The 72,089-nt window shown below is 41.4% G+C and overlaps 2 protein-coding genes across 4 annotated transcripts; one reads left to right on the top strand and one right to left on the bottom strand.

Moving 5' to 3' along the window:
* Positions 1-19,265: 19,265 nt before the first annotated feature.
* Positions 19,266-23,604, top strand: Ado (2-aminoethanethiol dioxygenase). The gene has a single exon (XM_020185650.2). The coding sequence runs from the start codon at positions 19,668-19,670 to the stop codon at positions 20,478-20,480; it is 813 nt and encodes a 270-aa protein (XP_020041239.1). The 5' UTR covers positions 19,266-19,667; the 3' UTR covers positions 20,481-23,604.
* Positions 23,605-26,014: 2,410 nt separating this feature from the next.
* Positions 26,015-40,827, bottom strand: Egr2 (early growth response 2). 3 transcript variants are annotated; one of them, XM_074078965.1, is made up of 4 exons: positions 40,300-40,827; positions 32,507-32,612; positions 29,866-29,971; positions 26,015-28,487 (listed from the first exon to the last, which is right to left on the bottom strand). In XM_074078965.1, exons 2-4 carry the CDS (start codon positions 32,603-32,605, stop codon positions 27,238-27,240), a joined length of 1,455 nt encoding a protein of 484 aa, XP_073935066.1. In that variant the 5' UTR covers positions 32,606-32,612; positions 40,300-40,827; the 3' UTR covers positions 26,015-27,237. The 3 variants fall into 3 exon arrangements, with proteins under 3 accessions (XP_073935066.1, XP_073935068.1, XP_073935067.1); XM_074078967.1 differs by lacking the exon at positions 32,507-32,612 and having other exon boundaries at positions 40,300-40,823; XM_074078966.1 differs by lacking the exons at positions 32,507-32,612; positions 40,300-40,827 and adding an exon at positions 30,072-32,474.
* Between the last annotated feature and the right edge of the window lie 31,262 nt (positions 40,828-72,089).

Consider the following 72,089-nt stretch of genomic DNA (forward strand, 5'->3'; position numbering starts at 1 on the left):
GTTCTGGAGGTTGGGAAGTCCAAGGTCAAGGTGCTGGCATCTTGTGATGGCCTTCCTGCTGCATCATCCCACAATGGAAGATGAGGTGGTTAAAACGGAGGAGAAAGACAAGGGGTGGGGGAGGACCAAACTCATCCTTTTATCAGAAACCCTCAATAACTAACAGTTTCCCACAATAATGGCATTAGTCCACTGTGAGGGCAGGGCCCCCATTGCCTTATCACCTCTTAAAGGTCCTGCCTCTAAACTACATAGCATGGAAGATTCTTTGCAACACACACATTTTGGAGGACAAATTGACCCATGATAATTATGTATCATTCCCAGCCTTAGGTTTCATGATGGAGCTCCACAACTAAGTCAGCCCAAAAAAGGGTGAGGGAACTGTGAAAGCTGGAAACAGGGGGACAGCTGAGTATCTGACGTGCTTAGTCTGTAGAAGAGAAAACTAAGAAGTTATAGGAATGTTGATTGTCTTCACATATTTGGAATGAGGCATGAGAAAAGGAGAGAAGACAAGTTGTACATCAAAAGGAAGAAGACTTGCTGAGGATTAGAGGAAACCAGTTTCCTCTTGATACAAAGAACTTTCCTACCCATTGCATTATCCAACCCAGTGATGGCTGCCTCTCCCACATGTGGCCAACAAAGGGCACTCCAGCACCAAAAGAGCTGAATGGAAGTTGGGACCATCAGTCAGGGAGCCACTGAGACACATTCCTGCAGCTGGAGTCAGAAGACAGAGCAGATGACTTCCATGAACCCACTCCACAGTTAGGGTTGGTTTTTCTTCCCACATAGTGTGACTGTGAAGTTTTGCGGTTGATTTTCTCTCACAGTTTATAGAGCATCTCTTTGGATCATTTTTTAAGTGACGTTATTTTCTGCAGATTATCACCTATGAAATTCCCTTCCACAAATGAGAACAAGCATCCTTTCCCAATTGTCATATTGCCTTATCCACTAATCCCTCTGCCTCTTTCTAAGATATAGAGATCACTGTAAACTTGGTCTGAGCACCAGCTGCAGGTGTTGTTTTACTTGTGTCCTTCTTGCAATTATCTCTTTGTGGCTCCTTAATGAGCTCTGGCTCTGAAATTGGCCCTTTGCCCGGAGTGGGGTTTCCCCAGCCTGGAGGTATGAAAAGGCACCCCACACCCTGGGGCCCTGGGGAAGTCCCAAGGCCTTCTGAGAGCTGAACTATTTTATTCTATATATTAAATAAAAGAGCAACTTGGCTAGTGGCTGTGGAAAAGAGGGGGATTTTCAGTTGTGAAATAGTGACTAGATATATTTTAACAATAAAAGATCCTTTCTCTTCAACTCACACATACACCCCTGCTTGGTGATTTGTTCTCTTATAAACTTATAAACTGTCCAGTCTTCTGGAAGTATTGGAAATATCTTTAAAAGCTGGCCTAGGAGGACAAATCACAATCAGACCACAAATTATCATCCAAAACAAGCACAAAACTCCCTTTTACTTTTCTAGATATCAAGAAATTGTATTTGCAAGCAGTGTCTAAATGCTTACCACATACTAAAGACCTAAACAAATTTTTGAGTAAATTTTATCCATTAAACATCTCACTGGAAAATACTAGTGAATTTTGGGATGAATTGGTTCACTTTCTATGGTTTGAAAACAACTGAGATTCCCAAAGTCATCCTGACTCTTTTTTAAAAACATTTTCATGTTAATATCTCCTTTAACAGGCCAAGGGAGGAAAAAAAGGCCAGAAGTCCATGTCTACTGTATGCTATTACTACTTTCCCTCTAAGTAAGTGTAATGATGTAAGAGACACAGCTGGCTTGCATCTATACATTCTATTGACCAGCTAAGAAACAGACCCAGAGGCAGGACATTGTTTAAAGACTAACAAAGGAAGGTTCTATGTTAAAGGAATTAGCAGAGAGATGGAGAAGGCAAGAGGTGGAAGATGTTAATTCTAAGCACCTGGCCACTAAACTTTAAGATGCAGGCAAGGGGAAAGGAGCTGGAGCCATATAGGTTAACCCTCTAAAAGCCCCAAGCTTTCACTTCACTGTAAATTAAGTCTACAGCAAACTTGTCCCCCTAGGACCTCTTTGGTTCTTCCTAGACTATACCAACAAGAAGGGATTGAGGGGAAGCAGAGACAGGAGGATCTTACTCAGTTCAAGTCAGCCTGAGCAAAAAAGTTAGAGGAACCCTATCTCAAACAATGAGCCAGGCATGGTGGCAAACACCTGACATCCTAGGCCAGCCCAGGGCAAAAAAAAGTGTGAGCCCTTATCTGAAAAATAACTAAAGCAAAAGGGCTGGAGATGTGGCTCAAGTGGCAAAGTGCTTGCCTAGCAAGCAGAAGACCCTGAGTTCAATCCCCGGTACTGCCAAAAAAAAAAAGAAGGATGGAGGATTTTTAATTTTTCTTTTTACTAGCATTTTCTTGTTGTATTGTGGGCACATTGTGACATTTACAACAGTACTTACAAAACCCTCAGATGTAGGGGCTTTGTGGATGATTCACTGAGATAGTAAACAGCAAAAGAATAACAGCAGGAGAAGTTGGGAACCGAGGATAAAAGGTATGAATTACTAACTAAAGGTTAAGGTTGTGTTTAGCATACACTAAAAAAGTGTACCCCAAAACTAGTTTATTCAAGTTACTAAGTTTATTCTTGCCTTACAGTCTCTACCACGAAGGCTCTGTCCAGACCTTAGCATGGCCAGCTTCCTTTGCTTTTCAGGTTCAGCTCAAATGCTGCATCCACAGAGAGGGTTTCTCTGATGTTCCAGACTAAAGTAGTCACCCAGTTACTATCACGTGACTGTCGCTTGCATTCCAGAACTTAGGCCTTTTTGCAGTTATTTTGTTCCCTTCTACTGTTTGCCCCCCACTTCTAGAAGGCAAATTCCACACAAACGGGAATCTTGCCTATCTTGTCACTATTGTATCCCTCATCCGTAAGTATTATGTAGCTGTGGAGACTGCTTAACACACATTTTGTTGAATGAATAAATAACCAAATCAATGATGGAAAGTTCAAAATTCATTAAATTTTTTACAAGTTTTCTTGTGGAAAGAATTTCATTCCCTAATAATATCCAGGTAACTGAAGCATGTACGTGGAAAAGCCTGATATCATTGAGATTAACTACGTAAGTTAAAAAATTAAATTTTCTCCCTAAGCACATAATATTATTACAGAAGACTCTCAGACAACAAATCACACTGTAAAATAAAACTCTCTCTTACATACTGTTTCTGACCCCCAGGGAGTTGCTATACACAGATCACTTCTTTATTTCAAAAGCAACTTTTTCAAATCCACCAAGTATTTTCTTTCCCATTGTGAGCATCTTTTTCACCTACCTTCATTGTGTGAAATTATTTCTCCTTTAGCCCCTCCCCATCCCCCCAGAAATCTAAAGAGAGTCTCAAAGCCTACATCTGGAAGCCCCAGAAGACTGATGCTATATAAATCTGTCCCTACCAGAATTACTTGCTGGACCAACTCAATTATAGCATGCTAAATAGTAACCTGCTGAAAGGTGAAAATCCCACAACCAGTTGGAAATACCAAAGAGATTTTTCTTTGCAGCAACACTGTCACATGAAGTGTATTTTGTGAGCTAAATAATTAGAAACTGGATTCCAAAGTACCTAGATAAAAATAGTAATATCCACAAGGCTTCCTACATTCTTTATGATATGACTAAGTCTTACGAGTTCTGGATGGGACTGTGGTTAAGTAGAAAATTCATTCCCACTAATCCTGTTCATTTAAGCAGAAAAAGTCTGTTTTAACCTCAGAGTGAGAAAAACTGCACCATTACCTAAAGTCCATTTCACAAAATTAAAAATAAAACTTGGGAAAAAATGAGAATTCCTGCATGACTCTGGCTTTCGGCTTCAGTGTGGCAGTGTGGCTTCTCCCCGCAAAATGAATGTCTGTGTGGAAGCAGACGTATAGTGCTGACTGTATGGGGGAGAGTCACCAAAGAGGGGACCTCTGTGGGGGCTCCAACAGCTCCTCATCAAAGCTGGGGAGAATTCCATTAAATAAGCCAGATGCTCTGCTACTGTGAGCCACACAAATGCACATTCATGTGGCCAAACAGAAAACTGGGTGACTTCCCATAGGTTCACAGTAAGGAAGACAAGGGGGCAGGGGGCAGCTCGGCTCCCCTCTGGTCTTTTCCATCACTTCCCTGCCAGTTTCTGTATGGAAACTCGGATAAAGCTATGCACCCTCAGAAAAACTTTTTCTCAAGTATCTTGCCTTGAATGTGTTTTGGGAACCCCAGCTTGTCTTTTCTAACATGGAACAGGTGCTCTACAAATCCCTGTCACCAGCTTCTTTTCCAGCCATATGTCCTGTGTCCCCACCACCAGGGATGCAAGTCTCCTGCCATTTCTCCCACAGAGTTTAGTACAATACATCCATAAAATGCCTGCACAGTAAAAGCTGAGGAATGACTTTCCAAATCATATATTCTAGCGTTCATTCCTGAAGACATGAGGTCCTTGTATGAGAACTGGAGTTTAGGGAACACTAAAGGGGACAAGAGGAACACATAAAAGGCAAGCGGTAAGGAATTACTGACATTCCTTCTGGAGAAGGGGAGGACCTCTGGACTGAGCTGCAGCATTTAGGAGCTGGCACAAGGAGCAAGAAACATTGAGTGAATCCAGGTAGGAGTAGACTCATAATCAGGGAATGGGGGGACTGAAACCAAAATGAAAAAGGGTTTCCAGAAGAATTGTACCAAGTGTCCAGCAAAAGAGAGTGATAAAGTGTTTCTGGGCAGGTATGTGAGGGGAGTTTTGAGGTAGAAAGGTAAGATAGTGGGAAGGGACCATACTTACAGGGCAACCCAAATCTATTTGCTAAATACTGAAGGATAACTGTTAGGCAAAAATTTTCACCAAAATGTATTTTTGTCCCAAATGCCATTGCAGGGTGGCATATTCCCAAACCACACTCAGCTCTGAGAATGTGTGGTAACTGAACCCCAAGTTTCCATGGTCATAAGGTGGTTAAGGTGTTCATTTCCATGATGATAATTTTGGGCACTTGACCTAATTCTCCTCTAAGGGGACGATAAGGACTAATTACGTAATTCTCTCTAATTCCTAAGTCTCAGGAAATCAAAGTTATCATGACTGGTCCAATTATCCCACCCACTGTTGGCCATTCTGTAAGCAGCTTTCCCAGACCACCTGGGAGAGACCCCAGAGTGAGCCTAGCTTCCCTGTGGGACCTAAAAGTGTCAACAGAAGATGTCAGGCAGAAGCATTCTCCTCTCAGGACCCTTCCCTACTTCCAGTAAGTCTCATTCCTATCAGTGACACACAAGAGACAAGAGCACTCTTTTTGTGGATCATTGATATCTGCAGACAGAAGTGCTTCCAAGGTGTGCCCTTTACCAGGGATGGAAGGCAAAGTAACAGTGCCATCACCAATCAAAACTTCTCAGATGGCTTATTCTTTTGGCAGTTCACTGATATGCTTCATCTTGATGCCCAGAAATCTAAAATAAGAGTTACCTCCTCTCCTTTTTGTGGTGCTGGGGGTCAAACCCAAGGCTTCTTGAAAGTTATACAAGGGTTTCACCACTGAGCTATACCCCAAAGCCCTCTCCTCTTCTTTATTTTTTTATTAGAAAGAGGAAAGTAATTCAGAATCCAGTCTTCTCATCACTTGGGCAAAGCATCTCTATATCATTTTGTTTCTCTGCAGCTCTGTCCACACTTCTCCAGAACATTCACCAATTATCATCGCTTCTAGTAGTGTATTCCAGAATGGACCTTGCAAAAGGACAAAAGGTATAAGGCCCATGATCACTAACATGTTAAGACACTCATAGTACTATCTTGGGTTCTGTTAAAAAATACATTAGATGTCGTCTTTGTCCCCAGGAAATAGGTAAGCCAACACGGGAATTTATTTTTCAAGGGTCTCTCACTCCCCTCCCCTCCCCTCCCTGCTCCAGTGGTAAGGAATGGCCCAGGTGGCACATCTTGGCTTCCCACACTCTGCCTGAGCTCTGGGGCTTGTACCACCTCTTATAGGATTGGTGACCATATTCTTCAACCCCAGTAAGATGCAGGAGTAAATTTAAGGGAAATAGAAAAACTCAATCTTTGAAACAGGACTGGGATCATTCCCCCCAATTCCTGTATTTTAAGAGGAAAAAAAAAAGCTAAAGCAAATTGCTAAAAGTTGAATATCATGTGACCATTGATATTGATATGCTATTGTTACTATGATTAATAATAAAATACAATCTTCATGATGTAAAGGCTTTTAGGAAAATCTGAGTTAAGAAAGGTAAAAACAAAATATTAGGCCAGTTGCAGTAGTTCATACCTGTAATCCCAGCTATACAAGAGGAGGTAGAGGATAAGAGGAGTTCAAGGCCAACCAAGGCAAAAATCTTAGTAAAACCCTATTATCAAAAATCGAGTTTGGTATGGTGGTACATGCCTATAATTCCAGCCACTCAGGAGGCTGAGGAAGGAGGACCATGGTCTGAGGATGGCTCTAGGCAAAAGCAGAGACCCTATCTGAAAAATAAACTGAAGCAAAAAGGGTTTGGGTAAAGCCCTGAGTTGAAACCCCGCTACCACCAAAAATAAAAATAAAAAATTGCTTTCTAGATGGGGAAAATGATGCCCAAAGGGACAAATATGAAATTTATTTGTCAAGTATGAGATTTATGACAAATGCTTAAATAATATGTGTAAGTCGTAACTATAAAGGAAGGCCCATTTAGTCTAGTTTAAGGCAAGGAACCTTAAAAATATGTGAAATCAATGCAAAATATGAAACTATACAGCCTGAAAGTAAGAACAGTAAAATATGAAAGAATATTTTATCTTACATTTAAAAACAGGTTGGATTAACCACCACATAGTACAAAATCAGTATGTAGTCAAGGGTATGTGTCTTTATGAAGTGGTGAAATGTTTACAGAAGTCAGGCTCTGTGCAGGCCCTTGCAAGAGATGCCTGCCATCTAAATGTAACTGGGATCAGTGATGCATTTTGGCTCCCTAACTTTCAGAAGAAACTAGGAAATGAAGAAGCAAGTGACCAAGGGCAGGAAAAAAGAAAAGTAAACTGAACCTATACTTAATGTATGCTCATGACCTTGTGCTTATGATACAGTAAATCTGTAGGAAAAGGCAACCAGACAAAAGCTCAGCATGAATAACTGAATCCTAGAGGCTGCATGGGAGTACTATGTGGGCCCTACCAAAGTGCTTATGAAAATACTGTGGAACCAACTGTAACATAGCCACCATCACATTTCCATGTTTTTCCTATGCTCTAGAAAGTTTCTTTTAATGGGGTATTATTTCAATCATTAAGTTTTTTTAAAATTGAATATCAGCCTGAGCATCTACTTATGAGGAATGATCAATTCCATATCCAGGGCAGCCCTCGCAGTACCTATTATGTGGTGCTGGAAGGGTCAGGTGGCATTTTTTAGCATGAAACTGCCAGTCACTAAAATGTTAGGTAACAGTAAAGAAGAGGCAGGCTCCAAACTTTTCAGATTTCCTCATTAGCATGGATGATAGGCTTACATACCAGGTGATCTGGTCAAGCAATACTTCTCAAGACATTTAGATTTCATTTACAAGTAACTTTTCAAAGTTAATTTGAGATACTCAACATGGATTAGCAAAGGAAGCACATTAAAAAATAATTTCTACAACATCTACATAGTCTTCATTACCTTTTTTTAATAGACTTTTTCAAGCAGTTTTAGGTTCATAGCAAAACTGACTGAAAGGTAAAGAGATTGTGTATCTTCTGCCCCCATTATCAATACCCTCCACCAGTGTTCCATTTGTTACAATTAATGAACCTATATTGACACATCATTATCCAGAGTTCATAGTTCACATTATGGCTCACTATTGGCATAGTGCATTCTATGGATTTGGACAAATTTATGACATGTACCCACCATAATAGTACTGTGATGTTAGTATTGTCATCCTGATTCGATTGAACAGTGCCTAGGGGATTAGTAAAGCATGCTTCTGAGTGTGTCTGTGAGGGTGTTTCCAGAGACAATTAGATCATGAGGGCAGTGACCTAATCAATAGTTTAGCCCACTGACAGATTCAAAATTTGAATAAATTACTGGGAGGTTATGAACTTATGGAAGGTGGGGTTTTGTTGGAGGAAGAACATCACTAGGGTGTGCCCTGGAAAGAAAGATCTTATCTTTTGCCCCTTCTTCTTCTCTTGGCTTCCTGGCTGCCATGAGGTGAGCAGCTCTGCTCCATCATGCCCTCTCAGCCATCATGGGCCTTACCTCAGGCCCAAAGCAATAGAGCCAGCTGACCATGTAACCTCTGAAACCATGAACCAAAATAAATCCTTCCTCCTTTAAATTGTTTATCTCAGGTATTTGTCATAGCAACTAAGTATGACTGACATGAATACAGTATAGAGAAGTTTCACTGCCCTAAGAATCCTCTGTGCTCTACCTATTCATCTGTCTCTTCCCTCTAACCTAGGCGTCCACCAATCTTTTTACTGTCTCTTTTTTCTTTTTCCAGAATATCATATAGATGGAATCATATAGTATGTGGTCTTTTCAGATTGTCTTCTTTCACTAGTACCCTGTAGTAAATTTCCTCCAATCTTTCTGTGTCTTGATAGCTCATGTCTTTTTAGTGCTGAAGAACATTCCATTGTCTGGATAAACCATTGATTGTTTATTCATTTGCCTATTAAAGAGCATCTTGGCCGCTTCATAACTTTTTTAAAACGAGAAAAGAATGTAAATATACAGGGATTAGCAGAAAAAAAAAAACAAGTACTTACACATGCAAGAGCAACTTGGGCTAACACATTAAAACTAATTTCCAGTGCTTCCCACCTTCTTTCATCATTCCTTCCCTCACATAAGGTACTTCCCATCAACCCAGCAGCTCTTGTTCTCATAGTTCATTTCTCCTGGGTCATCTGACTGAATGACTTTGTTGTTAAGTAGAAAGGTATATATGTATTAATAACATCTTAGTTTTTAACTGAAAACTGAAGGTTCAGTTTTAGTATAAAAGGATGCTCCTCTTAGGAATATCTGCATTTTAACGGAAGGAACAAATTTCCAAGAGTAGAAACCTTCAATACTATAGCAGGCCATTTGTGAAAGTCAACTAGATTTTGGGAGCAAGAGAATTTTTTCCAGGGCCCTCCAAATCATTCTAAACTGGAGTTCACAGAGAAGTCTTATCTCTATTTGACTTACAAACACTAGATATCCAATTTCAAATACTTTGTTCTTTTATACGGAAATGTTTTTAAAGGAAGATATTGGGGGCTCAAGTGGTAGCATTCCTGCGTAGCAATCATGAAGCCCTGAGTTCCAACCCCAGTACCACCAAAAAAAAAAAAAAAGAAAGAAATTAAAGGAAGAAACTGCCAAGGTCTTATTCTATGTGATTGGTTCTCATCCGCAGGAAATATTTATGATTGCAATGGTATGTGAGGGTAGGCTGCTGTTACCTAGAGGACAGAAGTCGGGGATGTTGCTAAACATCCTACAAAGGCACAGCACACACCTCCAAACATGTCAATAGTAACATGGGTAAGAAGCCTTGCTCGATGAGCACTAACTGCTATAAAATTGATATTTAGATGACATACATATTAATGCCAGTAAATTTTCTGTGTCCACCTAGAGTAAAAAATGACCATTAATTTGGAAGAAATTTGCACTAGTTTCTTAACATTTCTGGAAGATCATAATCTTGATTCTGAATTATTTAAATTACTTTTCAAAACAGTCAATTAAATAAAATGAAGGGGCTTTATATAGCTCATGCAAGTTTTTCTATTTTAGAAATGGAAGTTATGATTAAAATTGGCATTTCTGAAACTCTAATTGCTAGTTATTGCATTGCTGAGGAGAAAAAATATTTCCAAGATCAGCCAGATGGGAAGTCTCAAGATAAGAAATAAGCTGATGTTCATATTCCAATCAGAAGAAAAATTCTGTTTACACATTTTAATTCTTCTTCAATATTAAGTAATATATTTAATTAACTGATATTAGTTGGCTGACTAATTTCCTAACATTAGGTTTAATCTCCCAAATCTTATTGGACTATTAATAGAACAGTTTGTATAAGAACACTTTGTATATATTAGGGCTCTGTAAATTCTAATGGGATCAGACTGGAAGTAGTATCTCTTTATAGATGTATAAACTGCCTCTAGAAACATAAAGTGTCCACTTTTTAAAACCCGTTTCTGATTGAAATATGAAGTATTTCATACTTCACATATTTTACAACCCAGAACCAGAGCAACATAAATGCCTTCATACATCCTCAGTTTCAGGAACATGACCTACACTTCTTTGATTAACTCCTGTGTTTCCACTTCCAAAGTTCTCTCTCTCTTTATCATTCTTTCTTTTCCCTGTTTTTACTCTTCTTTTATTCTTCACTATAGGGAAGACTTGGAGTAGAAGGATGTGAAGAAAAGCCATAATGGTTTCTTCTGTCACCCACAAGATTGAAAAATGTTTCCCCACAGATAAGATTGTCCAGCTAGGGCTTTCACTTACTAAAACTTATCTCAAAAGCCTTCCAAACATAAGAATCACTAAACCTTTTAAAAGGCTCCTTTTTGAGGGTCTTGCTTTTGGTAAACCCGTGGAACTATTTTACTTAAGTTTGCTGAAAGTCACTGAGAGAGAACTACAAATTGAGGTACATCTCTTGCTAGTTGCTTGGGTTTGACAAATAAAGCAATCACCGAAATCATGGAGTGTGCACTGCTTCTAAAAGCCCTATTAGTTTGACATAATACAGCAGCAGGATGGCTAGGCAAATAAGTGGCATTACTTAGCATAATCACTTAATGTTGTGCAACCAACATCAGGTCTCATTGCTTTATCACTTGCAAAGAGTTTGATGATAATAAAGTTGATTGTTAGTGTGAAGATATAAATTGTTCGGTAGTTAAGAGTTGTTAATGACAGCAAAGAAACACAAAACAGGAAAAATAGGCTGGAGCAGCCCAAATTCATTGCTAATTGCCTGTGAATTCATTATAGGCTGACCAGGCTAATTATCTAATTAAACTAAAGCTCTGCTGCCTTAGAGGAATTTCCAGGCGCTATGATGTTGGTTGTCAATTACCTCAGCATGTCCTGTTGAAAAGTGTAGTTAACGCAAGGCATGTTTTGCTTTTCCCAGTAGCAATACATGGCCCTCTGAATGCATGATAATTTGTGCTTAGAAGGAATAAAAGTTCTTCTTTAAAAAAATACACTATGGAAACTAAGAATAACAGCAAACATTTTAAACAAGAACTCCTGCTCACTTTACTCAATGACTTATATTCAGGAAAAGTCAATAAAATCTATTTTAAGCTAAAAAGTACAACAAAGACACAAAAGAGAACTCAAATATCATTGTACACGTTACTGAGTGTTCTCCTCACATGCTGTTTTTAAAAATGCATTTCAAAAGTGTCTTTTGTGATGCCCTGCAGTAGTTTACAGCATGAAATTATATAACTTAATTTTATGTAATTACAATTTTTTTTAATTCATAGGATTTTTTCAAAGCTGGAAGGAAAGTGATAAACCATTTAGACTACGTTCTTCACTTTCTAAACAAGGGAACTGCTGAGGTTCCAAGAAGTGAAATGACTTGGCCAAAATCACAGAGCCGGTTGTAAGACCAGGACTAGCACTGCTACCCTCCTACTCCATTATTCTTCCATGTCCCTTCTGCTGTTCCACTTTCAAAGTGTACTGTTATTTCTCATGTTTTCTCTAGATTGATATAACACAGCATCAATATGGACAAGGTTCTTTTTTGTTTGTTTGCTTGCTTGCTTTTCCAAAAGAAGGCTTTGATTAGTAACATTTCACCTAAGGAAACACAGATAATAATGTACCTATTTATTTCAAAGCAACATACTGGCATATATTTTAGGAATTCTTAAGCAGATTTTTTAAAGGATAATTTTTTGCCTTGTCTAACTAAAGAGGAAAAGATGAAAAACTTATAGTGTATTTTATTAATTAGTGTTCAAAGAATTCAGTTGCATCCTGCCATTTTGTTCCTAGGAAATTGTCCATTACCATAAAGCAATATTGATGAAGCATCCGTTGGGAAGGGCAACTCCCAGGAAAGCAGTTTCATGCTACAGAGTTTTCCCACCTTCACTTTCCTTGATTCTGGAATATAGTGCCTAGGTCATTCCCCTGCAAGAAAGCAGAACTCTCGAAGCCTTGCCTACCCCTTTCACAGTCATTTTTCAGGCAGGCGCTAGTAATGAACATAAAGTTCTTTCCTGGCAAGTGAAAGAAGATGATTTTCCCTTTCACTGCCTCTTGAAGCTGAACATCAACTGTTTCACCACTTGTGTTTAAAAATCCATTAATTAAAATAAATACAAAGTAAAAAAATCTCTCTTTCAGCCAGGAGGGAAGGGACAGATGGGAAAGCGGAGGAGGTGAAGATAGCTGATGTCTTCTTAGAGGAAAAAAAAAAGGGGGGGAAAGAAAAACATGAAGCATGGGGGGGTATTAAGAGAAGAAAAGTGTGTTTAAATTTAATTTACAGTTCACAGTTCACGACTATTTTGGGTCTCATAATAATCACATTGCTTAAATGACGAGAGGAAAAACCTCTCCAATATAAGAAATGGTAATACCTGGCCTTTAGCACTGCATCAGCCTGAGCATAGCAAAAGCTTCTCTTCCTTAACAACTTGTGAACACCACATTCCTCCACCCCCAATTTCTCTCTGCAAATTCACCTAATTTTTAATTCCTTTCTCCTTTGTTTCCCATTGTCTGAAACAAGACCCTGGCAAGGAAGAAGGAAAAAAAGAATCAACATAAATCCCTCCCTATTCCAATCCTACATGCACTAGTCTAGAGAATTATAGTTAGAAAATGATGTCTACAGGCAGCTTATGCCACACGGCACAACTTCTTCAGTGTATTAGTACAATATCTACACCTAAAGCCTGACCTGAAATCTAAAAATCTCTAAAGTTAATCTCTAAAGTTAGTGTATTTAACTGAACAGCCCATACACCAAAGTGATGTAATTTCAGGTAACCACACAACACTAAACTAGGGTGGGGCAGGGTTACCTTATAAGATCTTAGTGTAGATGGACTGAGCTAAGAAGGTTATAGTAGTAACTTTAAAAGAATCAGATCAAACAAGAAAGAGTAGGAAATACTCTGGAGTTAGTAGGTATAGGTAAGAACTTTCTCAATGAAACCCCAGCAGCACAGCAACTAAGAGATAGCATAGATAAATGGGACCTCATAAAACTAAAAAGCTTCTGTTCATCAAAAGAAATGGTCTCAAAACTGAAAAGAACACCCACAGAGTGGGAGAAAATATTTGCCAACTATACATCAGACAAAGGACTGATAACCAGACTATATAGGGAACTTAAAAAACTAAATTCTCCCAAAACTAATGAACCAATAAAGAAATGGGCACGTGAACTAAACAGAACTTTCTCAAAAGAAGAAATTCAAATGGCCAGAAAACACATGAAAAAATGCTCACCATCTCTAGCAATAAAGGAAATGCAAATTAAAACCACACTAAGATTCCACCTCACCTGTTAGAATAGCCATCATCAGCAACACCACCAACAACAGGTGTTGGCAAGGATGCGGGGGAAAAAGGAACCCTCTTATGCTATTGGTGGGAATGTAGACTAGTACAACCACTCTGGAAAAAAATTTGGAGGCTACTTAAAAAGCTGGACATCGATCTACCATTTGATCCAGCAATACCACTCTTGGGGATATACCCAAATGACTGTTACTCCAGAGGCACCTGCACATCCATGTTTATTGCGGCACTATTCACAATAGCCAAGTTATGGAAACAGCCAAGATGCCCCAGCACTGATGAATGGATTAAGAAAATGTGGTATCTATACACAATGGAATTTTATGCAGCCATGAAGAAGAACGAAATGTTATCATTCGCTGGTAAATGGATGGAATTGGAGAACATCATTCTGAGTGAGGTTAGCCTGGCTCAAAAGACCAAAAATCGTATGTTCTCCCTCATATGTGGACATTAGATCAAGGGCAAACACAACAATGGGATTGGACTATGAGCACATGATAAAAGCGAGAGCACACAAGGGAAGGGTGAGGATAGGTAAGACACCTAAAAAACTAGCTAGCATTTGTTGCCCTTAACGCAGAGAAACTAAAGCAGATACCTTAAAGCAATTGAGGCCAATAGGAAAAGGGGAACAGGTACTAGAGGAAAGGTTAGATCAAAAAGAATTAACCCAGAAGGTAACACACATGCACAGGAAATCAATGTGAGTCAATGCCCTGTATAGCTATCCTTATCTCAACCAGCAAAAACCCTTGTTCCTTCCTATTGTTGCTTATACTCTCTCTACAACAAAATTAGAAATAAGGGCAAAATAGTTTCTGCTGGGTATTGAGGGGGGGAGAGAGGGAGGGGGCGGAGTGGGTGGTAAGTGAGGGGGTGGGGGCAGAGGGGAGAAATGAACCAAGCCTTGTATGCACATATGAATAATAAAAGAAAAATGAAAAAAAAAAAAGAATCAGATCAAAGAAAATACATATGTCGATTTTGTCTGAATTGTCCTAATTGTCTCCATCCTCCATGTTGGGCTAAGAAGATGCTGGAAAAGAATCTTACAAACCGTCTCCCACAAGCATGAAGATCCTGGGATCTGGTGAGGTCAAGTGACTTGCTCAATAGCACACAACTACTTAGTGGCAAAGCCATGCCATCAGTTCTTCATCTGTCTTAAACTTGACATTCACTCATGATACAGAGCGAGAAATATACGCTAACACTTTTGTAAAACCAGAAAGGCAAGCCACAATTAGTCCAAAATATTTCAATGTCACTAACTATAAGAATGTAAGTGCAAGTTTTCTACAAATAGGAAAATTTTTATCAATTTTACTGTGTTCTATCCTAACATAAAAAGCAAATATAAGAGCAAGGTGACAAGGACTACTGGGGGAAAAGAAACTTTCCAGCCCACTTTATAAGCAAGAACAAAACAAAACTGAAGGTCAGGAACTCTGAGCAGCTAAGAACATCAATATTTCTGTGCTCTTTCAATTGGGTCCCAGGGTGACCAAGAGATGAACAAAATGGATTCTAAAGAAAGAGCTGTGTAAAAGTCAGGAGGTAATTTATCTTGTATAAGAAAAAGTAGCCCTAATAAAGTAAAGAGTAGGGGAAGAAGGATGAAACAAACGAACAGCCTATTTCCCAAGTATGACTAGCTACTATAAATGAGCAGGTGAGGTAAACAGGTACAGGCTAGGGGCTTTTCCAGTTGTTACTTCTTGATTAATTAACAACTGCAAAGAAGAAAAAGAGTCTCAGCTTTATTTATACTTCTGTGTGCTTCCTCCATTCCTAAATTTAATAGATATGGGTAGGAGGTAGGATTTAAGTTTTATTGGTCTTACCTATCACCACAGAGCTGTCAACTTGTAAAAGAGAAAATATACTTCAAAATAAGTTGTGGAAGCCCTGTCAGCTGTACCTACAAAACAGATTTCCAGTCTTTACATTAGTTCTCTTGTCTTGCCTCTGGATTGCTGCCTTGAATCAGAATTGTTTCACTTGCCCTGCCACCAATCTCATTAAAACACAAAACAGAGCAATGACTCCCCTCTCTGAAGGCTTCTCACTGAATGTAATTAAAATACAACGCCCTACTGCAGCCTACAACTCCCCATGACCCCAACTGTAGTCTGTAAAGCATACACAATCTGGCCCTTGCTACCTCTCCGACTTCAGGTCCTCTAGGAATCTGAAGCTCGCTATGCAATGACTCCACAGACCTTCATTTTCCCCTTGCATTTGGAAGGAACTAAGTTCCTTCACACATACCAAAGTCATGGTACCTGTTACCCTACTCAACAGTCTCAGGGCTATTTCCTGATCCTGCAATGCTCTGACCCGAGATTTTTCCGTGGCTAACTTCTTCATTTCAAGAGTAGCTCAAATCTTATCTTCTAGTCACTCCTGACAAGTTAAAGCAACATATGGCACACACAAATATCACATCATCCAATTACCGTTTGTCTTCATAAGTTATCTCTGCCTGAAATTATGTTGGTTGTTTATTTACACTGTGTAATGCCCTCTCTTAGTCCACTTCCTGCTGCTATAACACAATATCTGAGACTGAGAAATTTATAAAGAACAGGGATTTATTCCTCATCGTTCTGGAGGCTGAGAGAAGTTCGAGAGCACGGTGCTGTATCTGGCAAGGGCATCCTTGCTGAGTCTTAACATGATAGAGGGTATCACACAGAGATAAAGGGGAGCATGTAAACTCAGGTCTGTTTTCTTTTTCTTACAAAGCCACTAATGCCATCATAGGCCGTAGACCTTCATGACCTAATCTAAGTCTTCCAACGATGCCACCTCTAGACACCATCAACATGTGTATTTGGGGATTACAGTCTCAACACATGAACTTTCTGGGGACACATTTAAGACAACAGCACATCTCCCTACCCCTAAGTATGGACACACAACTTATAGCTAAGTGCTTCAGGAAACCTTGTTTTCAAGCCTTGTCATTCTTGTTCCTTGCTGAATCCCCAAAGTCTAGAACAATCCTGGTACCCAATGGACATTCACTATTTACTAGGGGATAGACTCCATCTATCCCAAACTTCTCCCAAACTCTGTTTAAGCCATGCATTCCCTAGCATTAGATACTACTTCTCTTGTCTGTTACCTTTTCTGAATTTCTATTGGTCTTCATTCTGCTTACAGCTACACTGAGGAATACAGAACAAAGAACATTAAAAAGGACATTAATGCTAACTGAATCCCACTCGGCCCATGCTGCTGGAATAGGGTAGAAAGCCAGGCAAAGTGCTTATTTAGGGAAAAAAGCCCTTAGGGACAATATCATTCATTAGTGCAGCTCTGAAGGATAGCATCAAAAGGAATTATGGAGGTGGTCTGTCTGTGGCATAAAAAGTACCGCATACCCTGCAAACATTCAACAGATCTTCAGAACGTCAATGTGCAAGATTCAAATGCAGGAGTTTTCAACACGATATGGAGATCCACAATCTGGACAAAATCCCTCAAGTGTTTCTTATGCGTAGTCCTTGGAAACATTGACTTCTTCCAACCAAAGGATGAATAACAAGGGATGGTATTACCAGGTAGATGGTTTTAACCAACAAAAATAATCTTTTTAACCTCTATCCTGAAGCTGATTTCAAGACAAGTCAAATTCCATTCCAGTACTTGATGAATATTTAAATTCATTGACCTGTTAAGTACAACTTCTAGCCATTTTAAAACTACTCTATCACGTGGCAGCTATTATGGTTTTAGGTCATCACTGTATCACATTATCCCAATTTACAGATGAAAATACTGAGCTTCCTTTAAATAAATGCAAACAAAGAGTCAAAAGTAACAGATTTGGAAATCAAACAAATCTATATGTTAATTATGTTCTATACCTGCACTAAATTTTTCTTTAATAGAAGAAAACAATAAATAAAAATTTATATTTGTAAATGAAGGCAGGGGCTTTTTCTCCTAAATATTCCTCACTTTAGAAAGTTTGCATAGGATTCCTTTCATAGTGAACTTTGACAGTACATTTAACAATGCCATGGCAACTTCTGAAAACGAATCTTAAGAATTTTTCTATAAAGAAAACAATTACTCTCTTAATCAGAAACACCTAGTAGTAAGAGCTGGTTTACTATTTACAAATCTAGCAGTGGTTCCCAAACTGAGCTGATAAACAAGAATTACTTGAGCACCTTAAAAATAAAAAGTCTAGCCTCCACTCTAGTGCTTCTGAATCAGAATCTCTAGGATGTGACCTCCAAAATAATATTTTAAGCTCCTCAGGGTCTTCTGATGAATAACTACAATTATGAATTTTTGTTACCCTAAAACCAGCATTTAAAAAAAATAAACTGAAGACCTGAAAAAAAGGTAAGATCTGCCTAATGACACACAGCTTCTAAGAGGCACAGTAAGCTGGGAAGACAATATCCTGACTCCCATTGGGTGCTCTTTGTACCAATTCAAACTGTGTTTTGATAAAACCATACTTAGTTCTGCTGTACTTGTACTTTGCTGAGTTCTTACTACTCGCTATCCTCATGCAACTTCGTTCTTTCTCATCTGCAAGCTGAGAATAATATTAGTACCTACCTCTTAAGAGTTTCTGTATTAAATAATACATCCATTACATAATGCACTTAACGCAGCGCCTAGAATATTGTGAGTACGCATTATCTAGGTTACGTAACCCACTAAAAAAGCATGCCTATTTTAATTGGAGAGGATATACTGAACCACTCTAATTACAGAATGTACACGAAACCCATGTTTAGCTTTGGAAATCCAAGAGGACCTTAAACTCAGGGTTAAGTTTAAAGTCATGGTATCTAGTGTCTTGTTTTTCCAGCTATCATCTACTTCTGTCAAAAGTTCACTTCCTAGAGAATAATGCCTCTGTGAAATGAACTAACTTCACACAGTGTTTCTCCTAGGACGGCTCAGAATCCCTAAAGAATCAATCCATCTCTCGGTGAAAATCCAGAATCTACATTTATAAAAGCCTCTTCCTCCTACACAGGTTTGATGACCGTTAGTATACAGAATCCGTGACCACAGCAAAGGGCTCTCAAGTCCTCTCTGCAAGAAATTATCCTCCTCTGTAACCAAAGAGCAGCGTCATCAGGCCCTGATGCAAACAACAGCTGGCCCCGGCTGTGCTGAGTAACCCTGGTGGTCACCAGGGACAGACTCGACCCCCCTCACCTCCTAAGAAACTTAAAAAATTACGAAAGCACCGTTCCGCGATCCCCGCGGTAGACACAGTACTGCCTAGGCTTTACAACGAGCTAAGTTTGACCCAACAGCGTCCTTGCCGGGGGCAAGGGCAAAGGAAGGCGACCCTTGTTGGCTGACCCGCCCCAAGCGGCGCCAGAAGGTTAACGACCCTCTTGCCCCGTTTGTCTTAGTGGCGGAGAGTCTCCACCACTCCTCGCACCAGCTGCCGGAAGTGCGTCATCCAACCTGCCGGGCATGCCGGGAGTTGTAGTTAAGTCACGAATTCTCTTGCACCGCAATTTTTTTTTTTTTCTCAAATAAGAAAACATCTTGGAACTTCGAGGGGAAATGTCACTGTATGCCAGACGGGTCTAATATTCCTTCCCTTTTCCAGTCGATTGTGCGAACGGTCTCAGCGCTCAGGCGGAACAGCGAACTACAAGTCCCAGCATGCCTCTCAGGTTTCCTGGAGCGCCCAGCCGCCGCTGTGGTTGCGGGCCGCATGAATGGAGCTCCTGGCGTGAGGCAAAGCCTGGCACCGTCCGCGCCGTCGGTACCTGCTCCCGGAGCGTGAGTGCGGGCTGTTAGCCGTGCGCGTGCGCGCTCGGGGGGGGTGTGGGGAACGCGAGGTGAGCGCGCCCGGCCGTTGCGGGCGCGTGGCTGCTGAGGCTGGTGGCGGCGGCGCGCGCCCCACGGGCCAGTAGTTGCTGGGCCTCGCGCCTCGCCCGTGTTGCGGGCAGCCGTGGCGGCCGCCGGGGACCGCAAGGGGCGGAGGAAAGGAGGGGGCCGGCCCCGGCAAGCGGAGGAACAGCCGAACATGCCCCGAGACAACATGGCTTCCCTGATCCAACGGATCGCCCGCCAGGCGTGCCTCACCTTCCGGGGCAGCGGGGGCGGCCGCAATGCTTCCGACCGCGGCGCGGCGTCTGGTTCCGAGGCGCCGATGCCGCCTGGCTTCCCCGAGAACCTGAGCAAGCTAAAGAGCTTGCTGACCCAAGTCCGCGCAGAGGACCTCAACATCGCCCCTCGCAAGGCCACGCTGCAGCCCCTGCCCCCCAACCTGCCGCCGGTCACCTACATGCACATCTACGAGACTGACGGCTTCAGCCTCGGCGTGTTCCTGCTCAAGAGCGGCACGTCCATCCCGCTGCACGACCACCCGGGCATGCACGGAATGCTCAAGGTGCTCTACGGCACCGTACGCATCAGCTGCATGGACAAGCTGGAGGCGGGCGGCGGGCAGCGGCCGCGGGCCCCGCCGCCCGATCAGCAGTTCGAGCCGCCGCTGCAGGCCAGAGAGCTGGAGGCCCTGCGGCCGGGCGTCCTGCGCTCGCGGGCCGAGTACACCGAGGCCAGCGGTCCCTGCGTCCTCACGCCGCATCGGGACAATCTGCACCAGATCGACGCCGTGGACGGACCCGCCGCCTTCCTGGACATCCTGGCCCCACCCTACGACCCCGACGATGGCCGGGACTGTCACTATTACCGGGTGCTGGAGCCATTGAAGCCCAAGGAGGCCTCCGGCTCGGCCTGTGACCTGCCCCGAGAAGTGTGGCTCCTGGAGACCCCTCAGGCCGATGACTTCTGGTGCGAGGGAGAGCCCTATCCAGGTCCCAAGGTCCTCCCCTGAGGCCCCCTGTTCCCGGGAGCGGTGGGCCGAAGATGTGCCCTACCTTGATCAGGGCCGTAGGGCCAGGCTGCCTGCGACCCACCACAAGGGCTCTCTCTCTCTGCACCCCCAGCCTGGGCTTTGGATCTACTGGCATGACCAGCAACCGCTTCCTTGGCAGCCTTAGGAAGCACGGGCGACAGCAGCCACTGGGCACGGTTATGGGGGCGGATGGGAGGCGAGGTTGTTTCCTGGTACTGTCACTGCCAACAGGGCTTTGGTTTGGGGGAGTGGGGCAGGGGACTCTGAAGCGCTTCCATCCTAAAGCCATAATGAAAATACTCTGTTCCCCATTTTATACAATACACTAAGTGGTTTTCTTTGACCCACCTCTTGGGTGAATAGGGATTGTTTTCCACTTCTGCCCCTATGACCTTTTGCCCCTTACAGTTTTAACTTATTGACTATGCATGACCCAGTGGTTTGAATTGCTTTAGTTCAAGTCATTGGTAAAAACTACCTTTAGAGAGATAAGCTACTTTTAAAGTAAGCTATCCTGTCTTAATTCCCTGTGAAAATTAAGTCATCTTTTCAGAGTTTGGGGATCACCCCAAGACATTACTATGCATGTCAAGGACAAGATTTATTTTCTTTCCTCTCCTTGCCCCATGGCTACCTACATCTGTTTTTCTCAGGCATTGTCTACTAAGAAATTCAGCACTTGCATATTTCAGAGAGAGCTGGTCCCTTACAGCTTATCCTCCCCATGAGTCTCCAGGTCTGTCAGTTGAGCAGGTTTTTTTTGTTGTAGATTCACCTTTGATTCAAAGACTATTGTCTTCTAGTGACCTTTTTCTTAACATACTTTAAGAGATAGGGTCATTCTGTATTTTCTAACCAGAAGATTCAGAGAAGCTGAATCTGTTATGCTTCCAAATAACTGTAAAACACTCCTAACAAGCTGTTGAATTCCATACCCCTGTGTCTTCCTGTAAAAGTAGAGAAAAGTATGTTAATGACTGTTTCACATTCTCCCAGGAACTCTGGTGTTCCAGAAGGCTGTGGTTTCAGCTATGTTGCTGGTGATGTTGTCTCAGCCCTCTCAAACGGGAATGAGTGCTTGCTTCATCCAATGTGGTTTTCTGTAGGAAGAGTAGATGATCTAGGCTGGAGTTTTGAGAATTGACTACTTCTAGCCATTTTAGAACCAAAACTTGGGATTAAACGTTTCTCACTCCCAACTCTTGAAATGAATAGTTGTGCTATGTGTAGTTTTATTTTTGTTCTTTTACTAGGCTGAGCAACTTTATCTTGTTTACAAGTGTGTTGACACCATTTGTTTCAGGCCATGGAGCACTGTTTCCCTCTTTTTACTATTTATAGGATTCCTTTTTACACTAAACTTTTCATAAAAACAAACTGTAGAAATAAACACATAAAAATTTGCCCAGCTGTTGTCTAAGCCCTCTTGATTGACTTGCCCAGGTGACAATACTTCTAATATCTGTAATAAGAGAAGATTTACTATTATTGATGGAAAGTGTTTGTTGATCCTGGAGGAATATGTGCTTTTGCCTCATTATGCACACTAGGTTACAGAGACCCAGGGTGAAGGAGTTTTTGTTTCCAGTTTTAAAAATAATATGAAAAAAGCAATTCTTGACCTTATTAATAAGAAAAGGTACTTATTCAACACAACACTCCACTAAGCCCCTGTTGTAACACCTGACACAGGCATAATAGTAAGCATCTCCTCCACCTTGCTGAAGTTCAAGTGTGAAGTGGTTCTTTGTGTCACTCAGTTTGAAAATCAATTCCAGATAGGTAGATGATTTTCTTAGACAAATAAACAAAATTTTTTTCATAGTAAAGCAGTGAGCATTGTGTGGACACCAGTCACATAGTTACCTTTTTAAAATTACATTGTAGCCAAAAGGTGATTATTTACAAAGATTGTTGAAAGCGATGTATATGCTACAATATAATCTAGAGAACATTAAACACATAGAAACTCATCCTGGAAATAGAATAGTAATAAAGGAAGAATTTTTACAAAGGATTTAATTACAAAAAGTGTAAAGCTCTCAATTATAAGCAATTTGGAAGAAAAACTAAGGTGCTTTTCAAAAGAATAACTGAAATTGTTCCAGGCCAAAAGAGCAATATGTTGTCTTTCTAATTTAGTTCAGGAACAGTGAAACTTTTGATGCACTAATAAATTGAGTAAATTAATGGTGAAAATAAAATGTAATTTGTTTTAATGAGCCACTGTGGAAAGAATATGCTCATTACCAAGACACAATGTGGTGCAGAAAAAGCCTTGCACCTCTATGCAGAAACTGTTAGAACTGACTTCCTGTGCTGCTGTTGAGTTTCCATATAGTCCTACAAAGTCAATTATGTTTTAGTAACAACTCTAGGATAAGAGTTACCTTACCCTAGGAAAGACTAATGAGCACAATGGTATTAATCACATAACTTTTTTGTTGTATAATACATGCAATAATTGCTTCTCGTGGATGAGAAGTTGGCTAAACACTTACTGAAGCTTTTAAATTCTCTATAGTTAACATTGGTGACAAGTTATGTCAATGCAGAATTTTATGTACCTACCTACTTCTTGGAGAACTGATTTTTTAACTAAGACTGATTTGATGAGTTGAGTTTATACCAAATGGTGTTTATTAATGAAAATGGTAGTCTGCTTTTTAAGTAATACATGTTTTATCAACAGGAGTCTGTTCTCTGAGCTTTTAATGCAAACAGCCCTTCTCCCAAAATAGACACCTTGTATTCCCCCTTCTGTTGCCTCCTTGTAGCCTTAGTCTTGGCATCTCAGAGGACTCATCACTCTATTGCAGATGATTCTGAATCTTGTGTTCTAGTTCTGCCTGGCAAGGAAGCAGTGTATCTTTAATGTAAACCTCTTCCCATTGCTATTGTAGTCTGCCCTGATAGTAGTTAGGTTTAAATTCAGAACTTAGGGTTATAGCAGAGCCGACCACTGGTCAATTCCATGGCACTGAGGTCTGCCAGCAGAGAAAGAAACCATTTGTTAATGATGCTGAATCTTCAAATCCAGGGATGTTGACATTTCTGATTAAAATCAGTGTACTTATGGAAAATAAAGGCATGTTTTAAATTACTTAGAGATAAGTCTTGTTTATTGTGAAATGGAGAAGGAAAACATTACTTATTATATCTATGTTTTGATCACTTAAAAATTCAGTCTATACTGTCAGATTATATTGTACTAAAAGGTTGTAGCCTACAAACTTAAGTTCAAAAATAATATAAACTTAAAATTAGTGATCTTTGAAATAGGATGACCAAAACACATCAGAAACTATATCTAATTACACTGTTATGTATAACAAAAAACTTTAGTATTTAACCTAAAGAAAAAACGATAGTATAAAAACAAAATTTTATTCTAGAATCTTAAGACTTGAATATTTTTCTTCTCTTTTTTCCTATAGAATTTATGTATTTTTCAGTTTGCACTGGTATGATATCTGTGTTGATACTGACCATTCTTTACACACACACAATGTATTGAACTGTTAAAATGTTACTGCAGCAATTTTTAGTAACATATGAACCAGTTTAGTTTCATTAGCAGTTAGGATACTGAAATTAAATAGCATGGTTTATGAACCCTTGAGAATCTTATTTAGGTTTAATCAACCTGTTTATAATATGAATTGAGCAAAAAGCTTTATGACTTTTAAGAAATTATTTTTCAAATGAAAACTAATGTTTTCAGTTTTTAATGAAAACTAATGGTAACTGAAATATCTATCTGTAGTACTCCATAAAGCATATATAAGGGATTAAAAGGAAATATTTTATGCCTGTTGAGCAAAGTAAAAACTGAGATGTCTTTTGAAAAGTGCCCTGAACATTTAAGCAGACAGGAAAATCTGATTAAAGACACTGAACTAACATGCTGAAATCTAGGAGTAAAACCAACAAGGTGGGCCCTGAGAAAACAATGAGTGTGCTCCTTATTGGATGTGTTACTGCTGCTTTACCAAGCCAAGGTGAAAGTGATTACGCAACCAACTTGGCAGTCATCAAAATGTCTTCAATCTTACTTTAAAAATGATGTTTAGTCTATTGCTTTGTAAACAGTGGTTTAGATTGTCTTGATTGAAAATGGTTTAAAATTAAAGTTTGGGAAGGTGATTACATATTGTACAAAAGTTGAGTGTACTATATTTTAATATGAACTCTTGGTAGAAGGAAAGTATTTGTTAAAAATACAATTATAAAAATGTGATGTGTTTTATACTTACCAAAATTGGATAAACAAGAATGGAAATATGCTGATAAGCTGGGAAATATGAATAATGGGAAATTACAGGTCACTAGAAAAAAATCTGACTCAAGTTTTGAAGTCACTAGTAGTACTAGAGAGCTCTCTACATCCTTGAAATAGGGCTGGAGAAAGATGACACAAAAGGATTTATTAACCCCATAAATTTAATCTCAGATTCCAGTGTTGCTAAAAGGTGGTTTCTGGGAGTAGCTGTGACTGCTATTCTGTAATATAGGCCATCATTTAACAGTCAAATCTGATTGCCTCTTAACAGTGAACTGCAAGCACATGATGGGATTATTCTGCTGTAACTGAATAGTGGGTGCTCCTACATGTTACATTTGTTTAAGAAGCACTGGATACTAAGTGATATTTAGGTCCAGATCTTAAAGATAACTTCACAAAGACATGATCTGTTTGCTTCATATGATAAATTAACAATTTTGGGAGTGATTTTGTGTTTTAAGTCACAAAAGGCTTCTAGTAAAATAACAATGAACCCTATGGTGTATTCTTTTCAAACCATTATCCACTATTCTAAAGGACTACATTTGCACAGTAGCCTTTCTTTAAGACTTTTTAAGGCTAGTGTAGTTTGATAGTCACCTCTAGACCCACCAAACCCATGGCAGATGAATTATCCTTCCAAATAAGGGTAATCAAGTGGGAAGTGAGGACTGGAGAGAAATGAGTCCCAGGGTAATTCCTTTGGCAACCCATTAATGCTGTCATCAGCAGTGTCTGACAGCATTTTTGATCTGAAGAGGTGATAGCACCTTCAAAAAGTTTTTTGTGGTCATGAAATTAACGCTGGAACCTGAAAGTCATTTCCGGCTTGACCACGCCACCACACTTTCCACAAAGCCACATCTTGAGTTCCAGGCCCTGGTCAGAGTTCTGATAGCAGTTGCAAATGTGTAGTCTCCGAGTGGGCACTTGTTTGTAAGTATTTATTTTCCGGAGCCACTCAGGGGCCGAGAAGCTATAGGCTGTTAAAGAGGACGGAACAATGAGTCAAAACAACGCCTCCCCAGATTTATACTAATGCATAAGGGAAATCCCCTCATACTAGTGTTTGATTATGAATGGAGGTTGGAGTAAGAGGGTAGGCTAGTAAAGAATACGTGAAGGTTCTGGCTGTTTTGTTTGTTTGTTTGTTAATAGTTCCACAGGTGTTTAAAGACTTTAATTCCCACCCAGTAAGCATTTCACAAATAATTTCTGCAGCAAGAAATATTGTTGAAAAGTATTTATTTACACTATAGTCATAAACCATCCATTATCTGAATTTCAGTTAGTGGTTTTGTGTTAGAATAGATCATTTATTTTTCCACAACTATTAAGAGCTAATAACCAAACAAATCAGCTCTGGTAACATTATGTACATTCTTATCTGAAATTTGACTACAAAGATAACACTTTTAAGTCACAAAACAGAGCATACAAAAATATACTTTCTAAAAAAAAATTCCAAATATTAATAGGCAGAAATATACAGCCATACTTAACCCAGGGAGTGATTTTTTTTCTCCATAGTAAGGCAACCCATTTACATGCAGACCCTGTAACATTGTCTACATCACACAAGGCACCAAGGACACTTCCAACACAATTGCATGCATCCTAGTTTTCAGAGACTATATGTACATCCCCCTTAAATAAGTTAATCTCTGACTCATTTCAAGAGATCATAAATGCTTTATATTTTTTCCCAAAGGTTCAGAACTTGGAGAACAGTGCACATCAAAAATACACAAAATCTGAGTGGATATACACTGGAAAAATAGTCTTTACGTTTCTCAACTCAAAAAGGAGCAGATATTGCTATGTCCCTCCCATCACATTGCACTTCTCTGAGTTTATAATACATATTGCTTAAAGGGTTGAGACGACTAGATAAGCTTTGATTCACTGTTATAGGGCTGCAGAATGTGGCATAAAGGCCATGCCTCACTCACTGTACAGGGTTCCCCAAATCAGTCCCAAGCCATAAAGTGCACATCAATTTTCTTGTCTTTTTGCCATCCCCACTTGAAGGGATCAGCATCTCCCAACCTACTGTAGAAAAAGTCTCAGATCAACTCTGACATCCATGGTCAAGAAACCTGTAATGGGCCCAAATAAAGGGAAGGGGGAGCAAAACCTAGTCAAACCACCCTTTAAAGCAGGGTCAACCCTCTGGCCTCTAGGCCTGGAGCCCTAACTCCATCCCCTTTGAGCCTCCTCTCCATTGCCTTGGAGTGATAGTCAACTCACCTAAGAGGGACTAAAATGGGCTAAGTTTCAGGAAGGACCTGCTTGGAAAAGGAAAGGAGCAGGGCTGGGCTCCACCAAGGCCCATTGCCCACCAAACGTGGAGGGAGGAGCAGGGAAGGGTGGTAGTGTTTATCGTGCAGCTGGAGTGGACCAAGGGCCTCTGGGGCCTCAAGGAACTGGTGTGTCAGCCTGAGTCTCATCTCAAGGTGTCCTGGTCCGAGAGGAACAAGGGGCCAGTGGCCCTCCGCCAATAGTGCTGTTGCTGCTGCATAGGTTGCCCCCAGCCTGTGAACCCCCAGTGCAAGAGGCTGTGGAGGGGGCCGGCACCGATGAGGAGGGAGCGCTGCTTTTCCGCTCCTTCTGTCTCAGGTGGATCTTGGTATGGCGCTTTCTTTCGTCACTCCTGGCAAACTTACGGCCGCAGTAATCACAGGCAAAGGGCTTCTCACCAGTGTGCGTGCGGATGTGAGTGGTGAGGTGGTCACTACGGCTGAAATTGCGCATGCAAATCCGGCACTGGAAGGGCTTATGCCCTGTGTGGATTCGGATGTGCCGGGTCAGCTCATCAGAACGGGAGAACCGCCGGTCACAGCCTTCTGCTGGGCACGGGTAGGGCCTCTCATGCACTGGTGTCTTGCTAGGTCTGTTGGGGTACTTGCGAGGCCTCAGGATGGGCCGCAGTGGTAGGTGGTGTGGGTTATAGGTGGCAGCAGCAACTGCCGCTGAGCTGCTGCCTGGCAGTCTGGGTCCCTCACTGCCTCCACTGGCCCCTGATCCTGTGACCCCAGCACTGGGCCCCCCCAGGGTAAAGTTACGGATGGTGGAAAGCGGAGTGAGTGGAGGGGGGACCCGCAGGGAGTCCAGGGGGCAGGGAAAAGGCTTGCGATCAGGACCAGCTGTACCATGTAGGTCTCTCTGGCACTGAGATGGGAAAAATCCAGGATAGTCTGGGATCATGGGGAAGAGACCTGGGTCCGTGGCTGGCTTGGGGGATGGGTAGGAAGGAGGTGGTGGGTAGGCCAAAGAAGAGGAGGTGGAGGTGTTGGTTGCCGACAGGAACGCAGAGGGATCCTGGTAGAGATCTCCCGCACAGCCAGAGTAAGGAGGAGGCGGTGGTGGTGGAGAGTAGAGGTGGTCCAGGTCAGGCTGGGTCTGGGACATGGTGCACACACCCAAGGGTCCTGTGGCCAGTGGGTTGGGGGAAGCAGAGGTGACGCTGGACGAGGCTGTGGTTGAAGCTGGGGAGGTGACCCCTTGCAAGATGCCTGCACTCACAATATTGATGATACCTTCTGGGTAGCAGCTGGCACCAGGGTACTGGGGGTCAATGGAGAATTTGCCCATGTAAGTGAAGGTCTGGTTTCTGGGTGCAGAGACAGGCGCAAAGCTGCTAGGGTATGGGAGATCCAAGGACCTCTTCTCCCCAGTCATGTCAATGTTGATCATGCCATCTGGGGAGAGAAAAGGCAGAATGGAGGTGAAGCAATGAGAATGCAGCCAAGAATCTCTTCTCACTCCCTCACCTCCCTCCTCAGTCCATTCCCAAGTTCCAGGTTCCTGATACTGTAGAGCTGAGGCAAAGTCCAACAGTTGGGAAAATTGAGGCCTAGAGACAGTAAGAGGCTAGCCAGAGTCTGGGACTCAAGAACGACTTCCAAGAAAGCAGAATGAGTTCCTCCCAACTCCCCCCACCCCAGCCATCTGTGGCTCTAGTCCCCAATAAAAACAACCAATAATAGCAACAACAATATTAAAAAATTTCCCATCTGCCTGGAACTTCTCTCCCACTCCTTTTCCTGATGGCCCCACCGCCGGGTAACAGGACATGCACTACTCTAGACAGGACCAATCCCAGTCAGTGCAGAAAAGGGGACAGCCCAACAGAGAGAGAAACCCGAGAAAGGGGGTGAGTAATTTTTCCGGTGCTCCTTATCCCCCATGTCTTCTCTTCTTCCCTCTCCCGCAGCGCGCTTTCGCTGAAGGCTGCCTGAGGGAATGGGGCTGCGGAGGAGAGAGTCCATAGGTTTCCCTTCTCTCTCAACAACCTCAGCCTTGTCCAACACCCGCGCATCCCCGCCCCAGCCCAAGGCCAGTGGCTGGGCTTCGAGCAAGGCGCGGAGGCTGCGGGAGACGACTTTCTACAGTATCGCCAAGGAAACCCGCGCCGCCCGTGCCCCCGCGGGCCTTCCTCCGCAGTCCGGGGGCTGCTTCCCGTTGTTGCTCACCCCCCCTCTATCGCCTCCCTGCCTCCGCAGGACGCAGCCGGGTCTTGCTAATCCACTATGCTGACGGAGCGCAGGTAGGGCGCGCCGTGGGGCGCGCCTTGGGGCGCACGAGGAGCGCAGCGCGCTCCAAGATTTTCCTGGAGTAGGCTCTGCCCAAGAGCGAGCTGAAGACGCTATCCTCCGGCCCTATTAGTCGCTCGGCTCTCCAGACGCGCCCCTCTCACCTGTATCCCCAAACTTTACTATCACTTTGCCCTGTCTCAGGAGAGGGGAGGTGCAAATGCAGCCGGTCTAAGGGCCAGCGCAAGCTCCGAAGCCGAGAGGGGCGCCTCTTCCACCCTTACTCTTGCGCCCTGCCGGCGCGCCGTAGCGCACGCACTCGGGTTCATTGGTGACCCGGTGCATCTGCCAGCGCTCCCAGCCTCAGCGCCCTAGTCCCTGTCTTCTCCGGCTCCTCTACTCACTTCAGTCTTTAAAGCCAGTGCAGTCAGCCCGGCCGCCTCGAGCCCCAATCCTGTCTCCCGAGTCCCGCACACCCACCGCTCCCCACCCACCATCTCCGAGACGTACAAGTCCTGTCCTGCGAAGAGGACACGGGACTTACCTCCGGCCACTCCGTTCATCTGGTCAAAGGGGCCTCCCAGTTCGGCATTGGGGAAGATGGTCACCGACGTGGCGGCGAGGTCCTCCACCGGGTAGATGTCAGGCAGCTGGTGCACAAAACCACTGAGAGTTACTGGGATTTTGTCTACTGTCTTGGCGGTCATCATTTGCTCCTCGCACAACCTGGAGACCCAACTCCCTCGCTACCTGAAGTGCCAGAGAAGCCGTTTTGGAGAGGGGTTGGACTGAACCTCGATAGGTATCTCCTTTTGCCCTCCACACTTAGAAACAACCACCAAAAAAAAAAAAAAAAATCCAACAGAAATATAACTAGCAAACAAGTTGCCTGTTTCTTAGAGAAAGAAGAAAAATGGCTATTTGCCACTGACTCTCTCCTGTCTGTGTTCCGGCTGTGGGGAAGCCGGTGTAGTGTTATTATAACAGTCAGTGTGTCCCCTCGCCGAGCTATTAATCAATTGCTGCTCTCTCAGTCGGAAAGTGTTGCTCTAAGTATTTATGGGCAGGTCTTCAATGCCCGTGACGTCGCTGCCCATATATGGACTGAGGAACAGGGCTGGGCCAGGCGGCTTTTGCCGTCACATGGCGGATTTGCATACGGGTTCGGCCTCGCGGGCTCGGAACTACCGGTTCGCTGCCGGTGGAAACCTGCAAGGGTCTGTAGCGCGCGACCTGAGCTGCAGCCCGGGTCCCAAGAGTAGGGATCAGCAGGGAGGGGGCGTGCCACCGACCCCGCTGCAACCACTGCAAGGAGAGCAAGCGGTTAGAGATTGCGGCTCAGCCTCCCCGGGCGGGGAGGAATTCCGGTTCTCCGGGACTTTCCAAAAAAGGCGAAGATCCGGTGATGGCGGCTCCGCCCCCCCAGCCCTTGTTTGGGAGCCATTCCGGAAAATTAAACTTCGGAAAGAAACCGAGCCGAGCCGAGACACTACAGTCAAACCCCTACTCACTTTCTTGGCAGCTCAAAACCGCAAGCAAAAGCAGGCAACAAGAAAAAAAAAAAAAAAAGCTACACGCATTCACGGAAGCTGACTGCTTTTTTCTGAATTACTTGGTGGAAAGAAGTGGCTGGTGATAAGAGTGAATGCGGTATTGCTTTTTTGGAAAGTCTGTTCTATTTATACAAGAGCGAAAACGGAACAGGTTTGGGTTGTTTGTTTAAGTATTTTGGGCATCTTGGGGCTGCGGGGGGTAAACCCTAGCTGCAGGAGCTTCGAGAGAAATCCTCAGCCGGAGACACCCTCTTCCTCTGCCCGCGCGCTCCCCGCCCCCCTTCAGCTGCTGCGCGGATCGGGCGCCCTTCCCGGCGTGTCTGGGCGGCCGGCTGCGTGGGGGCGTCCAGATGGAGTCTTGGACACTTACCCTGCCCCACCACACACACACTCACACACACTCACACTTGCTCCACTTCCGCTACACACATTCCCTCCTCCGCTGCCCTCTTCACACACCCACTCACACACCTTACGCTACACACACACCTCCCTGTTGACAGAGCGCGCCTGTGCGCCCGCCTAGCCAACTAGGTTCCCGGGCTGCAAAGCGGACGCCCAAGCTCGCCAGACAGGACGCTCTGCAAGCTCACTGTCCTCACCCTTACTACCTCTCCCAGTCACCACCACAAACCCCCTGACCCCCGCGATCACACTCTACCGGGGGACGTCCTGCCTGTAGTCGAGCCCTGACCAGAACGCACACTAGGAAGAATATTCTTCCTCTCCCTTGCCAAGAGCCACCTCGGTAAGTCCAGCACGGTCTTGAGTGACGATAAACAGTGTTTCCAACACTAGTTTCGAGCTGCTATCGTCCCACTCGTGTTTCCCTTTGCAAGTTAAAAGAAAGGAAAACAAAAAAACTGACCCCTGTAGAAACCTTTCTACTTACTTCCCAAAGCAAATTTTAAAAACTTTTCAGAATCCTAGATAGAGGCGAGTTGTAGCTCACTGGACGGCTCCAACCTCCCAGCGCGCCCAGCCCACACCAGCAGTGCTCTGGGCCTGGCCAAGGTCCTCCGGGAGACTGATCCCCGGTCCCCAAGACCCGCGCGCCGGCGCCCGCTTGGCCTGTGGTCGCTGGTGCAGACTGCGAACTGTCCCCGCCCTTGCTTACTGCAAAGGCAGACATGGAGACCAGGGATAGAGCGTGGGGGCAGTCAGAAGGGCCGGGTTCGTCTCTTTCCTGCCCCCTACTCTGAGCAGCCCCAGCTTGGAGGGGACCCCGGCGGGCAGGAGCCACGGCGCCACGCCGTGGAGGGAGCGCAGCGCTGCAGACGCTCTCCACAGCTCACCTGCTGTGGCCGCAGGCACACCGCGCCAGCTCCCGCCTGGTCTTCCACACTATGGTCAGGGGGCCTGAGGCAGCCAGAAGCCGTCTCCGCTCCTCTATCCAAGCATCACTAAACCCCCCTGCCTGAGGCAAAAGTTGGCCTCCGGCACCGGCCAGCTCCCTGACTTCAAACACCCAGAGCAAATTTGGGAAAGTTTCTTGCGCTCGCTGAGCCGCTCTCTTCCAAATGGGATGTAAATGAAGAAATCGCAGCAAGGTTGGTACCTTTGTGGGTATCAAGCTCAAGTTTCCATGTCTAAGGAAAAAACAAAAAGAAGAAAAGAAAGCTGCGTTCTTACCACGTGCGCCAGTCCGCTCCGCCTGCGCTCCGGCGGGTCCCGCGGCCCCGGCGCTGACCACGGGCAAGACAACGCCTCAGAGGGAAGCCCGACTCTCATCTCCAGCCTGGGTCCGAAAGAAGGGGGGACGAATTATGCAAATATAGAGCCCGGCGGTGGGGCTCGAGTTACGGCCCCCCGCCAGCCCCAGAGGTGAGGCACCCACCGGCGGCAGGCGCGGGCCGGGCGAATGCTCGCGCTTCGCTCTTCTCGGTGCACGTGGGCGGGCGGGCGGGCAGACAGGAGAATTGCCACAGCCACCCCTCTGCGGGCGCTGCTGCCAATACCACCGGCTGTCGCCGCGCGCCGCCCCGAGGGGGAGCTCCTGGACGCCGGAGTGCCAAGCTAGCCGGGCGCTGAGGGCCGGACATCCGAGAAGGTTGGATCTCTAGAGGGGGAACCGCACGGCCTGCAGCCACCACCCTTCGCTCAGGAGGAGGCTAATGGGGGTAAGATCCGGGAGGTAGCCCCATCCAGGAGTCTCGAAAGCATGTTAGAGTGAGCCTGGAGTGCCAGACCTCTGGAATTCCAAGCTTCCCAAGGACTCTCTCACCCCCTTTTAGAACCTTTGGAGTCACGTCAGTGGAGTGCCAGGGGTGGGGTGGGGCAGGGTCAACCAGGAGCTGCTGGGAGGGTGAGCATGCTCCCAGGAGCATGCCTGGGGCCAGTCCTAGGTAGCCTTTCCTGAACCTCCGCTAAAGTGGATCAGTAGATACTTCCTGTAACCTTTTTTTTTTTTTAAAGAGCGTCTCTAAGTACAAACCTGTAAATATGGATAGCGCAGATAATGAAACAAAATCAAGGAGCACACATTTCAAGTCAGCTAGCCTGTGGATAGGTAAGTTCAAAAAGCTAAAGTGACTTGCCTAAAGCCACGCAGCTGTTAACTGGTCGAGTTCAAACCTGCCACTTGGTCTTCGGAATCCAAGCACAGTTCTTGGTCGCTACATCATGCACTGAGGAAAACCCAGTGCCAGAAAGTGAACAGTATGTTGAGGATTTGGAAGCCTGGCTCAACCTACTGGAGAAGAAACAAGTCACGTCGGTCATTTTCATCTCCTTTCTTTGGTATTTCTAAGGAGAGGGAATCTGAGGTCTGGGCTTTCTAAGGGCAAGGGAGAAGGCTCTGTTATGGGGACATGCCCCATCTGTGTGAAGGGAGAATTTGAGTTTGGGTCTCCAGACCTGTGTTACGGGTGGAATAACCACGTTGGCACAAAGCCAGCGTATTAATGGTGCTGTCATAAGAGAAACCAAATCCTCAGTATCCTTTCTGGAGGCAAGAAGAAGTGAGAGGAGAAAAATGCAGTGACAAATAAAAACTCCAAAGGTGATCACTGAGCAAGACACGGGGCCAGGGAGAGAATGAAGAAGCCAGGAGGGAACTGTGGAGTTGAGTACAAAGAAGTCTCTACTTCTAAGCCCTTAAACTCTTTTTTGTTTTCGTAAAATAATAAATAAATGACTTTTAAAAAGTAGACTTATCAAAATATCCAAATAAATGGGTCATTCATAACATATTGCTCCCACATTCAAATTGGCTTTGTTGGTATTCCAGACCCAGGAAGTAAAATAAGAAAGAATCAGAGAAAACCCTTTAGTAGACTTCTTTGGGGCAAGGGGGGGGGGCAAACATAGGAGGCAGCCAGCAAGTCCTCCAGAGACCCCTCTCTGAGTGGTTTTCAGCTTTTTCCCCCATTCTTTTTGTGTGTGTGCTATTTGATTTTATTCACACAGAGGTACCATTTTTTTCTGATAAGATCCCCCCGATTCTTAACAGTTCTTATTCACAATGTGGTGACAGAATCACAACCAGTCAGGAGGCATGTCACAAATAATTTAACATTTGTGTTTTGATTTACTAAGAAACATGCTTGAACATTATTCTAGGCTCTACCTATTGTAATATGTCATTTTCATTCATCCCCATTCTACTACTGCTGCTGCAGTGAGAGGTAAAGAAAAGAGTGTCGGAATTTTCCCTAACTATGGACACACAGAACACAAACTGGATCCCTAACTCAGATGGCACAGGGCATGTGAAAACCAGGCCAATTTCCACCTCTACCATCAGCCATACCATCTTAAAGATCCCCCTGTAAGCTGAAAAACTAGTAAACCTTTTCCTGTACTCAGGATTACCCTACTTATCCCAGGGGCTATAACCCTAATCCAGGTTATGACAGTCAAGGTTGTGAAGCCGGCATAAAGCATTGCTTTGCATCAGTCTAAATCATGAGTTACTGGCATAAATAATCCAAACAGGAGGCACTAAAACCCTTGTGATTTTACTTTGTTGAAGCATCAGCACTGGTCCAAACAGAAAGTGAACAGGGTTTCTTTTAGCTGTTTCTTGAACAGCCACGTATCCAGTACTTCATCAACAACAAGCCCTGGGGTGGTGTAAAACCAGGTGCCTAAGACCAGGACTGGTTCCCATCTCCACAGAGCTTGCATCAATCACACTGTGGTAAGGTACATAACACAATCACACCATTATAGTGATGACTGATCTCCAAGAAAGGACGAAGGATCCAATCAAGTCCAGGAGGCTAAAGAAGACTTCTCTAAGCAGAGAGCTGAAGGATGTTCAAGGATTGGGGGACGATCCATGCAGAGAACATTCCAGAGAGAAAGAACAGGTGTGCGAGGGCCTCATGAGGAAGACAGCAAAGTACATTTGAGGGACAGAGAAAGCCCAAAGTGAGTGGAAACCTCCCGGTCACCTTCCATGCGTAGTGCATAGGGGAAGAAGGTGGCCAGTACAGGTAGCCTCCTTGGTAGCTACTGTAGAGAGATTTAATCTTTCCAACTCTCCCCTTTCTCTGTTGTCATTTTTTTCCTGGCTAATAACAGTGGCATAATTTTTAGATTTGAAATTTGTCTTACCACTCAGCTTCTGCAAATGAAGAGGAACTTGCCAACAAGGTTTCACCAAGAAGAACATAACAGAAATGCTTACTGACATCAGTATTGTGTCTCTGTGACAGTCCTATTGAAATACATTCCTTAGTTGTCTATTTCTCAATAGGGAGATGATAGAAAATATGAATTTTGTCCGACTTAAAATGAATAGAGTGTGTAAGTGCAGACTTTATAGTAGAAGCATCATGTTGATCTATGGATCACTTTACCATTGCTGGCAAAAAATGAAAGGTAAATTAATGCATCATTTATCATGATTGTTTAAGACAAGGTACACATCAACCTGGGGTCCAGTTTAACAGGTGATAGTTTGTCAGTCTGGTCAGAAAAGCTCAAAACAAAAGCTCTATTCCAAACCATATCTGTTTGTGCTTTTATATTTTTTAACCTTTCATCTCACACATCTAATTTATTATGTATAATTGTATGAAAACGGCATACACTATAGCTAGGGAACTCATGGGTTTTTTAATGCACAGATAACTCGCCTACTTCTATTACCAGGTTATAGGAAGCAACTTTCCCTTTTCCAAATAATGTCAAATTTATGAAAGCTTTGTTTTTATTTTGGCAAAAGGACTAGGCAAGTCAGTGCAACCAGTTGTCAGAGCAATTGTCTCATAGCATTTAAACACAAACCACATTTTTATATGTCAACTGAATAATCTCCTTAAGAATGGTTACCATTTCCTATGCTTATGGGTCTGGATGCCCACATGGCCTTAGTCCATGTCCTAACTCTGCCACTCCCTGGCTGTGTGATCTTCAACCGATATTATGACTTCTCTGTGCTTCAGTTTCCTCATCTGTAAAGTAGGCAAAGTAACCATCAGGTTATTTTGAGCATTAAATATAGTGATATATAAAGTATACGACACACTATCAGTGCATAGTAAGTATTTAATAATTGTTAATTATTAAATTATCATTACCAAATGCTAGCTATGTACCAGATACTGTACTTTGTTGTTCTAGGCTCATTGCTTTATTCCTCATAACCACCTTGAAAAACAGGGCTGTTTATTACACTTTTATAGATGACGGAACTAAGGCTCAGAGAGGATTCATAGCTTGCTGCAACAGTAAGTTGCAGAACCAAAACGTGGCTCCCACTCTCTCAATCCCTAAAGCCCCTGGTTCAAGGGCATCGTAATACCGAACAACCAAAAGCAGATGAAAGCAGAATAACTATTCTTCAAATACTGATATATGAAGTAGTCGTGATCTCTTTCCCCAAACTCTGAGTTTCAGCCTCTGAAAATAATGATGATAGAAGTTCTAAGGGGTCCAGCTTGGGTTGTAAGGAGAAAAGGGAACCTGGAAAACAGTGGCTATTGGTGTATAACTTAAAACAAGCTGTATCTTTGTGGAAAACGTCTTAATTTGGAAAGCCCAATTCCACATTAAAAATAATATAGTTAACATAACACTTTTTTTCCAAAAAAGATAGAAGTGCATAACAATAGTATTGTTCTTTCCAGGAAGTTTGGAAATAGGGAATAGTAATTGAAAATTTAGGAGTTGGGAATGGTTATGAACACCTGTAATCCCAGCCCTCAGCGGCTGAGGCAAGAGTATCAATCATGATTTCCAGACCTGGAGACAATGCAACATAAAGGGCATTCTTAGTCTTAGTCCAGCCCATGCAGGAGCCTTGACTGGTGTGATCTTCTCACCTGTATTCTAGGCTGTCACTTATTTTAACTCTGTAAATCCCCTGACCTTAGAAGTGTGCTCTCTATTGATATTCCAGCGAGCAGGGATCTGGATAGGAACGTGATGTATACCCTCCCAGCAGTGAGAGGGAAGTAGGCCTGGTCCTTCCAAAGCTTTTATACTGTCTCACCAGATGACTCCTAGTTAGTTCTACCCACTGCCTGCTATGCCTAACAGTTTCTATGAGGGATGCTTCATTTCAGTGCAATGATGAGAACCCTAGAAAGCATCCTCTGGAGAGGGCTTTCAGATATCCCACTTTGCAGTGGCTTAAGTTATTACGTTCTGAGTCGCCACCCTCTACAGTCAGGGCTGCTGGTATGGCGGTAGCCAGCAGAGAGGACCACTAAGGACAAGTCTGCCCAGAAGCCCTGGTTAGGCCACCCCCCTCCTTTCTGACTCTTCCATGAGTCATGGATGCAGGACAATGCAGGGAACCCGGGGAATGGAAAGGACACAGGGCAAGAAGTCCTGATATCCCTTTCAGTTCCTCCTCTACCGCTTGCTGATGGGTGGGGGTGATGACAAGTGCTGGAAGGAACCAGCTATGCTCCCCATAGTCACAGCACTCTTGAATGCACTTCAGTGGCAGCCTTGAGAAATAAACTTTTCTTTCTCCATATCTGATGATACTTCTTAACCATATGCCACAAAGTTGTAAAGACATTGCATCACCTCAAGCCTGACAGAACAATAAATAGCAACCCAAAGGCCACAATGTTTAGAAAGAAAGTTTGTGTCTTCACTATTTAGAGGGGAAAAGGCAGTGGGGTCAAAGGAGAGGATAGTGTGGAGAGGGAGAATACAAAAACCTGCCACTGGGTGCAAAACTGAATAGTGGAAAAAGCACTAGATTAGAAATTAAGCTCAGTGGCTGCCTTTCTGCACCAATGATAGTCTCAATAATAATAATGATAATAATAATAATAATAATAAACTGTATTTATTGAACACTTGAGAGAACTAAGCATTCTGCTGCTGCCTTATCTCTTCAAACCTACCAGCCATCCTATGAACTAGATATCATTCATTATTCTTTCAACTTTAAATATCAGGAAACTGAGTCACCAAGGTCCAAGTCACTAAACTAATTAAGTAGAAGTGCCAAGATGTGACCTCAAGCAGTCTGACTCCTTCACTTGTATCCCCAGTACCTAAACCTGTGAAACTAGACAAGTCACCTGCCTTCTCTGAGCCTGTTTCCTCATCTTTAATGTGGGGCTGGGCATGCCTGTTTTACCTGCCTTTGACCAGGGCATTGTGGTAGATCCAAAAAAAAAAAAAAAGGATTAAGAACACCTTCTGGGAAGCAAGACACACAGTGCAAACACTCCCAGGGTGATTTCTGGTTTGCCAGGGTGAGTGTAGATCGGGTAGGGAAGGAAGTTTATAGTTACAGGATAGGAACATGGCATCAATCATTGAATTGAACCTGTTTGGTTCCTGACAAATCCCAAGGCCCTTTCCAAATGGTCTCTTTCCCCTCGGTCACATTGGAGAGTGTTTCAGAGCTGCGTGTTGCTTTTCATCTGGAGATAGGAGAGAAGGAGCTATCCCACAGAGATGTGGGGCCTTTGGAACTGGCCCCTGGCAACTCTGCTTCTCCTGATGCTAATAACAGGCTAGACGCATGGTCACACTCCTTCTTGAATCCTAACAATTAACTGGAATGTGTGTTTCTGCTCAAGAGCTGCTGTGCCTGCAAGACTGTTGTGGTTCCAATATGCTCACCACTGAGTCACAGAACAATTTCAATCAATGGCCTTGTAAGCACACAATCAGTGTCTCCCCAGAGACCTGGCAATTTCCAGCCTTTTCGAATTAAAGAGTTTGCTTTTTAAAAATATGATTGTCCAGCCAACAGCCCATGGAAACTTCAAAAATAGGAAAACTAGAAGAATTTATATCTTTTCTTCTATCTGTTTGGATTTTGGAAAGAGGAAACATGGAAGGCATGCCCCAAATGACTGTTTTTTTGATACTCAGAATCCTGTGGATGGAAGATGCTTTAACAGAATTTAGTCCCTAGCTCTTCCTGTGTTTCAGGCATGTCATCACAAAGTGCTCTCAAGCAGTGGTAAATTGAGTGGACTCTTACAACCAAACATGGAAAACCATATCAGGAAGCCCTATGTATACATATCAGGAAAAGCTGGGTGACTGTAGTTGAACCTGGGTAAACTTGACTCTCTCTACCCAGGCAAATCCCTGATGAAGAAGACACTTTGTCCAAGTCCCCTGGGGTCTGGAAGACACAACTGTTAAACACAGACTCAGCCACAAGGTGCTAGGGCAGGCACTGTGATTAAGCAAGCAAGTAAAGCAGAGAGTGGGTGAGTATACAGGGATGGGCCTGTCTCATATCCAGACACCCAGTTAAGCTCATATTGTGCCTTAATCTAGTTAGTGAACATTTATTAAACACCTTCTATATGCAAGTAACATACTAAGTGCTTAGAAAGCACCAGTGAACAAAACTCCATCTTCATGGAGCCCACATCCTGGAAATTCTTGCGAAATTCTAGGAACCAAAAAAGGGAACACTCGGTTTGTAGTGTCTTCCCCATCTTCAGCCAGAACCACATTTAAACCACCCACACTCAGGTACGAATCTCTCCTAAGGCCATCAGAGAAAGAATACCAGACTTGCTTTGATAACTCATTCCGGTGTTTAATACTCTCGCAAGACATTCTTCAGAGATAGAATACATCCCCTTTCATTATTCATTTTATTTTGTTTTCTCCCCAGGAGACCTGAAAGAAGTTAGTCACCATGTTGTAAGAACTGGTCACAAGCTGGAATATAGCCGCCAGCCTTCTCTGCTTAGCATGGGTGAAATCTCAGTTTCTACAGTCTGTTCTCAGGACTTTTGCCTTTCAGTTCATTCAGTATCCAAATCAACACTTTGAGGAACTCTTTAATTCCCCATGCTCCCCAGGGGTTGTTTATAAAGCCTAATAAGACATTTTAGGTGCCACTCTGCCCTTTCGAGGTCTCTTTTTTTCACTTCCTTTGAGACTCACAATAGGACCTCGTGATGTTGACAAAGCCATAATCACCTTCCCCCCACCCAGAAAAGCCAAGTGAACCCTAGAGAGGCCAAGCGACTTACCTAAGGTCACACAGCTAGAGAGAAGGCAGAGGTGGCATTCTCAGCCAGGTCTCTGGAGCTGAACTCGAGAGCTCTCTCTGCCTAATGGGAGCCTCCACTGTTGGTCGGGAAGCCCCAGGCATGTGGATGCTTGTGCAATGCCTGAGACACTTCGGTGGCTGCTGGCCAGTTGTCATTTAGGTCATGTGTTTTCTTCCCCAGGTGTGTGCTGACCCTGTTCCGTACCCTATGTCATCTTATCCACACACACACCCCCCCCACCATGGTAAGAACTGATGACAATAGAATAAAAGCCACAGTCACCACCAGCCAGCCAGATCCTAGCCTTTAGGTCATTGAAAGCAATTTTGAGTCCTACTCACTCCAACTCCATCCCCTCTAGTTCTCATTTGTCCCATTTCTGTGAGATTGGCACTGACTCAATGGTTGCCACCCTCTGGGTTATCAGCCTGTGGTGCAATCAGAAGAGATTCTCATCTGTGTGGGGTGGCTTAAGTGTGGTTGGGTCTCAACTGGGGTGACCAGCCTGACCAGGGGGAGGAGACAAATTCATCAGCTTCATCAACACTTGGTCTTAATGGTTTTGTTTTTTCCACACTTAGTTAACCTATGCCACAGGTGTGCTCATAGGTGATCATGATATGTTTAGGAGAGATTATTTGTGGCTAAAATTTGGACCCATTGTACCTTGTTCATTTAATGTGCAACTCACCATCCCTTTCGTTTTTTGCCCTGCTGCGAGAAAGCCATTGATATCAGGGAGTCAGTTTACAGGCACAGGAACTTCTGGCACTGTGCTGGCCCACCTTCTGACCTGACCCTGTCAGAATCCTAGTCCCCATAATCTTTATTAGAACAATAGCAACCAAGAAAATGGCCCTTTAAGAAGCTAATTTTAATGATGAACTGACTGACTCCCCACTACAATAATTTAAAACAACCCATACCTCCTACCACAGCTTATAAGTCTTTACATGAAAAGACCTTGCCCTATCCCTGCAATCACACTCTCCGTTCTTCCTACTGTTTACCATGCACAGCCATCCCTTAAACATTCCAAGCCTTTCCCATCTTGGAGCATGTCTGCTGCTGTCCCTTTGTCTAGGATAATCTCTGCCCCTACCCTGTGGTCATCCTATGCCTAGTCCTTTTTAGGGTCTCAGTACAAGCTTTCCTTTCTCAGCCATCCCTACTAATCCCAGTCTGTAGGATTCATTTTCTCACGTAAGGTATATATATTTAGTGAGTATAAGCTCCATGAGGGTAAAGACCATACCTGTCTTGACCATCACTGTAACCCTTGCACCTAGAATAGTTCTGGTACACAGGGAAGAGCAGTCAGCATTTGTTGAATGAAAGGATGAATGAGCAGTGATCAACCAAGTCTAGGATGCACTGCCTTATTATGGTACCTTTGTCTCCCTGAGTCCCAGCTTCCTCATATGTAAAATAAGGGTATTAGCCTATGTGGTATATAAGGCCCTGCAGAATAGTCCATTATTATCTGGCCTGAGGACACATACAGAGTCCAAGAGCTGCACGCTCAACCATTACCTCCAACCGGAGTATGATATTCCAAGTGAGGTGACATCATGAGTTCTGATAAAGGCTTATTAGGCCAAGAGGAAAGGTCTTCCTCTTCTACTAAGGAGTTAGGTATGCTTTTTCCTATGAAGAGGTTGGATGATCCTAATAGGAATTATTTTCTGTGACATTTTTTGGATTGAATCCCATTATCTGGCATTTGCAAATGGCTGGAGAAGATCAATTTTCAGATAAATGCATGAGTTATGCTTAGAAGGAAGACTTAATAGGCTGCAACAACGAGGACCTCTTTTTACTTTTATAAATAAGGGTGATTCATCCTTTTTCAATCTTCAGATAAGTTCCCAGGATTCTATTCTTCTGAATAGATGTTCTTGCTTAAAGACACATAGAAAATAATGAAAAGGAGATAGTTAATAAGAGGCAAAGAAATGGGTTTTTTTTTTTCTATCTAATTAGCGTACAGAACCTTAAAGTAACTTGTATTGCTTCATCTAAGGCAGTTAGGCTGCATGTTGTTTTTGAATGAATACTACTAAATTTCAGTAAGTAAATACCATTATTATCAACAATTGACTTTGAATATGCTAATGGCGCTCCTGTAGGTTTACTTTAATTTCAAGTAAGTATTTTAATTTGGGCTATAGAAAAGAGACTATAATTTGTATAAATTTTAGAAAATCAAGAATAAGTTGATCAAGAATAGGTTGGCTTAATTATGGCCTGGCTATTTAAAACACAAACACACATACAAATCTATCAATGATGTAAAGAGAAAATATGCTTGCAGAGAAAGAAGTCAATTTTTATAGTCAAGACCCAAACGCATCTGAAATGTTAGGTGTAAATTGTCACTGACAGTTACACAAATGTCATCTGTTAGAATTGGTGAGCCAATGCTGGCAAATCATCCAGTAATTTTGAGACCTAAAGGGTGCTAGGGCCTGTGCTAGAGGTTACAGGGAATGAAAAATGTCTCTTGAAACCAATATTTCAGGAAAGAGGTAAGGCAGGTGCACAGATAAGTTGAATGCATGGAAGATATGGTAGGTATAATCAGACATGTTCAAAATGCTGCTACAGTTCTGAGGTAGGGGAGGACAGTCCAGGTGTGGTAGTGGAGATTAAGTAAGGGCAAGCACATGAGGCTCACTTATTTTTCCTGTCCTTCCTCTCTTTACTGCACCTGTGGGAGATAATTGATAAACATTGATTAATCTAGCAATTGATTGATTGATACATAATAATAGATAAAGTGAATATATGAATATATTCCAAGCACATGTTATAATAACCACTTGGTAGAATTAATGTATCTTGGGGATTTACTTAAGGACTGACAGAGAACCAGGCACTGGTATCCCATGCCTGTAATCCTAGCTACTTGGGAGGCTAAAATCAGGAGGATTGCAGTTTGAGGCCAACTTGGGCAACTAGTTCCCAAGACCCTCAACTCCAAAATAGCCAGAGCAAAATGGACTGGAGATGCGGGGGGGACAAAATGTTTAGCTACTATAGATGCAGATCTAGGAAAATAAGTTCTTTACATATTATTTATCATCATTAGTTTTCTAGGCAAAGATTATTGAATAACTTATGGAGGAGAAAGCATGCATTTGTACAAGCTACTCAAAAATGAAGGAGGGAGGTTGCATTTAGCAGCAGCTAAACTTTCTTTCCCCAGCAGATTGCTCTGAGAATCACTCCACAAACACCTCACCAAAAAGTGGTTATGTGGCTTTGTGAGGAGAGGAAGTGGGCCCTGAATCATGATACCTTGGTTTTACCCAATAAATAGATAGAAAATAAAAGTTCAGCCTTCATAGTTCACAGGGCGGGACTAGCAGTAGGAAGGAAGTCCCATGATGATCAGGTCCCTGGAGACAGGGTTTCCTTGGTCACCTGGAGTCCTGGTCACTGCCTCCTCCATGGATGTTGCTCCATGGAAAGACCAGTGTTCTATCTGCACATGCTGGGTAGATAGCTCCCCTAACAGCTCCTGTCTTCCACCAGCAATGAGCCCTGGAGAAACAAGCAGCCTGCTCACTTCAGTTTGCATCTCTGCAAACTCCACAGGGCCCCTGGATGGAATAAGAAATGAAGGCACACTTGAGCTGTAGCTGCTGAGTTTGGGAAGCTAGGGGGAAGCTCATTTCATGGCAGGGCAGGCCCTCTGCTTTAGACTGAGGGACTAGAGAACTCAGGAACTTGGGCAACCATGGACATACAGAGCATCCTATTCTGCCTTGTCTTGTGTGCAGACTTTGACTTGGTTAGAAGCCCAGGAGAGGTAAAGCAACAAAAGACTCACTATAGTGAGTTGTTAGAAAAAGGAAGAGAAAACTCTCTGCCCCTGGCTCTCAAACTCTCCATTTGGAGTAAATTTTGAGAATGGGGAATTGATTACTTAAACTTCAATGAATTTTTTAAAAAAGAATGGACTTTTGTTGGTTCTGTCTCAGTGATTTTAATTAACTTTCAGAGATCTGCAGCAATAACTGTTACCTATAATGCTATTATAGATAAAATGTGATGGGCACAGATACAAATTAAATGTTAATTGGCCTAATTACCCAGTTAATATTTTAAGATTTGTTATCTGCATCTCTCTGCTTTTGCCTTATTGTGCTTTGCAGTTCAATGTGAAGGGTTTTTTTTTCTTCTTAAAAGAACTTTCTCTTCATCTCCCACAGAGTTATTTTTCACTTTAGGTTTGCTAGTTATTAGTCAGAGATGATAATAATAATTTTTCTTAAAGTGCAGGCTGCAGCTGAGAATTTCCAAATGACGGTGAGTCACCTCTGGAGTAGTCATTTATCCCCAGACCTCAGTCAGACATTGTGCCAGGAAGAGGTCCAGGAATCCCCACCCTCTACACCAATCATCAGTGTCATGACCCCCTCACTGTGGGGGATGGCTGTCCTTGGCCAGTTAGTGTAAGCTGCTCTGGTCCCCTCATTTCAGTAGCTTCCATGTTCACCCCATTCAACATCATTGGATACATGATGTCCCAAATTTATGTGTATTGCCAAACTATGACAGATATTCATTAGTTGCATATGACAATCTGTACAGGTTACTCTGTAGACAGGGCTCCAGGTAAGGAACTATACTATGGGGGACTCAGGTTCTAATTCTGCCAACATGTGATCTATGGAATTGCAGTATGGCTCAGTTCTAGGTCTCTCCAGTTTGTCGTTTTTATCTTATTTTGTCTTGCTTACTTTGTACTTTTATTTAATTATTTATTTTAGTAAATAAAATATTTTTAAAGAAGACTTTACTATTGCAAAACAGAAATCCATGATATTTATTACAACTGAAAAGAAGCCAGCAGAACAGGCAATATGTTGGAGTTTGCAGCTAACACAAGAAGTGTCTGCTGAAGTGCCACTCCTTGGAATAAAAAGAATTAAATATGAGGATATAAAACTGGCCCACTGCTTAAAACCACAGCTGAAGCGGGATCTGCGCTATCATTTAATATAAAAGTGGTGTGTATGTGTATGTGAACAGTTGCTGACCTGCAGTCTAAGGTGATGGCTTATAGGAAAGTATAAAAACAGACCCAGCCTCAATCAAGACTAGAATCTTAACAAAGCCACCAGCTGACTAGTTGATCTAATCTGTGAGTGAGATAACAATAGGAAGGGTGAAACAAAACTGCTTACAAATCTTGAAATGACAAATATAGTGGAAAATAATTTTTAAAACATAATAAATAAAAATTTGGGTTAGAGACAGTCAAAGAAAATATTATTAAATGGAAACATAGTGTTAAGGAATTCACCAGAAAATATCAAAGACCAAAAAGATGAAGCGGTGGAAAAGAAGGAAACAAAATGAAAGCAAAGAGGACATTCACTTAAGCAACATGATGAATAGATTAAGATTGTTCAGCTAACATTTTATAGGTTCCTAATGACAGAAAAGAATTATTGTAATGAGATAATCCTTGTATTTTTAGTAAGACAACCTGACATTAACAATGTATTACAGAGCACACCTGGCAAGTAGGTCTTGGTTTCTAATACTGCTCTCCAATAAAAGGAACCAGAGATCCTTCAAGAAATGGTTGGTTCTAGGAATGGGGCAGGAAATATACAAGATGAGCCTGGAGTATCTTATGGTACCAGAAAGGGAGAAAACACTTAAAAAAAAGTATGATGATTGAGGTATGTCAGAAGGATATGAGAGCCAACTGAAAGAGCTCCCATGGCCAAAGCTGGAACACACGAAGAAGAAAACAAAATAGTATTGGATTCTAAGTCAAAGTACAAAAACACTCACAAGTTCATATTGATATAAATAGCTGATTAAATTTTAAAAATAGGGAAAAATAGACACATCTCCCATGCAGAAGATTTCCAGAATATTTGTGTATATATGTTGGCCTTGTGGAAGTAGAGCATTACTCCTAACTACCTAAAAGTGGAAAGAGAAGAAAAAATAAATACTAAGTGGAAAGAGATGGAAAATAAGAATAATTTTATCAGAGAGAAACATGACAAACATTGCCAAGTCAGATGATCACAATTAATATCAACAGTAATGTCAATAGATACTATGTAGTGTGATCATTCTTCCTATTGAGGTTCATTATACAAAACACCTGACCAGTAATCTCCATGATTTTCAAGGTCATAAAAAATGAGAGAGCTTGACAAACTGTCACGCTAGGAGGAAGCTGTGGAGACCTTGATAACTAAATGTAATAAGATATTTCTGATGAGAGCCCAGAAGAGGAAAAAGGACAGCAAGGAAACATTGAGAAAATCTGGATAAAGTACGAAATTTAGTTTATAAGAATGTGTCAACATTGGTTCATTAATTGGAAATTATGTACTGCAGTACTATAATACCTAGGAATTAACATTTAGCTTCCTTTTCAAATTATAATCAAGGATACAAAGTGTTTTTAAGATGTTAAATTAATTTCAATACACTCACCTATTGAGTGGTCATGATTAATACAAGTTCCAATAATTAATGATGTCCAGGTTTTTCCAACACCAAACCATCTATATGACTTAGAGATTCCTATAAAAACTATAGTAAACATTCATCCTAAAGACACTTGTTTTCCCCACAAATTCAATAAAGTCTTCAGTTGCAGAAAGAACTAACCAGGAAGTTAGGAAGATGGCTCAAGTATAGAGCAAGTGTGAGGTCCTGACTTCAAACTCCAATATCACAAAAAAAAAATTACTAACAAAGAAAAATATTAGACATAAAAATATAATAGAAAAAACAGAAAACATTTATCCAGCACATACATTGTGCCAGATATCATTTTAAGTGGCCTACACACACACATTAGAGCATTCAGTTCTCCCAGCAATCCTATGCAATGCTATTATTGTCTTTGCAAGACTCTGAGGCACAGAATACTAAATACCCAAGGTCACACAGCTTGTCAGAGGTTCAGTATTTGAACATGGACACTCTGGTACCAAAAGCTGAAGTTCTTAACTATTCTATTACAGGACTGCTTATCCAAGAACAATTGAAAATAGAGGAATCTTCTGAATAGAATTCTAATAGCTCAGCAATAAAGAAAAAGCATTGATGATACAAATGGGACTGCATCATCGTAAAACTCTTCTGCACAGCAAAGGAAACAGTCACTAGACTGAAGACACAGCCCACAAAATGGGAGAAAATCTTTGTCGCTATACATCTGACAAGGGAGTAATAACCAGAATATCCAGGGAGCCCAAAAAACTAATCCTGCAAAGAATCAACAACCTTTCGAATAAATAGGCAAATGAACTGAACAATTTTCAAAAGAAGAATCACAAAGTGTCAATAAATACATGAAGAAATCCTCGACATCCTTGGCCATAAAGGAAATGCACATCAAAACAACATTGAGATTCCACTTCCTCCAGTCAGAATGGCTATCACCAAAAAAACAAGCAACAATAAATGCTGGTGAGGATACAGGGAAAAAGGAACCCTTATCCACTGCTGGTGGGAATGTAAATTAGTGCAACCACTATGAAAGCAGTATGGAAGTTCCTCAAAACTAAACCTACCTTACAATTCAGTGATACGACAACTGGGTATTACCCAAAGGAATGTAAGCCAGGATACAATAGAGCCACTTGTACACCCATGGTTATTGCAGCACTATTCTAATAGCCAAGCTTTGAAGAAGCCGAGATGCCCTACAACTCATAAATGGATTAAGAAAATGTGATACACACACACACACATGCACACACACAATGGAAACATAATGGAATATTATTCAGCCACAAAGAAAGATAAAATTGTGTTGTTTACAGGTAAGTAGCTGGAACTAGAGATCATGTTAAGCAAAGTAAGCCAGGCTCAAAAGGTCCAAGGTCACATTTTCCCTCATATGAGGAAGCTAGACCTAAAAGATAAATGTATACATAAATACATATATGTTCTGAAATATATGTATATATATTATATGGAAAGAAAGCATGATTATAATAATAGATCTGTCAGAAGGGACTAGGAGGAGGCAGAAGAGAAAAAGAGAATGACAGAGTGAATAATATCAAAGCACATTGCATCTGTGTATAAAGATATACAATAAAATGCACCGAAAGCTATTTAAACAATAGGGAAGCAGGGTGATAGAGTAAGTGATAGAGGAGGTTATATATACATGTATATATGTACATGTATGAAATATCATGACAAACCCCACTTAACAATCAAAATACACTTTAAAAAATGAAGGACAGGAAGGTAAAACAGGTCCCATCAGGGGGTGGGTATCAGTGGGAGAGACGAGGGAAAACAGTGAGTGAAAGAAGGCGAGTATGTCAGATGTACTTTGTATATGAATATGAAAATAGAACAATGAAACTTGTTAAAATTGTTCTAAAGAGTGGCGGAGAGAGGATGGGAAAGAATGATGGAGGCGGTAAATCTAATTAAGGTACACTGTAAGCACATATGTAAGTGTCATGATGAATCCTCCCTGTACAACTAGTATATGCTCATAAAATGTAAACGCATAAATAAAAATAAAATAGAAGGAATCTAGAAACAACTTAAATGTCCATAAATTATGATAAATTTTCATAATGGTGTAGCACATACCAATTAGAAACATTTTTCAGAAAATTTACAGTATAAGAAATGGTCATGAAAATATCAAACAAAAAGCTAAATATAAATGGCATATTTATTACTATGTTTTGGGCTTAATCTAAGGGATTTATAGTAGAGTATCTAAATTAATTATCACACTAACTTTGAAATATATACTATTTCACCCTGATTCTATGCATGAGCAAAAATCTTCCAGAAGTTAAATAATTTGCTGCGCATTATAGAGTCTCTGATTCAAATGCAGGTGGTCTGATTCCAGAAGTAATGCACTTAAATAATACTTTATATAACTTCCCTTTTGCATTTGCCTATAAAGTTGACTGTAAATTACAAGTGCCCATCAATTCATTTATTCAAAAGATATGTATTGAGCACTTACTATGATCTAGGTATGTTGTAGCAATAGGGATACAACAGTATCCCTATCTAGTTCCCACATCTAGTCTAGTGAGGAATGAACCACTCATTAAGATAAAGTTTAACGAGCACTAAAACAAGGGAAATTCCACAGTGCTTTGGGAACCAGTAGTCTAAACCCCTGGTATGACAAATCCACTTAAAATACTATTTTATTTATTAGACTACATAGATATAGTTTAGATGATCAATGAGTGTTCAACACATACAACTTGGGAGAGAAGCAATCTCTAGCTGTTTTTATCCAACAGTTGTGATAACTTGCTTACCTATACCACAAATTGGACCAGAACCTGCTAAAAGTGTATTATGCAAAGGGTGCTATGCCCCTGGTTTCCCAAGTAAGAGCAAGACAGAAAAGTAGGAGAGGGCTGATGACTCAGGCAGGGATGCTCCAGAGAGAGAGAAAGAGAGAAAGGAAATCCACCAAGACACCATCCCCAGGTAACTGGATTGGTCATCAATAGACAGAAGAAGCTGGGGGATATTGTTTGCTTTTTGCCCTTTTTCCACATTTTCTGCAAAGGCTAATGTTTTGTATATTTACTTTTCAAAGCCCCAGACTACTTATACATGACAGCAAATTGTAAACACTCCATCCCTCTTCCCAACTCCCAGCAACCACCATTCCACTCTCTGTCTCTCTGAATTTGAGTCGTCTACCTGCCTCTTGTAAGTGGAATGATACAGTCCCTTTGTGACTGGCTTATTTCACTTAGCATAATTCCTCAAGATACATCCATTATACTCATCCATTTGGGCTTCCTGGGTGGCTTATAAACAGTAGAAATATATTTCCCATAGTCCTGGTGGTTAAGTCTGAGATCAGGGTATCAGATAATTTTGTGACTGGTGAGGGACCTTTTCCTCGTCTATGGATGGCCATCTTTGAGTTGTTGTCTTCAACTGTAAGAAAAGGAGCAAGAAAGCACTGTGGAGTTTTTTTTTAAATAAGGACACTAATCTCACTCATGAGAACCCCGCCCACAGGAGCTAACCACCTGCCAAAGACCCACTGCCTAATTGTAGGCTGTAATTTTAATATATTAATTAAAGGAGAGGGACATAAATAGTACCTAGTATCCATGTGTCAGAATCCTCTTAGTTTTAAAGACTGAATAATATCCTATTGTATGTAAATACCATATTTCATTTATCTAGTTATTCATCTGTTGATAGACACATGAATTGCTCCTACCTTATGGCTAAATGTGAATAATGTTGCTATGACCATGAGCGTAAAAATATCTCTTTGAATCTCTACTTTCAGGGTTTTTTTTTTTTTTATGGGGGAAAGGGGAGTACATTTCCAGAAGTGCAATTTTTGGATCATATTATAATTCTATGTTTAGTTTCTTGAAGAGTTACTATACTGCTTTTCATAGCAACTATACTTTTTTACATTTCTACAGAGACATCTACAAGTGTTATGATTTCTCTGTATCTCACTGATACTTGTTGTTTCTGATTTTTTGAGAATAGTCATCCTAATGAGTATGAACAGTATCTGGTGGTTTCAATTGGCATTTCTTGTTTTGTTTTTTGGTGTTTTTTTCTTTTCCTTTTTTTGGCAGCACTGGAGTTTGAACTCAGGCGCTCTGCAACTGTGAGCCACTCCACCAGCCCTTTGATTGTCATTTTGTAATGATCAGTGTTGCTGACCATCTTTTCATGTGTTTACTGGCAATTTGCATATCTTTGCAGAAATGTCTGCTCAAGTCCTTTGCCCATTTGTTCCTCTCACTGTTGTTGAGTTGTAGTTCTTTATATAGTCTGAATATTAACCCCTTATCAGTTATATTATTTCTGAATATTTCTACCGTTCCATGGGTTGTCTTTTCACCATGCAAATTGTGTTACATCTTGTTTTAAGTTAGATAATTCCAGGAGGGGTAAAAACAGAAAGAGAAGTGAGGGTTTTTTTTTTCCAGTCCAGCTATGTATGCTAGGAAAGCCCTAATGTGTGCAGTCAACCATTCCAAGGTCTAGATCTAATACTTGTGACTTTTAGTACAAGAGACAATACAGGAAATAAGGAAATCTTAGAGCAATCTCTGGCAAATCTCTCCCCTGACCCTCCATCTGAAGGACTTGCCAAGCACTTTCAATTCTCCTTTCTCCCAGATGGTTGCATCCAACCTTCCTTTCCATTATTCTGCTACCACTCTCATTCACACTTTTATGATTCTACTGTTGCAGATTTCCAAACTGCTTGCTGTTGTTCAGACTGCCATTGTGAAAAATACAGGCTGAAAAGGAAATATTACAGATTCAAATAAATTTGAGAAATGCTGGGTTAATAAAATTAAACAAGTAGGCGCCAGTGGCTCATGCCTATAATGTTAACTGCTTGGGAGGCTGAGATCAAGAGGAGTGCAGTATCAGGCCAGCCTGGGCAAGTGGTTCACGAGACCCCCATCTCCGAAGTAACCAGAGCAAAATAGACTGGAGCTGTGGCTCCAGTGGTAAAGTGCCTGCTTTGTAAGTGTAAAGCCTGAGTTCAAACCCCAGTACTACCAAAAAAATTAAAGTAATTTTTATTGTATGACTTCTCAGAATGTACACTATGCTGGAATACTGCAAATCTCCAAGAAGAGATTTAGTTTGAAGGTTTCTTGGGTCATTTACCTGCTCACATTTAGAGAGGTTGTGGGGGAAGGACTGAAAACTTTGAATAGGACCTACAAGAATATTAAAACATGGCGATAGCTTCCTGAATGGTCTCTCTGTCCCTGGTCTCATTGTCCCCAAGGTGTCTCCCACAGATGTCTTCTACAGGTGACCAAAAGAAGCAATCAAAGGCTCCTTAAGCTTTGGGCCCAGACTTCCAGACTTTTCGCTGAATTTCTCCATGCAAACCCTACACTGCCAACAAACTGAACTGAAAATCTTACCTTTCTACAAAACTCCCTCCTACCATCCTTTGTCATAACCCTACCATCCCCTAAGCTCCACCTCCTGACCTCTCCTCTGTCCAGGCAAAGGCGACTTCTCCCTCATCTAGATTCCCTAACACCTCAAATTGTATCATATGATCCTTATCTGTGAGGTGCTTATCCTTTTTTTTTTCTTTTTTGAGGAAGGGAAGCTGTACCTTCTCCATCTTTGAATTCTCTATTTTTCCCAATATTTACTTGAGCTTTAGTTCCTCTGTCTTCTATAAAACACGTAAAAATCATATCAGTAAAAATTAATATATGGTCATAAAAATCCAAACAATACCAAAATATGTAGAGAGGAAAAATTAACTCTCCATTCTTATTCTCCTCTCTGTAGCTCTTATAACAGGAAACCTCCATTGATAGCTGTCTGTGTCTCCTTTAAATCCTTATTTCCATTTACATATATGTGTGTATATACACACATACACATGTGTTTATGCATAAAAACACACATACTTTTTGAGTTTGGTTTTGGTAGAGCACAAATGAGATTCCAGTAAACCTAATTTGCTATGATTGTTTTTGTTTTTCCCTTTACCATTTATCTTGAAGATCACTCTGTGTCCTGTGTCCTTACATATAGATGTAACTCAGTTTTAACGGCTTCATGACATTCCATTTATGGAGGTACTATACTATATTTAACCATTCCTCTTAGAAACTTAGTTTATTTCTTATTTTTTGCAATTAAAACTAATATTGCAATTAATATGCTTATGCATATGTGTTTATGTTCATTATATGGGTGATATGATGACCTGATCTACTACTAAAATAAGGGTAATATTCTGAACACATGTTAAGCATATGTAAAATTTTGGTGCTGACAAACTGTGTACTAACAAGCCAGTCCTAGCAATAAGTATGTATTGACTGGACAAGTTTCAAATTATCATTCTCTAAAGGGCTTATCTCTATGGTCCAGTGCCCAGCAAAGGACACACACAAATAGACAGTCAACACACATTCCTATTTAACAACAGCAATAACCAGTTTTACGAATTCCCATCAGTTGAATACGGGATGGGTAGTAGTATCTGTGAAAGTAATCAAAGGGTTTTAGCTGACCACAAGATTAACACAAGGTAAGATAAAGCAACATCTTAAAAGCATACACAAGTCTTTAATTACATAGAGAAGAACGATTTCTAGATCACAAATCAAATAATCAATCCAGTTCAATAAACATATATCCCACAAACTCATACATATCAGACTGCAAACTTTTCAACCGAGGGCACTGGTCATACAGAGATCACCAACAATCTGGGAGTTACTCAGACTGCAAACAGCTCGAAAACCTTACCACTTGAGGCAGAGTAGAATCAATGGATTATTTCACCTAGAGAAAACTTAGATAGCTCATGATAACCATCTTCAAGCAACTTGAAAGACTGTAGTGGGAGAGGAGGAAGCAGACATGCTCTTTGTACCACACTAATGAGTGGACTTGACAAGCAAAGAGATTTCCAGCCAGCGTGAGCTGGCCACTTTCTAACCACTTAGGTCATTCAACAATGACATGAACTGTCTCATGAGGTAATGAGGCTCCCTTTCCTAAGGAGATTGCAGAAGGGGGTGTGGACCATTAAGGATCTTACAAAGGCTACAGGGAAGAATAAGGCTTCACTCAGTGTCCCATAAGCATGGACAGAAACCAGCTTCCTAAGGGCAAAGGAATGCCCTCAACTCATCAGCAGTTATTCCTGCACTTCCATCTGTGAGCAATGCTGTCCTCCTAACATCCTGGTTCCTGGTGGGAAAAGAGAGTCAGGGTGACAAAACACACAGAGAAAGAAAGCTCCGAGAAATCGGAGGGAAAGTTGCAAACAAGAACAAACAAATAATACCAAAAATAACCTCTGTCTTTGTCCAGTTCTATCATTTCTCTTTTCTCTATCTTTTCCCAACCTTCACAGCTGCCGACAACCTTCCCTTCCTCCCTCCCTGAGGACTTCCTTGTCCAAAAGGAAGATGTCTAGTAATTTACTCTAAGCTGGGGTTGGCAAGTGCAGTCACCCTCAAGAGCTAATTCCACACAGTCGGCAGTACCGCTTAGGACCCTGAATTGAGAGGGATTCAGATGAGGGAAGCGTGGGGATTGATTTAGTACTGTCTGCCCTGAGCCCAGTGGAGCTAGTGGAAGAGTGCATGACATAGAGTTGTGAGTTTGCACTAAGGTGCATGAAATCTCCAGAGAAAAATGAAAAATTCTTTTGACAGAAGATCTATGGGAAGAGGGCAGTGTTCAGCCAAAAAAAGAGGTTTAATAATAGTGGAAATTTAAAGCACTATAACATTTTAGTGGAGGTCACATGTGAGGACACTTTTGTACCTCCTGAGTCCGCTGTAGCCCGATCACAGAGGTGGCCTCCCTTTCCTTTCCCTATCCATCAGGCTCTGGGGCAGCAGAGAGAAGACCTGTCAACATTTGCTGCATCGTGTGTTTCTGACTTCAAATCCAGCAATAAGGGAAAACAGACTAAGCCTAGAGATCATGGTGCTCATCTGATGACAGGACCCAGGGCTCCCATCCTCCATCCCAAGACTTGAGCAAGGAGCTGAGCAGAGAAATGACTTCCCAAACTCTATACACTTTCTTACTGTCTTTGGATCCATGACTGCTTGCCCCCTGATCCTGCAAGGCCTGAGACTCTTTCAAGTGTCCCGGTGGCTTCTGGGCCAGACGCAGGCCCTCCATCGCTGCACCAGGTAACTCTGCCCACTCCCTGAGGCTCCCGCCCACCTCTTGGAGGCCGGTTCCAAGTATTACGGTGATGTCAGCGGCTTCTGGCTCCCTGCCTGCAGCCCACGCTTTCCTCCACAACAAAAATGCTTCAATTCTTCTGCCCCCATGGCTTTCAAGTTGTCCTTACCCAGCCTGCCACAATGGGCTCTGTTCTCCTTTTGGTGTCTCCTCAGCACAGACTCAAGACTGCCCCAGGGGGGCTGGGGTGGGGGGGTGGGGAATGGAAGGGGGAAGACGCTCTGGGTCTCTCACATACCCTTTTCACTGCATGTTGAGGAAACTGAGGCTCAGAAAGAAAAAGAGTTTCCTTCAAGAAGACACAGAGTCAAAGTCAGTGATGGAGGTGAGACTGGGACTCAGGTTTCTCCAAACAGTGTCCAGTCTTTCCACCCCATGAACTTCTATGTGGCTGGTCAGCCTGGGACTGTTTCAGTTGGATATTACTTTATACCCTTCAAAAAACGAGGCCTCCCTCTCCTCCTTCGCCTCCTCCTTTTCTTCCTCCTCTCCTGGCTCTTCTGACTGACACTTTCCCCACCATTTCTCTCTTTTTTCTCTCCATTATCTTCCTCCTCTCTCTCTCTCTCTCTCTCTCTCTCTCTCTCTCTCTCTCTCTCTCTTTCTTACACACACACAAACCACTTGGTGTACTTCATCTCTGACTCCACACTCTGGAAGTACACTTATTTTCTTTTAAAGGGATCCAGTTTTATTTTTCTTAATTTTTTTCCCCCTAACTAGATATAGAAGCCATCATGTTATGTAAAGGTAAGGTGCTTTGCTCCTGAGAAAAGTGTTCCCCCTATCGCATGTTTTCAGGGAGTGCAGAGGGGGCATGGCAAGAAAGGGTGGAAGTCACCTGGAAAGGGAGCACTAGCTGAAATGCTGATGTTATCAGATGAAGCAGGTCAGTGTGTTCTGCTCGCTGCTCACAATGAGAGAGGAGTAGGAGTGCAGGTTTTGCAACCAGATACCTGTATAATGTGTAATAAATAAGGAACACAGGTGAGATGGCCTCTTATTATTTTTCTAATCTATGCTGTCAGGTTTCACTTATGAAATGGGGGAGACATAAGGCAGATGTGTTCCTCTGCAGGGTCCTTAGCATATCACCTCTAGAGGGTTCACAATTTGGAACAGGATGGACCACTGGATGCCAACAGATTAGCTTCCCTAAACCCATAGTGTTGGTCTTGTGGAAAGAATGCCACATGAGGAGTGACAAGATAGGAATTCCTGCCCCTGACATAGCCTCATACATTCTGTGTGATCCAGGATAATCCCTTCACTCTCCCATCTCCAGATTTTCTCACATTTCAGATGAAGGAATTGAGTTAGATGAGTGTTTTTCAAATAACACCCCATCTTCACATAGCAAAAATAATGCCTATGAAGCAATAGAAGGTTGAAACTCCCAGAGAAAACTGCCCATCATTTTTATTTAATCTGTTGAGGTTCCACATAAGATTTAGTTTGGAAAAAAAAAACCTACTTTCTCTTAAAGTATGAAAATCACTAAAATAGAGTATTCATTTCCTTATATAAGGGTGGTAAAGAGATGCTCCAAGTCTAGTAAATAAGATTGTCCTCTGGGAGGGTAGAGATAAGTAGTCAAAAATGGATCTTACTCAGCACTAATTCTGACTGGGTTGAACATATCCACAGAAAAGCGGGGCTGGTGGATGAAAGATCCATCTCATTTGGAAGCTCTGAAAAAGAATGCTGGTGGTTAGCAATCACGCACTGCCCAGAGTGCCTAAGCCTGTGTACGTGTGCGTGTGTGTGTGTGTGTGTGTGTGTGTGTGTGAGAGAGAGAGAGAGAGAGAACTCATAAGGTTCTCAAGGTCTAATGATTTTACACTAAGGGTGGCTCAACACAGCACACATGTCCCTCTGTCTGATCCTGTGCCCATAACAGACATCACTAATCAACTTTTGCCTTCCCACCAAGTCTAAATATGGCCTCATACTTCTCAGCACTCCAGACAGCCCTTAACAATCAATAAGATATCTCATGAAATGAAACCTATCTTTCATCCCTGAATCATGTAAGTAACTCCTTTTGTTTAGAAGTCTGACTCATCAAGCAACCTTCTGATTATAACATAGTTTCCCATGGATGTTACAGAAACCAGAAGGACTTTTCGGAAGACGGGAGGGTTGAGCCCTCTTGATAGTTATATTTTTCACTGTACATTGGTCTCATAAATTTGCTGATTGAAAATCCTTTTTGTTTCAACATGACAAATTAGGTATTCTGCTAACTAAAGTTGTGAAGACCACACTCTGACACCAAGATAATGCTCCTGGGCAGAGAACTCTCTGGACACTGTCCTTCTCCAGATAAATTACTCGTCGTGCACCCTTGTTACTTTCTAATTTCTCTAATTACTCCTAAGGTAATTCCATGCAGGAAATCCTTTGACTACAGAGCAAGTTCAAGTTGGAAAACAACAGAGTGTTTGTCTAACATTCATGAGAATATGCCCAGCCAGCTAAATGGCAAAAAGGTGAGAGGGTCCCGCAGCACTTGTCTGCCAGAGCAGGTTCAAACTCTAAATCAAAATTCCCATTAGCAACCTCAAGGATATCTAACCATGGAATGTCGTCTTCTCTTCCTTGGTTTCTGTGATCATTTTACAGTAATAAACAGGAAAGAAGAACTAAATGTTAACTGAATGAGAAACCACTTCTCCTTCAATCACAGTTCCCTACTTGGTTTTGTCTGTTGAGTTTTACAGAACACCACACAAAGGTTCAGTAAGTATGGCCCAATCTCCCATGTCAAGCTACAGCTTGATCCTAATAAGCTTCAGTGAAAGAGGGTGTGATGCCGCTCTTTTTCTTGGAAAACTAACTCAGACCTATGTTGTGCCTATAGCAAGTCTCATATTTTTGCACTTAAAGCTCTAGAGCCAATAAGCTTCTCTTGTGAAAATGCCTAAGTATTTTCAATATATCAGTTTTACACTTACTAACAATACTACTACAGGCTAAATTCATAAGTCTTCACAATACCTCAGAATTTGTATTTGGAAATAGAAGTAAGTGAAATGGGACCTTGGGGGGCACACTTAACCCAGTATGTAGCTGATACCTTTATATGAAGAGCGAATTTGGACGTACAGAGAGGCACCAAGATGTATGCATTCAGAGGAAAAACCATGTGAGGACACAGTGAGAAGGTGACCATCTATAAGCCAAGGAGAGAAGTCTAGGAGAAATCACCCTTGCCAACATCTTGACCTTGGACTTCTAAGCCTCCAAAATTGTGAAGAAATAAGCTACTTTTGCTTAAACCATGCAGGCTATCCCTTCATGCTATGGTGATCCTAGCCTTCCAATACACCATCTGCTTCTTTTTCTTATGAAAATGGATTCTACCAACCTCAAAACGTTGTTAGCTTTCCAGGTCCTCTGTTACACCTGTGCAAAGTGTTTACCACTACATAGAATTTTCTGATTGGACCTTGGTGTTTCAGTTTAGAGACAATGGATTAATAACCTTAAATTTTCTATTTTTACATACCACAAGTTTTTATCTCCTCTCTCATAGCCACACAGCGCTCTTGGAGGATTATGGGTTAAGAATCTAGTGCTTCATAGAAATGATTCATCATGCCGTGAATGGAGCAACTGAACTCTATACTAGGCAAGAGTCATGCTACCTATGGAGATAGGAACTTCACTGAGTTCTTATATGGATTTCCTCCCCAGTAAAAATAGCTGATTATTTCAAGAGAAAAAAAATCACATACCTGACATGTACCAGATAAGTACATCATTTTGAGATTAGAAAAATGTGAATTTTCTCTCTGGAGACTGTAGGAAAGGATAGAGACCACATGTTGGCCACCTGTGCATCATCAATGCTCATACTCTGACTAGCCTAGAACTTTGCATACAGAGGGTAGTTTTTAAATTTTGAATTGTGATTTGTGGATGAAGGAGAACAAATGGTCTAAGAGAGTCTGGAAGAAAGGTGGCTTCTGTTATAAATATGAATGTAATGGTTATTTCAATCAAGCTGCATGGCAGTACACCCACAGTGAATACAATCCAAATGCTTTTCATTGATGTTTCACGATTCTTCTTGGAGAACTACCCTATTATCAGTTTTTGCCTGACCAAATTTACCCATATGTCCTAGGTTGGTGTATAACATTGACCATTTCCAATACTGGGGTCAAAGTAATCCTTTTAAAGCAAATGCAAAACAGTGTCACATTTTTAGGCAAAACTCTGCAGTGGTTCCTAATGGTCTTCTTTGTCCTAACTTCTACTTCTTGCCCACTTGCTTACTGAGCTTGAGGCTTACTGGCCTCCTTCCTCTTTGTTATTCCTCAAGCAAGACTGGCACATTCTCACCTTAGGATCTCTGTACTCGCTGTTCCCAGATATCCAAATGACTAACTTTCAGATCTTTGCTTAGATATAATCATCTAGTATGGCTCATCCTGAGTACACACCACTACCTTTATTCAGTTTTCCATCACTGTGACAAAATGCTTGAGAAAACAGCCTACAGGAGGAAAGGTTTATTTTGGCATATGGTTTCAGCCCTTTCTTGCTAGGATCCATTGATTTGGACCCATGGTGAAACAAAACATCATGGCAGAGAGGTATGGTGGAGCGGAGAGAGAGAGAGATCAAGCACAAGATATATCCTTCAAAGGCACACACCCAAGGACTTCTCCAACTATGCCCCACCTCCTAATAGCCCATCCAGCTATGAACTCATCAACTGATTAATCCATTGTGCCCTCATGATCCAAACACTTTCAATAGTGCCACCAGCTGGGGACCAAGCCTTTAACACATGAGCCTTTCTGGGGGAATTCTTCATATCTAATGCATAAAACTTCCTATCCCCCATGCCTTCATTACCCAACTCTCCTCACCTGTTTCCCTTTTCCTTTTCCCCACAGCACTTGCTGTTTTTTAGCATATTTGATAACTTACTATGTGTATTGTTTGCTGCCTGTCCTCTCTCCACATAGAATGTAAGCCCTGTGAAGACAAGGGTCTTTGTTTTCTTCACTGATGTACCCCCAAGCACCTACAGCAATGCTCAGTACATAGTGAGGGCTTCATAGTAGTCTTGTATGAACTACATTTTTGTATTTTCCAGAACTAAGTTAAAATGGTTAAACTTACTTTCTCAGCAGTCATTGAAAGCACAATAATATCTCTCTGGGCTTTGTTCTTCTCCTGCATTTAAATTTAAATAAGATGGTTAACTTCTAATTCTGGCAACCCCAAGGTTGCAACTCCAAGATCTATCAGAACATTTCATAGTAAACAGTCCCCTACTGGACAGACAGTGCAAATGCACCTCGTGTTATCTTCAGTACCCCAAACCAACCAAAGCCACCAACCAGTTTAGTCACACTAGTAAAAAGTTAAGAGAAGTAAGTGATCATTTAAAAAGTATGAGTTGATGGCATTCTCCAAATAATGACAGAGAGGTGGGGTGGCCTTCGCTACCAAGAAGAAGAGAAACAGATCTCTTAGAGATTTTTGAAATTCTGAAAGATCACATGGGCCAGTAACTTTATAACAACTAAGACAAGACTGCTGTTGACTGGCTTTGTCACTTCCTGGATAATCTCATGACATCTAATTCTGAGAGCATATTGCTCTTCCAGAGTCAAGACTGAGACTTCAGACAATTCTTCCTGTCCTAGGATAGGAACTAAGAATGTAGCAATTATTTTACGCTTTTATCTCTGGAGTAGTGTAGGGACTCATTCTCTCAAAACAAATTAACCAATCCCAAGGTCAGGTGTGGTAACTTACATCTGTAAACCCAGCTTCTTGGGAGGCAGAAGGAGGATGATCTGGTCAGAGGCAGATCCCAGGCAAAAAGGGCAAGATCTTATCTAAAAAATAATCTAAAACGAAAAGGATTGGAGGCACAGCTGTAGTGGAGTGCTTGCCTAGCAAATGCAAGGTCCTAAATTCAAACTCCAGTACTGCCAACAAATAAATGAAATAATCCCTCTCATAGTTGTCTGATGAAGTAAACATCATTGCATCTCTCCTGTCCCCCAGAATCTGTGTATCTCCTAATGAACAACTGTAGACACCAAAGTCAAGCATGGAGGGGAGCATCTGAAAGAAAACCATTCAGTATTCCTCTGTCATCAGTGGATGCTTCTGATTCACTGTCAGAGATGTGCATACATTTTCTATGAAGTATGGGGAAATTCTTGCAAGCATTTAACAAACAGAAAATTCCTTCTGCCTTCCCTCACCAGCACCTTCCCCTCTTCTTTCTTAAGAGTCCAGGCTCAGTGGTTGCTATTTGGCCAATATATGCAAAAACTCTCTCTGACCTCCAGGAGTTTCCCCTCCGGTACATCTACTACAGGGTGACAAACACCAGAAAAGAGAGAGGTGCATAGTGCCCAAGAAGCCCAGAGGCCAAATGCTTCCCCAGGGGAGGTGTTATTTGAGCTGTGTTTAAAGTTGGAATGCAAAGTTTTCCAGGCAGAAAAGAAACAAAAACCACTGATTTAGTGGCTTATGCAGAAAGAGATGGCTGTTATGGAGTTTTCCATAAACTGAGCCCGGAGAACATCAAAACTATTGATTAATAAGGGCAAAAGTCAGCTAAAATGATTATTTGATCTAGGGCAGACCAGAAAGGAAAAGTATTGCACTGATTTTTTTTTAATTAAGATTTTTCCATTTTACTGTGTAAAAAGTATTTTTTAAAACCCTGCTAAATCCTGAAGGCAAGAAACGTTTTTTATTATTAAATTTTGATGTTCATTAAAACCAGTTCATGTACATTTAAGACAAATTTTTGATACATCTCAGATGCATTACTTGCATCAGTTATTCATACAAGGTGCCTTTAATGTACTGTAAAGGTGGATAGGTTACTTCTGCCCATTTTATGCAATTTTGAAACAGAGTTTAGTGTAGGGAAGAGAGCTCACAGTCATTAATTGGCTGTGTGGTCTTGGACAAGTGACCCCACCCCCCTGGATTTTAATTACTCTGACAGAGTAAACAGAATTATTTTATTTTATTTTTATAACATTTTATTTCTTATTATGTAATTAACACCTGTCAGTAATGTTGATTTGTTTTCTTTTTTAATGATTTTATTTTTTCTATACCTCCCCCCCAACCCCAGTACCATCCCCCTCCCCTGCCTCTGGGCAGAACCTGTTCTGCCCTCCTGTTCTCTGATTTTGTAGAAGAAAAAGACATAAAAGATAATAAGAAAAACATAGTTTTTTTTGCTAGTGTGAGATAAAGATAGCTTTACAGGGAAATTCCTTATGTTGATTCCATACATATGTGTATTGCAACCCTAATTTCTTTTTTATGTGTGTTTTTGAGGCAGGGTCTCACTATGTAGCCCAGACTGACCTTCAACAACTTGTGATCCTCTGCACTGATTTTTTTCATACATGTTGACAGGTGGAGTCAAGTAGAATGGAAAAAGTGATTGGGATAATCCAACCAAACTCAGATGATTCTCTCAGCCCTCCCAACAGCACAATCAAACAGTGGGATGTTCCTGCTCCTGGCTTGTGGCTCCAGGGAAGCAATGACTGGAAAACATGCTCCAACAAAGTACAGTCTTTGGACCTGACACTATTTCCAGAGATCCAAGGGGCTGGAGATACTAGAACCTTACTGCTTTTTCTGCAAAACAGATTCCAAGAGCCAAGGATGGAGGGACCCTGAATGATGTGTCATTTCACTGCACAGACAGACAGCTCAAGATGGAAGATGCTGTCATTTCATCTAGTTCTAAGGAGGTTCATAGGATCTGAAAAGTGGAAGTGACCTCAATTGTCATTTTCACTGTGTTTTCATTTTTCTCTGAGAAATCTGAGTCCCAAAGACTTGACTGAGGTCCCCCAAAGTGACAGAGTTGAGATTAGAAAAAAGTTTTTTTAGTTCTGACGCATAGCTCTATTCAGAGAACTTCCTTCTGTATTCTACCTCCTGGCTTTACTGTTTCTCCATTTTCTTGGAGAAGAAGAAGCAAATGGAGTGAATGAAGATGAAACCCCAGTAGGTAAAGGTGATATTCCAGTGGAGTTAGGATAAGACAAAAAACTATGCCCAACCAGATTTACCCTTGGAAATATCTCAATCAGACATCATACTGGAGACCCACAGGTCAGCAGATGTTCAACACAACCAGCGTTCACACCAGTGTTGAGAACACACACTGTACATGGATTCTATCTAGGATCTGTGCTGGGTGAAAAACACATATCTCATGAAATCACACCCAGGGTGGGCTGATTTCAGCTATTGCAGGGCTGAAAGCTGCAGCCCCAGTTCCTCTAACCACACCGGAACTACGTCGCCCTCCTACCCCTCCAGACAGTTCCACTTTTGCCCCAGTCAAATTTCACCTTTGCAAGATTTCCTGCAGAACCTCCCTAGAGTCAGCCTTTCCCCTCTTTGTGGCTCATTACTCACAGTTTTAGGTTCTGTTTCAGTACTTCTTCATCAAAGTATTTTAAAATATTTCCATATAATCAGAGCACTTATGGTCATATGTATTTCTTTCCTCTTTTTTTGGGTCAAATATAGTTCTTTATTTTTTCCAGCTTCTTTGTGGTATAATTGGCAAAGTAATTGTGTAAATTTAAGGTGTATAACATGATGTTTGGATACACATGGTGAATGACTATGACAATCAAACTAATTACCATATCCATCACCTCACATAGCTACCCTTATGTGTGTATACATGTGGCGGGGAGAACACTTAAGGTCTGCCCTCTTAGCAAATTTCAGGTATATAATACCATATTATTAGCTATAGTTACCATGCCATACATTAGATCTTCAGAACTTATTCAGGGTCATTTACATTTCTAAAGCACCTTGTGAATTGAGGGATTTAAAAGCAAGAATATTGGACTGGAGTCAAAAGACTTAGATTCAAAAGTGTATGGTGATTCAAAAGTGTATACTTCTTGGCTTAAGAAGTGGAGTGCAGGCCTAGCAAGTGCAAGGTCCTGGGTTCAATACCCAGTGAAGAAAAAAAAAAATGTATGTGAATAGAGTCCGGCTAAGCAGCTGACATATTCAAAGGGAACTATTAATGTAAAAAGGACTTTGAAATCAAGGAATGGAGAGGAGCCAGTCAAATTTGATGAAGTCCCCACAGCAGGCAACAACCAGAAGCCTTGTCATTCTTAGGTCTGACAGGACAAAAGAAAAAATGGTTACTAGGATTGGAGAAAGCAGCTAATAGGACCCGTGGCCTTGGCTTGAAAAAGTACTCCCTTGCTATGTTGTAGCCCAGTAGGGAGGTTGTTGAGGTAATAAAATACCTAGCCTTGATTTCCAACCTGTCATCCTCACCTCCTACCCAGAAGGTAAGAGAGCTTGATTCATGTAGTCTACACAGCAGGGTGGAAAAGGAGAGATGGTGAATCTGGAGGGGCAAATAAAGCTTATCCAGCACAGGATCCAGCTCAGTCACTCCAGACAAGCCTTTGCTCTCTGAGCCTCAGGATCTCTATTAGTAAAACTTGAGTGGGTTAAGCACCAGACACTTTCTATGGTGCCTTCCTGCCCCACACTCACTGACTGTATGACTCTAGATAATACATACTGAGTTTTTAGATTTCTAGAGACAGATATTCTCAATAGACCAGGATACCACTACTGCTACTAAAGTACTTCTTGAAACACAGTATGTAGATAGAAATCCATGTCTTTATAACATAATTTAATGCTTAACACATTTCTAAGAAAAACAAACTATGACTGTTTGTCACTTCTTAGTTTTAAAAACTGTTACCTTTTGCAGCTATGTTTATGCAACATCCTAATGTATGTCCTGAAAAGTTACTTAGTTCTTCTTTATGGTAAGAAGACTGTTTGATCCATTAGTCTCCAAATAACCTAGTTACCTTCTCTGAGCTCTGTAAGGCTTCTTTGAATGTGAAAAAAGATTTGCCTACGTGAATTGCCTCTAAAAGAGTTCTACGGTGCCATGGAGTCAGGAGGCAACCCTTTCCAAATTCAAAAAGAATTAGAACTCTAAGAGAGGTCCTAAGAAACCTTGTCATCTCCCAAACAATTTCCTTCATGGTGGCCTGGCTCTGGAAATGGGGAGTGACCACTATAGGCTGTCAGATTTTGCTATGGTTCGGGTAAGTGCTCCCCGAACGTCCATATTTTAAAGGCTTGGTACCCAGCCGGTGGTGATATTGGGAGGTGGTGGAACCTTTAGCAGGTAGAACCTATTGGGAGGACGTTATACCATTAGGAAGATTAGGGATTGCGGAACTTTGGCATCTTCCCTCTTCTTTTACCACCTGGCCACCATGAGGTGAATGCTTCTTCGCCATGGACCCAAAAGCAACAGAAAAAACTGACCGTGGACTGAAATCTCCAAAATAAACCTTTTCTCTACCTAAGCTGATTGCCTCAGGTATCTGACTAACACAGATTTAATTCTCTTTCCCAGTTAATCTGTACAGAGCATATTCTAGGCACTGGAGAGCAGCAGTAAGAAAGACAAGTTCCTGTTTTTAGAGATGGAGGACTTATGATCTGAAATTACATATGGTCAACCCTTCATATCCATGGGTTCCACATCTGTTGATTCAATCAACTGTGGATCAAAAAATACTCAGAAAAAACATGCATCTGTACTAGACTAAATCTATACTAGAAAAAAGATTTCATTATTACATGTACAGGCTTTTTTCTTGTCATTATTCCCTAAACAATACAGTATAATAGCTATTTACATTGAATTTACATTGCATTAGGCATTATAAGTAATCTAGAGATGATTTATAATATACTGAAGGATGTATATGTTTACGTGCAAAAATTTTATATAATCATCTGAAGATTTTGGTATCTTCTAGGGTCCTGGAACTGATCCTCCTCCAAGAGATGACTGTACATACAAAACCACACACATATGTAAAAGACATTTATAAAACAATAATGATTATTGCAGTGAAGAGCATAAGACAGGATAATTGTCTATTAGAAGAGAGGAGAGGCCAGGCACCGGTGGCTCATGCCTGTAATCCTAGCTACGCGGGAGGCAGAGGTCAGGAGGATTGTGATTTGAAGCCAGCCCAGGCAAACAGTTCATGAGACCCTATCTCAAAAAAACCCCATAAAAATAGGGCTGACGGAGTAGCTCAAGGTGAAGGCCCTGAGTTCAAGCCCCAGTATTGAAAAAAAAAAAAAGAAGAAGAAAGGCAAGGCCAGTTGTAGTGGCACATTCTGAGGCCTGAGGCAAAAGTAAGACTACCTGAAAAATAAACTAAAGCAGAAAGGATTGGAGGCATAGCTGAGTGCTAGCACATGGCCCTGAGTTCAAACTCCTGTAAAAAAAGAGGGGAGGAAGGACCAGGTAAGTCAGTATAGGCAGACTTGGGAAAAGGCTAACTTTTGATAGGACAATTTTATTTCAAATATTTTGTTCCTTTTGCATAAATATACAAATATTGAAACTTTCAATATCTTAATGAGATGAAGCGAATCAATGATGTTCATTTCAAATCATTAAGAAATCTAGGACATAATCCCAGCACTGCAGAGGCTGAGGCATGAGGATCATGAAGTAGAGGCCAGACTGGGCTACATAGCAAGCTCCTGTCTCAAAAAACCAAAGAAAAAGAAAAAAGAAATTCAAAATAAAGAGCAACAAAAAAAAAATGAAGCATCCCAAGCTGGATAAATTATTATGATGCTATGTAAATATTTATGTAAAATAATATAAAATTGTACAAACCTTTATTGTTAGGTTCATAGGCACCCAGTGTTGGTGGGCCAGAAAGCAAGAGATTAGACTCATCTAGGAAAAGGAAAGAGAGTACGAAGATGTTAAAAGAGAAAGAAAGCGAGAGTCTGAGCGTCCACAAACATTGAGGAGGGAGTTAGTCCATATTGTCTAAGTCAGAAGTGCATCACAAAGCAACTTTTCAGTCAGTGACAAACTGAATACACGACAGTGGTCCCATAAGATTGTCTCACAAATGACATCATTGCTCTTAGTCAAAGTATACTGGAATGTGCAAGCAATGTCAAGACTACCAAATGAAGCATTTCTCAGAACATATCCTCATTGTTAAACAAAATGATGGCTCTTATTTGTGTGGGGTGATTTTCATGCAAAACTGATGCCTTTGACATAGAATGATAATTATGGTGGCTACTACTTCTGCTCATGTCTATAGTTCAGAAATACTTGAGGTGTGCTTAAAATTATTTGAACAGTTTTTTATTTTAATGTCAGAATGATTGCAAAGATCAGAAGTGGATCAGAAAGAAAGAAAACATTTAATAAGATTTACAAATGACATCTGTGTAAAATGAAGTGTCAATCCACACATAGCATTTTGCTTCTTATGTGATACTGAGAGAGATAAAAGTCAAAGCCAAATCTATTATCTTTTTACATTTTGAACTTAAAGAAGCAATCATTATCTGTCAGATCTGAAGCTTCCATGATTCAATGATGAAATAGTTCATAAAAGGTGCTCAGAAAAGAAGTGGTAATTCCATTTAACACCACAGAACACAATCATGGCTTCAGATCTTTACCATGTACCTCTGAGTGGGTTCCATGGCGTTTAAACTTAAATTTCCATCAGCACAAACCAAAGGTACAAGTGAAAAAGAAAACAACCTCTGCAACCTCAAAAATATTTAACAAAAATTAAGTGAAACCTTTATGTCTCAGCAACATGAAAGTTTCTGCACTGCTCACCATGAAAAGAAAAAACCTGCCCTTATATTAGTAAATAATTTGATGAGATTCCTGGAGCTAACTTAAAAGTTCTTGAACTTGATGTTAGGCCAAGTGTGACAAGTGACCAATTCAATGATGCTACTTTCTCTGCTCTGAGCAAAGCATACTGGTTGATAAGATGACTAGCATATCAGCTGATAATATCAATATTAACTTTACAGATGGGGAATTTTACCAGTTCCAAGACTTTTTTCTAGAAATTGATGACTAATTTCATCAGAGTACTAGTGAGGATCCATTTAATACTATACTCACTCACCAACTCTATGAATGACACATCTGATGGTTTTCCAGTTTTGAAGGAAAGTTGTTCTTGTAAAACTGTTTTTCTCTTTATATAATATGAGTAGGTCACTAGAGTAGTTTGATTATTTAGTCAAAGTGCTGTGCAAACAGCATTACATGAAATCCAAGATATCTAAGACTGGTGCCTGCTTGTGAAACAAGACTAAAAAAATATTTCAGACTTCATGATTCTGAAAAGTTTTAAGATTGAAGATTCTAATTCGAGACATTAATTCTAGTTTTAAGTAAATCACTCCCAATATTTTGCATGATGGTCTTTCTTTTTTTTTTTTGTAGGTTTATTTTTATTCAAAAAGTTACTGTCTCAAGAGATAAATACAAATCAGAAAACAGAACAATTAGGACAATAGAATGTGGAGGACAACAGGTTAGAGTAATATATAAAACATTTTTAGCTGGTTGAAAACAAAGCTGTAAGAACTGCTTTCATAAAGAAGTACTCCTTTCAAGAGTGAGAAAAAAATCAACTTAGGTTTAAAATCCTATATACAGTCCTCTCAGCAGTTCTGGTAAATGCAGTGGTGTGTAAAACAACATATGCAATACTTTTGCACATAACAATATTTGTTGATAGAAAATCTGTTAGACAAGCCTGGTTTCATTTGTTATTAACCATGATTTAATAAAATAATTGTATTTGTATTTTATCATGATCTTTAAGCTAACCTATGGTTTTTGGCTACCACAGCCCAATGCTTATTGATTTCTGACTCTAAAAACTGGGAGCCTTTTGGTAATCACCCATCTGAAGATATTCTTGTATTGCAAGCATATTAAGGCATGGAATGATTAAAATAATATACCTCAAGAACTGAGAGAAGACTGACAAAAGACAGATACCCATGTAACATAAGTTAATATTTTGTTTTAAACAATGTCTAGCTGCCTAAGCCTCGCAAAATGAGTTGATGTCAAAATGGCAAGTAGCCACTTTCTGTTTTAAACTAATTCACTTGTGAAAGGACATAAAATGAAGTTTAAAGCTTAGCTTTCAAAGAATATTATGAGTTATGAATTCTATTATCCCATCTAATTTACATACAGAGGAAATGTACTGTAACTGGGTAGAAGTATCTTTAACCTAAAGACTGCTTGCAAAGACAGATAAACTATAAAATACAAATTTAAAAATCATTTTAAAGCATGAACACTCATGCTTTCCTATTTTTAAACATTGTTAAACTATCAATGTATTTCTGAAACCTCATAATTTTAAGTTGGAATTTAAAAATAAGAAAAAACTAAACAAACCGCACAATTGTAAAATCAGCACCAGTTTATATATATATATAAACTGTGGAGATATATATATATATACACATATAATTTTATTTAAAATTTAGATCCCTATTCCCACACTCTAATAAGCTGTATAATTTTTGTTCAGAATTTTTCTACAAACATACTACAATAAGCTTCTTTTATTTGGAGACAAAATACAGTGGCAATACTGGAAGGAATATCACAACATTACATTTTTGTCTTATAGGACAAGCAAACTTTCAGGATCGATAATGGGCTAAACATGTTACCTTCTGGTTACCTTCTGACAGTTCACTGTGCATGATGCTCTTTCTAAAAGAAAGAGCTAAGTGCCTTTTCTAACAGGGTGCAAAAGTCATAAATAATTCTAGGTTTTCACTTTCATTTCAAACTATGAGAATTGAAAGAACATCACTAACAGTGGTTTTCACTCTAGTTTAGATCTGTATCTAAACAGATGAGTTATATATAAAACTGCCTAAACCTTGAAACTTTGGGAAAGGAAAGCTTAAATAGGGGGCTGGTGGAGCGGCTCAAGTGCTAGAGCACCTGCCTGACAAGCATGAGGCCCTGAGTTCAAACCCCAGTGTCGCCAAAAAAAAAAAACAAAGAAAGAAAGCTTAAATAGGACCTGTCATTTACACTGAATCACTTAAGGGGGAAATTATAAATGAAATCCTACAGAAGAACCATCAATCTCTGTAAAAGTGCTGTTACATCTTTATCATGCAACGATCTTTTTAATAAACAGCATGTCCTTAAATTGTAGTTTAACTAGAACTTACTAGCCCCCTGGGCAAGGAGAACATATCTACAAATGAGAAACAACTGAACAAGCTGAATTTTGTTCTGTGTATTTTAGGATTCCAGTCTCATTTTAAAAGTACAAATTCATCCTCTGCTGGGTACACATGATGGGAAGGCAAATTTCAGCAAGTAACAATCAGAATTGAAGAAACCATGAAATGTATTTGGGCTCAGTGACTACTGAAACTTTAGCCTCTGTTGGTATGCAAATTAAATACATGGAGTCCTGGTAAGAGATATTTGGAAAAAATTATGCAAAATAAACAATTATTGACCCAGATAAGTTCTTTAGAACTTAGCAAGGAAAACAAGTTGCTGTCAGTATCATTGTTAGATAAATGATAAAATAAAGAAAGAGGATAGTATATTAAATCATTATAACTATTAAGATGGATTATGATTCATTAGAAAAAGTTCTCTGTGTTTTTGTTAATACAATAGTCAAGTTTATTTTTGCTTATTGTTTTAAATTGATTTAGGATGGTTTTAAGTTTACAGAAAATAGATAGTATAGAGAATTCCCATATACTCTTCTTCCTCTTCCTACTTCTGGCATTGGCATGGCGTATTTATTACAATTTATGAGCCTATATCAATGTACTGTTATTACCTAAATCCACATTTTAGATTATGTCCACTCCTTGTATGGTTCTTTAAGTTTTATCATAGATATTTTTACCAAATTTTACATTTCTTTTTATTTTATTTTGCTCTTTTGTATAACAAAGATTCATAAGTGAAATATAGTGTAATGTCTAGAGTCTGAAATAATTTTAATAGAAATAAATTCTAGGAGAAAAGTCATTCACTCTTAATTTTGGTTCAGAGAAGGATATTATAGATATTGGGCCTAAGAAAGAGCTTGGGCAGTTCTAGAAAAAGACACTCCAAGATATGAGGACAAAACCTACTGTGACTTCAGAATCTTAAGCCCCACAGTGAGAAGCATCCTTAGGTCCTAGCAGACAGGTCCTTGCTGACCCTTTACATGCAGCTCTGACATGGAGGGCCTGACCACTGAAACCTCTGGCCGCCTAGCCTCTCTACCCACAACCCCTTGGACTTGCCAACTCCCAGACCCTGGACAAGACTCTGGCACCTATCCCATTCTGCTCTGGGGACTACTCTCAGTTTTGTCATGGTCCTCTCGTTCTCTTCCTATTCCCTTTATGGTCTGTTTTTCAGCCAGATCTCAAATACTTGGCTTTTACCCAGTGGAGACTGGAGACACATTTCCTTTCTCCAAGAAATTCACTGTAGACCTCACTGAAGGGCTATTATATTACACTCAGGCCACTTTCTGCATTTATATGATCTACCTGGCCTCTATAGACAATTGATTTCACAACCTTTGGAGTGGCTGGCTGTTTCTGTGTTCCCAGTGCCCAAAGAAACCCTAGAGAGTTTAAAATATAACCCCACACTAAGCCCTGTCTTTGACTATCCATTGATGGAAGAAATAAGTGTTTAAATATAGCGACTCATGTCTTTGTGTGCCAAGAAAACCCCAAAGCCTCATGCCCCTTCCTGTAGTAATTCTTATTTTAAAAATTTCTTCTTGTTGAAAAAAATGCCCCCATTTAAATAAAATGCTCCACAGAAAAAGGAGCAACTTCCCACAGAGGCAACTTTATAGTCTGAGAACATAACCTAGAGGGTATCCCAAACCTGGAGATGATCAAAATAAGCCACCAGGCTTGAACTTTGACTACCTTAGCCCCTTGAGGATATTCTCTGTCCCAAGGTTTTCAAGTCAATGGCCTTTTTATAACTTGTGGTTTATACCTTGAGAGGGTCTTCCTTACTGAAAGTTCTTACAAGCTCCTGGAATACAAGTTATGCCATCTCCTTGCCTCGCAGACTTACTGAAAAATAGGAGAGAGCAGCAAAG

This window comes from Castor canadensis, chromosome 7 (genome assembly GCF_047511655.1).
Source record: "Castor canadensis chromosome 7, mCasCan1.hap1v2, whole genome shotgun sequence".
NCBI lineage: Eukaryota > Metazoa > Chordata > Mammalia > Rodentia > Castoridae > Castor > Castor canadensis.

Coding starts and splice junctions, on each gene's coding strand:
- Ado (XM_020185650.2), top strand. CDS start 19,668: ATGCCCCGAGACAACATGGCTTCCCTGATCCAACGGATCGCCCGCCAG.
- Egr2 (XM_074078965.1), bottom strand. CDS start 32,605: ATGAGAGTCGGGCTTCCCTCTGAGGCGTTGTCTTGCCCGTGGTCAGCG. Junction 29,972..32,506: donor GGAGCGGACTGGCGCACGTG/GTAAGAACGCAG, acceptor TTTGTGCACCAG/CTGCCTGACATCTACCCGGT. Junction 28,488..29,865: donor GATGAACGGAGTGGCCGGAG/GTAAGTCCCGTG, acceptor TTCTCTCCCCAG/ATGGCATGATCAACATTGAC.